Below are 72,089 nucleotides of genomic sequence, written 5' to 3' on the forward strand. Positions count from 1 at the left end.
GCGCCCCATTTTGATTGTGAAGAGACTTAAGTTTCCACCCTTCGCGCCCCTTGCGCGCGAGCGACGGGGATGACGTCGGTAAACTGACCCGGCCACCCCAGGCGCGCGCGCGCAAGCCTGGAGCGAGCAACTGACGGCCGCTCTGTTTGCGACGGTCTTCCTCGCAGCTCGAAGGACGCTATGCGCGGCTCGGTATTCTCGGAGTGGGCGGGGGCCGGTGCCGATAGGTGCGGCGAACGTTATTTGCTCCGCGTCTGCGGAGCAGCGCCGTTCTCACGGCTGCGCGCAGCGGGCCGCGTTGGGCGCCCAACGCCGCGGGGACAAGGATAACGAGTCCCGCTGGAGTATATTATATGTACGCGCACCGGGCCGCGCGAAAACGTCGGCGTCGCGCGCGGGACGCGCCTGCCAAAGCGTGTGTCCGCCGTGCGTTTTCTCTCCTCATCGAGTGCCTCGACTCGCAGGCCTGTCGCTCGGCGCCGATGGCTGCGGTGGCCCGTGCGAACAGAGGTGGTCCTCTTGCATAGCCGCCACGCATGAGCGGCGCCCGTGGGCATCCAGCTGTGCGTGCGCTATATGCGGCCCTCGCGCCGTTCTCGGCACGTGTACGTATATCGCGCGCAGTGTCCGAGACGCGGCACGCTCGTCGAACTGCGTGTGCGCGCGACGAGAAGTCGCGAGAGTGGAACGCACGGCGCTTCCGTGACGCTGGTCATAAACTGGCGGACGAAGGCCTATACTTTGTCGTTAGAGGAAACGGACCGTCGATACATACGCAGCCCCTGCGGAGTTTCTTCTCTGCACGCCCTGGAGCGTATCCCCGTTCGCTGCAAGTTATCGCGAGCGACTGCGTATAGAGAAGAAAAATCTAACACTGCCTTTAGCGGTGCCCGAGGTTATAGCCATTGACAGCTTGTCACCTTCGTATGGACCGCCTATAGTGTTTCAAGTGAACCAAGATAGCATGAAAGTGCTGTGGGGGGCGGCACTTTCACACTTTCTTTATCAACTTTATAACTATAAACACGCATAAGAACTAGGTTCTTATGCGTGTTTCACGCTATTAAACATTGTATAAATTTCGTTACCCTTTTCTTTCTTTCTTTCTTTTCTTTGTTTGCTTCTGCTAGATGTTTTTTATGGTTCCTAATGCCTTCATATATTTACATTTTACAAATTTCACTCATGCTTGAACTTTTTCGTCCCCCCTTATGTAATGCCCTAACGGGCCCTTAGGGTACTCAAATAAATAAATAAATAAATAAATAAATAAATAAATAAATAAATATATATATATATATATATATATATATATATATATATATATATATATATATATATATATATATATATATATATATATATATATATATATATATATAACGTCAGTTCGCCATTGCATGCTTTGATATATATGTATCCAGAAAAAAATCGCATGAGAAATAATGGACGCGTGTCTGATTTTTTGCCCACTAGGAGTACAGACAATTTACGTTAGAACTAAACATAGCGCACGGAGATTTTAGAGGAGCCGAAGATGCATGAGGAATTCGAGACACTTCTTATAAGTTTGCATGGGGGCGTCGCTCATGCAAACAATAGAGCTCTCCACCACGCTGCACACACTCGATGACAGTATTTCAATGAAAAGCAGAGTCCTTGGAGTCTGTACCCAACCGACGTTAGTTCATGAGTGGCTTTCAAAAGCATGGTGGGTGTCTTTAATAGGTCGAGACTGTGTCCAAAACTGCGATCATTTTCAGGTGCCTCACGGAGTGTGCACTGACAATTAATTTACACATTGTCGTTTCTTTGGTACTCATCTGTTCTACCACTGCCTCAGCGAGCAGTAGCGAACTGTTTTTCTGGTTAATCTCTCTGCCGTTTATCTCATCTTTATCTATTCATCTCTCACTCAACATGACGCCCCGTCATTCACCGTCATTGCAAATGTGCGGAATAAAGAGTAATAACATAGCTAAAGCTGCGTTTGACATGTTGCAGGAAGCGCGAACTCTGATTTCATATATCAAATAAGAGTTAGCATGTCCTGCAACTGGCCAAACGCCGCTTCAGCTGTGTTGCTACTCTTTATTCCTCAAATGCATGCCTTTGGCACTATGTAGACTATCGCTCGCGCAGGTTCATCGCAAAGCAAAAGCAAAGCGAGAACCCGGCACTAAAACTATGTCGATGGCAGAGAAAATGAATTGGACAGTGAATAGATATCAGACACTTTTTTAAGATTTTCGGCCAAATCTGCCAAGTTTGCGAATTTCAAAGATAGCTTTAGGCGCAAACATATGGCGATGCGCTTAAGTAGGAAGCAATGCAAAATTATTATTTAATAAAGAAAATGTCGCTAAATAGAAGGTTCCGAATGTAAGGCTTTGCTCTCCTTTTTTTTTTCTTCCTGCCAACTGATTTCGAGTGCTGATTCCTTTCGGTAAGAGCAGCTCCCGCAGGTTTTTTTTTTTTAATAATTGATGCTGTGCATTCCACTCACTTCCACTCGCTTGAAAGGAGGGGAGATCAGGCGCTTAGCTCGTGAATAGAAAAAAGCCTTCCATCTAGCCTCGATCATGCATCTATGGATGCTGTCAACGGCACTAAGAGACAGGGAGACTGGCAAGTTTTGGTAGCACTGCGCTCCGACATATCCGGGGCGTATTTCAGTATTGCGACATATTACACCGGTCGCATTTTGCAACAACCCATTTTCAATTCTTCTGGCCCTTTTTTCCTACATAAGAAGGTTTCCTGATCGGCTGGCGCACGGAAGCCCACCACTAACGATGACCATTACCGCTGCGGTGGCCAAGCCTGGACGGCGCTTACAACGGAAATATTTTGTAAATACTGGCCTAGAAAACCGACAGAAAAAGAATCTTCACAAAATGTGTACCCTCTATAATTTTCTTCATCCCTTGGGTATAGGGTTTCTTTTTTATTTTATGCATAGATGTTCGTTATAAGCGAATGTCAGTGTCTTTAGGTAACGTAAACAATTGTCAATAGTTGTTTTATCTCGAACTTTTAGCAAGGCAAGAGTACTCAAACCATATTTGCCAACATTTTGCTATTTTCTTTCCTATAGCTACGTTTATTTGTACGCCCTCGAGCACTTGTCAAGCACCTTTCGAAACAGAAAACGTACTAACCTTAACTGCAACTTAGCAAAAGGTAGAGGAGTATACCGCCTCCCTGCAAGTCCTGGCCGGAAACGTGAACCATTTCTTTATGCATGCGACTCTGCTTGAAGTACCCATTCACAAGGCCAGGCCATAACGTAAGCGACTAACAGCCAGTATGGACGAGCCCTCTGCATTTCTTTGTGGTCGCCTGCTACCCCGGTTCCCACGCCGTGCGCGCGCACCCGCCCCGCCCGACTTGCTATTCTTCTGCAAAGAGAAATGGAGCACCCGCTGAAACAATCAGAAGCTTTACATTTTACGTGATAAACCGTCAGTGCCCACGGCGGGGCCGACGCGCTGATATCCTGCCGCGAATTGATTTGGGCTGCAGGTTTTTTTAATAGTCGTGAATTGGATAGCACTACAGCTATAGTCACGAGCGTACGGAAAGGCAAGGACGCGAACTGGGCAACGCTTGAATTACTACCCTTACGCGTGGTGAGGGGGCAGGGGAGAGACATGGAATAAATAACAATCCGAGGACACCTAAGCATTTCATAGGAGTTGTGGATGCTAAAGCATTATTGTCCGATTGAACGCCGCTGAGCGGTCATTCGAGTTATGAACTGCTCGCGGGCAGGCGAGCGTGTTGAGACGCTTGGCGGGGGTTAGGTAGCGCTATCGGTGCAGCAAGTGTTCCATTTCGCTGGCTCTGCTCCGTCGAGGCGAGCTCGTGACTTGGCGTCGCAGCCAACGGGAAATGAGGAGCCGTTTCCCTCCCACAGATGAGAGACGCTAGCTTTTTTTGTGCCATTTGACGCTTTCGCATCAAAAAGGAAAGTGATAAGACGCAATGGTAACATTTTACCCTATGCGCAGCACTGTTAAGGTGTCCTTCCCCGTAGAGACAGTTACAAGCGCCACAAAATATAGCAACCACCCCGCCCCACTTTACTTCCAACAAACAAGAATCACATCATAAGATGCAACGCGCGCACGCACAAAAGCGTTCACTGTACCACAGTCAGAGGCATTCGCACAAGCGAGTACACTGGCGGATGACAGTCGAGTCCTGGGTCCCAGTATTTTCTCTACTATGAGCAGTCTGTCATTCAATCGGCTTAGGTACAGCACCTAGAAATTGTCTTTGCTCATCATCACAAGAGCGCAGTAGCGGAAGATGCATTCGATGGTCTCGTCGCAACCACAAATGTTGCACGTGGCCCTGTCCATGCAACATGCCAATACGGGAAAGTGTTTGCGCACGAGATGCCGACGCGCAACGAGTGACGTACGCCGTAAAGTTGCTCCGCAACGAGGCGTGCTAGGCGCAGTCCAAGGCGCAACGAAAGATCGAGAGAACGAAGACGTGCGATAGTAGGCAAATTCCACTGAGTTCCACTATCCTGGGGAAGTACGACGAGCATACACTCCAAGCGCCTTCGAGATGATGAACAGAGACAGCTGGTGAAATCGAGGTGCGAATATTCAGATGGCAGAGTGTTATATAAAGCGCGCAGGCTCATTTGACGTAGACCTCAGTAAGTTATCGCGTCCCCCTATTCGCCGTGGCACTGTCGCCGGTATATTAATACGATAACGGCGCGTTCATGTGAAAGCCTTGGCGCTGGTTGGCAGCTGCGCGAGCGGAGCGGAATATCGAGCGATTCATCTTCATTGAGAAGGCTCGAACAATTCTTTCCCGGCGCTGTCGAGGTGTCCGCGCTCTCACATTTTCTAAACTCCTTCGCAATGGCGGTTCGCTGGTGGAGACCTTCACAAGAACGGTGAAGACAGTCTGACGTCGGAGCTCCGAAGCGATCCTGCACTCAAATATATTTCTATTGCGCTCTGAAAGAAATTAAAGAACGCGAAAAAAAAAAGAACAAGCGAGAAGAATAGTTTTCTCGCACGAGTAGTACCTACGCAGGACGGCTGTCAATGCTGTTCGCATGATCGCGCAGCACAGCATACATGTCCACGCATGCATTGCTGCTGAAGTAGAAGTTAGAGAACAAATATGAGATAAATAAAGAGAGAACAGAAAAAAAAAACAAGAAGTATACGTGGTAAGGTCGTGTCTTGGATTACTTTTATTATTTCTAGTGAATAAATCATTTTTAAAACGCCTATGAATCGTTATTAATCGTTTTGCTTCAAAGTGTATTTGCGCACAGAATGCGCACATATACGTGGAACAAAATGTGGGATCATTTTGATTCTAGTTACAGCACAACTAACTTGATGGACCTAGAGTGTTTTGATGGCAGATGTAACGCGGCTCTCCGTTCACACAGAGGTGTGACGTCGAGGCAGCCTAAGTACGCCAGCCTGCTAGCGCCCGCAAAGCAGAGAGTGCCCGTTAATCTATGAGGCGGAAATAGAGCGAACGTGACATGTTGTTGTAATCGAGAATTGCGCTTCATATCTATGAAACACGCTTCGAGGCGGTGACGATGGCGTGCGTCGTTGCCATATTGAAAGAAGCGCACATCAGTAGGATTGAGAAGAGAAGCGGGTCCTTTTACAACTATCGACGTAGAAGTCTCTCTCACCTAACACAAATATATGCATTTTACTTCATCAACGGCCGGATAAGTGTCCTGTGAAATGTGTTACGCCGGCAACTTGAAAATCAGTGCAGCACTGTTCTCTTTTTGCAGCACGACATGCATGTAGTAGAGTAAGTCTGCTTTCAGGTACATATATATATATATATATATATATATATATATATATATATATATATATATATATATATATATATATATATATATATATATATATACTATTATCGTCATCCGTTGCTTACAGCAATCTCATACTTATCCTTTCACAGCGATGTTCACTTACCAGCTCTTCATGACTTTCTGTGGCTGAATGCAGAAACCAGACTTGTTATAAATGTATTTTGCCATTGGCTGGCCGCTTTCGCTAATATTTTGTCCAGCATCAGGATTGATTAGAATTATCTGTTAGTAACTATTGTCGCGCAACAGCTTCTTGTGAATACGGACCCCTTATATAAATAGTGACTATGAAGTCTCTTTGAAGTACGCTCAATTGCGATGCACCCAGTATCTAACTTCGTGTGCGCTTTTGTGAACTTTTAATATTTTTCAATGTGCTTTATTCTTCGCTGAGTGCATATATATATATATATATATATATATATATATATATATATATATATATATAATATATATATATATATATATAATATCATTTCCATGCCGTAACTGTACGGATAGACTGCTCTGGTAACGCATGCTATGAACGTTCCCATGTAGCCTATATGTACACTGTATAGCAGGCTATGCCCGAGTTAAGCGTTGCTGTATTCTACCGCTATTTTTTCCTGTCTGCCTTTCTGTTTCTGGAATTTATTTTTGAGGATTGGGATAGCCAGCCCTTTGGTATCCTCTTTTCCCGTAGTCTCATTATTTACAATGACAAAAATTACTAGCATATTAAGAATAACTTTCTGAAACTATGCATAAACGCTTGTTGTACACAAGTATGCACAGGTACCGGTTATCAAACTATATAGCCATTGGCCAAATACCAGGAATCACCCCGCAACACCATCTGAACATTCCTTAACTTATATCATCTCTACTTTTGAGAGCTCATGCGTATGTAGCGTGGTTTCAAAAATTAAAGCGCTCACACGTAATTTCGATAGCGCTTCCAAGGAAACAAATAGAAATGAACCTTTCAGTGTAACAGGCACACCAGACAGCCCGCGTAGTCGGGGCGCATCTTCTACTATTGTGCAACTCACCGGCTATATCCCTGCAGGGAGGACAGCCAGTTTCAATGAGATTTACGTATTTTGCTATATGATTTTTAAGCTATGAATAGGTTACTTTTCAATGTCTTAGTGCTAATAACACGATATAAGGCTGTCGCTTTCCTTTCGTACATCTACTGCTAACGGCGCAAAGCCGCAGTTACATATGTTGGTCTGCACGAAATAATCTCCATCTCTACCTTTTTTTGTCCCTGCCTTTCTTCAGCGTGCTAAGCCTGCGACACACTAGAAATCTTAGTTTTCCCTAGATGTTTTATGTCTACCTTCAGTAATACCTTAAGTTTCCTGCCATTATTATTAGTGTCATTTCTTACTTGGCCAGCCTTACCATGACCAATACCGGCGTCTTCAAGCAAAACTAGCATGACCTCGGATGTCTTTTTGGAATCAGCGAGCCTTCGACATATCTTCAGCTTCGTCCTTACAATGTCGCCAGGGTGAAAGAGTCGCCGCAGACTAAAGAACATAGATTTCTCTCTACTGAGTTAACTGATCTTTTGACGGCAGTAGCGCCATAGGGTCCGTTATCGTGATTCAAGGCTGCGAGCACACATATACGTGTGCCTCCGACGCTCGATTCACGATGGAAGCGGAAGAAAGGGACGCTCGCTCTGGAGAGCACGTATACTTATGCTATTGTTAACTTTACGAGTTCTTTATCTCCCAAGTTTCCGTACTTCATCAAGGCACGGCATGCAGCCGTTAATCTTTAACAAAGGTGGAAGACCACCAAGCCAAACAAAGGGGATGAGCACCATCAGCATTGTCGAGGCGGGCTCTCCCACGACACCAGCGCACTCTTTGAAGTGCCCGTTTCCGAAACGGAGCGTAGGCTCAAAGTAGGCTCATTCCTGTCTTTCTTCGTCTCCCTCAAGGTTGCGACATTCTAGGAGCAGCGGGGCGGCTACAGGCCCCTGCAGGAGCAGCAGCGGCTGCAGCGCGCACTTTCCATTAGCGTCGAAGAGAAGCTGCAGGTGTGTTGCTGCTCGCCTCAGAGAGGGGTATATGCTGATGTATACTGTTTTTGCTGCTGCTGCTGTTGCTACGACGCCACTGCGCTCAAGCCGCCCCCCCGTTCGAGGAAAATTGATCAAAGTCTTAAAGTTTTTCCTTTCCTTTCTCCCCTCCCGTCCATGAAGAAAGTTCGCGCGAGCGAGGCCTGCAGAAGCGAGATCGGCGTGTACACGTTTGTCTCACTAAAACCGTGCAGTGTAGCAGAATTTACGGGACCTGCTAAGGCGTGAGGCGGTCGTCGGAGTGGAGAACGGAGCTGGTGGCGAGATTTTGCTTTAAATCGTAAAAGTCGTGCGTGTCTCGCACGTGGCGCCGTGGTCGTCACATTAGAGGGCCATTTGACAGTTCTCGCAGCGAGATAACTGATAATTGATTTGACAGTTCCACGATAAGTGAAGATTCAGCACTCGCTTCACCACACTATGGAAGCCTTACTCGCTACATTTCGCGCTTTTTCGGTGTGGACGACGACTGGTGTATACGCTGCACTCCGCAAATCTTTAATACACACCCTTTCTTGCGCAAGGTATTATCACAAGGACTCATACAGTGTGTTCTCTTCTTTTTCGTATTTTTGTTGTTGTAGGCAAACGACTAGGCCGCAGGTGAGTATACACCAAGCAGAAAACCATTCTACACAGGGAAGGACGGCGGCGACGTTGACGAGATGGCGGTTTTAGGCAATATGCAGGGTTTGTATCGAGTGAACCTAGGGTGAAAACCACGTAACATGAACCCGCCATGGTTGCTTAGTGGCTATGGTATTGGACTGTCAAGCACGAGGTCACGGGATCGAATCCCAGCCATGGCGGCCGCATTTCGATGGGGGCGAAATGCGAAAACACCCGCGTACTTAGATTTAGGTGCACGTTAAAGAACCCCAGGTGTTCCGAATTTCCGCAGTCCCGCACTACGGTGTGCCTCATAATCAGTAAGTGGTTTTGGCACGTAAAACTCCAGTAATTTCGCATAATATGAAACACATGAAACGCCGGAGCCCCGAAACAAGCACAAGCACCTGCTTCGATCAAAGCCTAGCTCAGAAAAGCAAATATTATTTACGAATAACAGTGGTCAACGTGCGAGCTCGCGCAGGCGCATTGACTTGGGCATTGGGAACATTATTCGTAAATCAGTCGAATTTATCGCTTCTCCTCCTCTATAGTTCCTTCTTGTGCTCGCTCCATCGAAATTACGTGACACGCACAGTGCACGTCACAGATGCACACAAACACGGCAGAACGCTGCGCACACTTAAATATGTGATCGTAGCCAGTGTCTCTAATGAAGTTCAAGAGTGCGTCGTTGCGCGTGATGCACAGGCAGCGTGTTAGTCCACGGACTAAACACGTGCTGTATTTCAAAGGACCACAGTCTTTGATCACTATTCAGTGGGGAGGGCCATTTTTTTAAATTATTGCCCATTAGCTTATACCGGAGTTCTCAAAAGCCTTCGCGCACCGCTGCTGCATCGTATTAGCGAGGCGCAATATGGCAAGCAGCGGCTGCTGCCGGCACCGGGCGCCCGTCCGCTGCTGCCTGGCGAACATCGCGAATGAAGGCGGCCTGTAGATCCGAGCAGACGAGAGCCCACGGCAACGCGAGCGCGAATTCACGCTCCCATTGTTGCGCCGCGTGCGCTCGCATGCACGCGCGCACTTCTCTGTTCACTTTCGCGAACGCGGTCCAGCTTTCTTTTCTCGTTCTGTCATTCCTCTTCTCATTATTTTTCTTCCGGGAAAACGTACATGCCGTTTGTGCCCTTATGCGGCTTGGCATCACAACTTCCGCGCTCGCGGAACACGGGAATTACCTCAAATTGAGGAAAGGGGGCAGTTTTTCGAATAAGGAAACGCACAACAAGTGGAAGGATAGAGAAATCGCGTAAAAAGAAAAAAAAAGAAGGAAAGGTATAACTTAAAGAAAACAGACAGAGTACAGTGTTCTCCAGGCATGCTTGGGAAGGAAAGCAATGATTAAAGTGGACCCGAGTTCCGGCAAAGGTTACAGCGCAAACTCGCGATTCTTGCGTTTGTTGGCGCGGCAGCGAGCAATCGATGTAACGCGTACAAACGTAGAAAGAAGCGAACATGTTCACAGTCGAAACGGAGTCTGCTGCCGGGCGCGCAGAGCAACAAATAAAAGAAAGCATAACAAACAACAAAAGAACTAGGGGATTACGTCCGTATACGGAAATCAAAATGGGACAGGCGCTCTTTAGTGGAGCAGTTCTCTTTTTGTTAATTTTATTTTTCTCCCCATTTACCGCCTTTTCCGCTTTACCGTGCAACAGGGGCCCGTTTTCACTTAGTCCCGTAAGCGCCGGGCAAACTGCATTTATCGGCTGCTGGTGCGGCCGGGTAGGAGTAATTATAGATATGTTCAATTAACTGCAGTCTCTTTTAGGTCACAGCACCATGGGACTGTATACCGAGAAGCTTACGCCAGCTCATTTGCTGCATTCGTATACGCTGCAGAGGCGCAACAGAGAGGCATTTTATGCTATAGGTCCGCGTCAGCTATTGCTGCAAGGCGTAGGAGTATTAGTTGTCTCGGTCGAAAGTTCCTGGTTTTCGTTTTATGGAAAAAAAACGGTCCTCAAAGTCCTCCTTTTGTTGATTCGCAGTTAGCTGGATATTATTTTCCAGTGCTCGCGAAAACGGACAAACGAATGCGCGAATACAGATTCCCTTGATCGCACGCTCCATACCTTGCAAGCAGATACTTAAAGGGCAACTCCGGCGTTTTTTTTTTTTTTTAGCCATAATAGGACATTGTCATTTTCAAATGGCATGGACAGTCCTGTCTCGGGTAGGGTGATTCAATTTGCTTAGAAATTCATCAATAATTTTAAATAACCAATAAACGAGATACCGAAACTGGTACAGGTGTGACATCATGATGAGTCGATGACGTCAGATCCTGAACTACCCTAATGTAAACACGCAGAACGTGTGCTAAACACGCAGTACACGTGGCGCGAACGCCAGAGAAGCGAAGCTAATTATCTTTCCTGACAACACAGGGAGCTTTTACATATTTTCCGAACTACACAGTGCCGATTTCAGCGACGATTTCAGCGATAGTGGTGGTGTAGTCTCTGAAGTCACAAACACAGGGTGGCCAGTAAAAAACTCATAAGTCGGGAACACGCAACCAATTTTTAAAATTCATTCGCAGGAAAACTAAATGACTTGCAGCCATATTGGTTGGTACAAATAATCAAAGTTCAAAAGAGAACGTATATTAAAGATTTTATTAATGTCAATGGACATCGAAAAATTGGAAGCTTCAGCTCGGAGGCTCCTATCTAAATACATGGGAACGGAGAAATCATTTTTCTCGGCAACCAGTGCACCAAATTTTATTAGACTTCTTGTACTTAAAACAAAAAAGTTAAAATCTAGTGACTGTTCGTAGCGAATTTTCGATTTAGGTCATCAATTTATTACAAAAGATTAACAAAAATTGAAATTTTTTCAGAAAACGAGAATATCAAGTTTACAACTCTAACTCAATAATGGCAAAAGATAACACAGTTCCGTAAACTGTATCTAATAGCACATCTACAGCAGACAAAACAGTTATATTAGATGTGGCTCCCAGATAAACGACGAATATGTGAGTAGAAGTTTTGCAAAACCCCTGTAAACAATGTTGCACATTCACGTACGATATCAATTGACATATAAAAATTTTCTGCTTTAGATGCTCTAACGGATGCAGTTTACAGACCTGAGGTATCTGTTTCTGTTGCAGAGCTACAAATTTGTAAATTTCGTTCTTCTATTTTTTTTTTCGAACTTATCAATTTTTCAAAATTTCTTAAAACATTCAGGCTCTAAATCGAAATTCCGCTTCAAACAGACAACTAGAAATTAACTTTCTTTCTCAAAAGCAACAAATTAATTAAAATCGACCCAGTACTCAGTAAGCTCAGAAAAGCGTTTGTGTGTTTTACATGTAGTTCAAAAGGTAGCATAGGAGTATGGCTTGAACTAAAGCTTCCTCTTAAGGTTAGAACTTATGAGATAAACTTTGCAATGCTTCACAAACGGAAGTGGTCAACGTGCCTGCGGTTTCTCAGCTGTGAGAAAGGTGCAGTTATATATATATATATATATATATTTATCAGAATCCATAGAAACGTGTTAAAGCAAGGATGTTAATAAAAGCAAATTTTGAAATTATTGTTCGTGATTGTATGTCTTCACAGCAAGCTGCCAAACTTGCGTGTCAGACACTTCGGTTCGCGTCAGCAGGTGCAGTAATTGTAGTCTGAGCTCGCTTTTGTGTAGAATATCTTTTTTTACAGACTTGGGAATAAGGTCGTTAGCCATAGGCAAACCCATTCGACATGGGACAAACCCCTTGCCAAAATATTAGCTGTTCAGATGCAAGTGATGTAAAAGAAGGTATATAATTCGGGACACGTTTCTTGTTGTCTAGACATGCTCCTTTAGTTCCCGAGTAATAGCCCGACGCCTTCTAAATTTTCTCAAATAATGGAACGCAGATATTTTGTTTTCATTTGCTCGCTAATAGACTTAAGCAAAGGCTGTAATAAATTTTCTTTGGACCACCACAACAACATGAAAAGCCACGGTTGCTAATTCCGGCTCAATGTCGCGTTTAAATTTATCATTTAGACCTCGCTCGTGCTCATTATCGGTCTTATCCTTGAAAACGCTGCCCGGCGAAGATTAGCATCACAAGCGCTGAAAACATGATACGACATAAAACAAAACAAAAATGTTCACCGAATCCGCGAACAAGCCGAGAAAAAAAAAAGCAACAGCGTTGCTCTCACACGGCAAAGTGGGCGTCAAGTCACTGGATTCTCGCCGGGAAAGTGAGCAACCGTAACGAAGCGCTTCTCCTCCAAGCTATAATATAATCTCTTTTGCCCCTGCACTCGAAACATGTATAAGCGTAGACTAGGGATCAACGATATTGCTGAATACTCTCCACATTCCACCGACTGATCACATTGCTCTCGGTGAGCAGTGTATCTTGATGTTTTTCCACTGCTCCGGTTTTCTCCGGAGAGCTCAATTTGTCGTACTCGCCGTTGCCCTTGATAATTCAATTATATGAGCAGTGACAACCCGCTTTACAGCCACGTGCCAAGTCCTAACGAGACATATAGTTTCATTTTGGATCTAACAACAATTACGGTGGCTTCACTTGCACAAACTAGACAGTAAAAATGCACGAATTCTCGCCAGGATGGCAAAGAACTCCAGCAGCTTATAAAAGAAGAGTGGAATTTTCGCCATGAAGCAATAAAAGTCATATATACTTTGCGTTTTTCTCTCTGATTTCTAATGTGCATGAAGGACTTTGCGGTGGAACACCGCAACAGCGAGCTGCGTCTTGTCAATATAGGTGGTGAAATAATACTGCTCGCTTTGACGGTCGCTAACTTAATTATTGACCACTTCTGCGAAAAGATAAACGTATGCATGAAGGAAACGCAGCAGTGGTGCCAGCATAAGGACCGGGTAGGGGCTTGCAGTATGCAGGCGAAACCGCGTTGGGTACGATTACCGATACTGCACTGTGCAAAAATGTCACGCCAACAAACGAATTTACTAGTCATTCCGCCCAGCCATCTTGTGATGTCGAGTATTGCACCACGCTTATCGCTCAGAGGCAAAGTATTCACATCAGTAGTAGAACGTTCAATTTTATTCCATCATGAAAAATACCTTAGAAACGGTCTCAACGGCGCTAACAACGGACGCCCCGATGGCCCATTAAAAAGTTTCTTCTCTTAGAGTGAAGTGAGTTATAATTCAGACTTTGATTTGAGTTCCCCACAAGAGAAGACTGAGATTTCGCATTTTGTATAGGCTTGAGTAACTGGTTTGATTGGCTAATCAAAAAAAAAAAAAAAGAATCCATCAGACGAGTTGTGGCGCTTTAGTTTTAACCCGCCGGGCCGGAATCCTCACGAGCAGCCAGGCGCTCTCATCTTTCTGGCGCACAAAAATCACCCGCCAGTTCTCTGTCGCACGCGGCACGCGGAGGATACGAGCGAAGTGCGGCGAGAGCCTCGGCCAGCTGAGGCTCTAGCCGCGCTTCGGCGGCGACACGGGGACAACACGTAGGAGGGGCACATGTTTACTCACCATTGCGCTTCGATTTCGGTGCCGAGGTCCACGACCCCCGCTGGCGGTCCGTAATCCGGCGAACACGAAGAGCGACAACGCGCGCGGCGACGAAAGAAGGCAGAAGCAGCTGTTGCGCGATGACGGGCGCACTGCAGAGGAATTGGGTTGCGTCTCCCTCCCTTTTTTCCTTGTTTTTTTTTCTTCTCACACTGTGGCGGTGGTCATCCTCCTGCTCTTGGGCGTCTTCTCTCTTCTTCCACTCGCGTTCTCTCTGTGGGTTTCCTTCGCTTGATGAGATTTCCTCGGGAAAATAAGGGTCGGGGAGCACGCCGCTACTTTCGCGACCGTATCGTCGCTGCGCCGACCGCGCGCTCTGTCAGTGGCGTGTGGGCGGTTTGCCCTTAACGTACACCCCAACGGGGCGACTCCTTCCGTTCCCTCAGGCGAGGCTTGCGCGCGCGTTTCCACAGGGCCCGGTATCGGACACTAACGCGACAGTTCTCAATGGGATGCCGGCTGCTGCTCCTGCAGCGGTGGTCCGCACAACTGTGACGGCGTTGTCGCGGAGGGGTAGCGCGCACTGTGGCAGACGGGGCTGCTGTGTGAGCCGCTGCTCGGGCTAGACTGACCTTCTTGAGACCGAGCAAGCCAGCCGGCCACTCACCCGTGACACTGAAAACGGGACTTCTCTCCCCGCGGTCCGGCCCCTCGCCGCTGCCCAGGTAGACCCGCGTTGCGCGTATACCTGCTCTCCCATCACGAGCAACCCCCTCCCCCCCTCGCACTCCCTCCTCCGGGGACTCGGTGAGGAGAGCACGCGTTTCGCTTCTCGGGCCGTCGTCGCTGGGAGTTGCGCACTTGTTTAAGCTTTCAATTAGGGCTGTTGTACGGCGCGCTACCGCCGGGAGCCACCGCTTTTTCCGTTGCCGGATTCGTAGCCATCGTGCGTCTCTCTTCCGCGGGAAAAATGACGGGACACGCGCGTGTCCGCCACGCGGCGAGGGGGGGGGGGGGGGTGTTGCAGGTGATGCATCACGTGCCGCGCGCGCACGGCGAGTGCCGCGAGCTGCTTCGTGCTGGGACGCCTCGAACACGCCCGGAACGAGAGAGTAAACCCGACACGAGCAAAGAAGTGTGGCGTTTTCACGCTCCAGAATCCCGCGGTGACGGGCTGCTGCTTCTCGGCTGTGCCGGAGAAGGTTTGAAACCCTCCGGCAGAATTGCTTTCCTGCTTTGAGATTTCCCAGGCGTCGTCCTTTTTTCTTTTGCCCCAAGGCGTCCCTCGTTCGCTGGCTCGCCGACGTTCACCCGCGCCGGGCGCGTTGTTTCGTCAGCGGCCCACATATGGAAAAAGGTCGCCCTGTAACGCGGACAGTGGCGAGATACCAAACAAGAAGATTCGGCGGAACACACAGCGGCCTCCTTTGTTATTTTTGTTCCCTCCTATATTCGTAATGCGACACTGACGCAAGCGGCCCTTTAACAGATTGTCTGCGAACGACTTGCGTTCTGCTCTATTATAGATGGGTTGTGGTAGGGCGAGTGACAGACTATGCATCGGCTCTTTTATCTCTATCCGCAAAGCAAAATAAAAAATAAAAAAGGCAATAAAGAAATGTCAAGTAATCTTTTGCAGGTGTAGCAAGAAGCCTGGGACTTTAGTGCTAGGGTTGTTGAACTTGCTGGATATAATTTCTGATCGAAAAGGCCACAAAGTGACAGAACGCGAGGATTGTGCACCCGCACCGGCACTGCGCACGTATTGGGTAGACTGCACGCCACTATGACGCCACTGAGTTGGTGTGTTCAGTAGGAGTGATAAAGCTGGAGCGCTACAAATATGTTCATTTTACTACCGGTAACTATATATATATATATATATATATATATATATATATATATATATATATATATATATATATATATATATATATATATAAAGCTTTTCTGAGTTTTACGTGCTGAAATGATGTTCTTATTAATAGGCACGCCGGTAGAGGGGCACTCCAGATTAATGTTTACCACCTGGGGCTGTTTTACGTGCAATTAAATCTAGAATTCACCCCCAAAACAGAATGCGGCCGCCGCGGTCTGGAGCGACCTCGAGCTCGGCCAGCGCAACGCCATAGCCACCACTAATGTACTGCGGCGGCTATATAGCAATGATAGATTTGCTTCTTCTTTTCTTTCTTCCTTATTAAAGCCGGAAAGATCCATTTTAGCTTCTTGCTTGTTCGTTTTACTTGGTAAAACAATCCTGCATGGAACTGGACAGAAGCTCGAAGAACTATTTCTTCCGTTTGAGTCTGCATATTGAAGGTGCAATAAAGAGAGAACGTTATTTGAGCTGCGTTAGTAAATAAAACTTTCCCAAATGCCAAAGAAGCCACGCCTACCATGAGAATAGGCTTGGCAAGCGAGGCCAGCACGAAAGACAGTTGGCGACCGGCCACCTCGATGTTGGCGCGCCAGCGCGCCTTGACGTCATGAATTTTGGCGGCGTGTGCTTGGACCTAGTTGACTTAATACCGGTAAATGTGAAACAGATGGCATTCTAAAAGAGCCAAAGATTAAGCTTAACACGGTTCTGAAAATTTACCGCTGCACAACGGCCCAAGTACGAATAAAGTACTTGGTAATCCGTGCCGTCACACGCACACGCGCACGCACACGCACGCACACGCACGCACGCACACGCGCATGCACACACACACACATGCACGCGCGCGCGCGCGCACACACACACACACACACACACACACACACATACACACACACACACACACACACACACACACACACACACACACACACACACACACACACACACACACACACACACACACACACACACACACACACACACACACACACACACACACACACACACACACACACACACACACACACACACACACACACACACACACACACACACACACACACACACACACACACACACACACACACACACACACACACACACACACACACACACACACACACACACACACACACACACACACACACACACACACACACACACACACACACACACACACACACACACACACACACACACACACACACACACACACACACACACACACACACACACACACACACACACACACACACACACACACACACACACACACACACACACACACACACACACACACACACACACACACACACACACACACACACACACACACACACACACACACACACACACACACACACACACACACACACACACACACACACACACACACACACACACACACACACACACACACACACACACACACACACACACACACACACACACACACACACACACACACACACACACACACACACACACACACACACACACACACACACACACACACACACACACACACACACACACACACACACACACACACACACACACACACACACACACACACACACACACACACACACACACACACACACACACACACACACACACACACACACACACACACACACACACACACACACACACACACACACACACACACACACACACACACACACACACACACACACACACACACACACACACACACACACACACACACACACACACACACACACACACACACACACACACACACACACACACACACACACACACACACACACACACACACACACACACACCTGTGCTTGCTGTAGGTACGAAGTCTGTGTCGGAGAATTGAAATCCCAGTGCTGCCTTCATAAATTGTGCTGACAGACGTCTTTTCCTAGGACCCATTCTAAGTGCTGCGAGGTGTCATGTCTGGTTGTATTTGCAGCTGTAACGGCGAAGGCCTGCAAATTCGAAGAAGCCAAATTTACTCGCTCGGGACCAGCGCTGGCTCGCCTCATATTTCGTTTTTCTTTCATTCCTAATGAGAAACACTTCGGGTTTGAATCTGTACGCCGCCTCCCGGGTAGCACGTTGGTATGGCGCCAAGGAACGATGCTCGCTCACCACGCGGCGTGCCCGGGTTTGATTCCTGTTAGGCGCCTGAACTCTGTCCTTCTAAATGTGTTTCATTTTTTGACGACGCATGTCGAGGCCACATATATTGCCAGACCAAAAGGTGGGCAGGCAAATAAATGTCTGTCATTAAAAAAATTCACCGCTGTTTACGATATTACATAATGCGAAAATTGAGCGCGGCTCTATACGTGTTTTCGTGTGGCGATATATTGGCTGGCGTGGACAATTTGTCTCGTGCGGCACGTTGCAAATGGAGCGAAGTGTGGCGCGACTGCCTCGCTAATCTGGTGATCGCGAGAGCCAGCGCGTGGGTAAGGCGCGGGCGCCGTTCACAGCAGCCACCGCTGATTGACCTCTCAGACGACGCGCGCTACTCTGACGCCATTTCGTAGTCATCATCGCCGCACTACGCATTTTTTCCCACGCTTTCGCCACACACCCCTCCGCTTTCCACCTCTTGGTTCCGCTGCACCCTCCTCTCCGCTTTCCTCCTCGCGTCTTTCATCTCCCGCTGCGCTCCGCATTCGTTCTCATCTTTCGCTGTGCTCGTTCGCTCTATTACGCCGCTGCCGCCGCCGCCAACGACGACGTTCGGCGCAGGAACGGGCGCCTATGAGCTGCGCCCTAAAAAAAAATACGGGTGGGGGGGGACTGCAGCCCTTTGGCACTACAAAACCACTTGATGAGATGACAGGTTTCTGACGTGGCCGTTCGTCGGTCGACAACGTCATTGACCTTGTGTTTTTGATTCAACAACAGAAATGATCCAAACGCCTCTCTGTAGCGCTATCTTTGGATGCGAAGGGCGCTTATGATAATGTTTCTCACAAAGCCATTCTTGACGAGCTCGTGGCTGCTGCAATCGGAAGCCGCAATTTCGATGGATTTGGAGCTATGTGACTGAAAGGAGCTTCTTTGTAGTCGCTCAGGATGCTCGAATTTCCGACCACTACACCAGCCGTGGCGTTCCACAAGGTAGCGTTTTCAGCCCGGTTTTGTTGAACCTGGCTTTGATTGGTCTGACGGAATTCCTGCCACAGTCCTCCTGACAATTTACGCAGATGACATCTGCATTTGGGCGTCAAGAGTAACTCGGCCGCAGGTTCGCGCAAGGTTACAAAAGGCTGCAACGAAGACGTGTACGTATCTTCAGAAACAAAGCCTCAAAATTTTAACAGAAAAGTGCGCGTTAGTCGCCTTCACACGAAAATCGATGACTAGATACCCGGTGTCTATTAATGGCCAGCGTATGTTGTACAAAAGAAACCATCGATTTTTTAGCGATGATTGTCGACTGCGACCTCTCCTGGAGCCTGTATCCTACCCAAGGAAGAGACTCCTCTCGATGAGTCACCTTTTCAAAGCCATTGCTGGAAAAGCATGGGGACCGTTGGTGCGTTCTACGCATCAACTGTACAAAGCGCTCTTCGTGGGTTTCTTGCATTACAGCACTCCGGTGCTATGAAGTACCCGGAGGACAAATCTCAGAGTGCTTGAAAGTATGCAAGCTCAAGCGATTAGACCATGTTTGGGTCTAGCGTGATGCGCTTCAACAGCTACAACAATTGCCATCACCATGGAACATCCCATCAGTGCATAGATCGTCATAGACACCCTTAGAAATCTTCTTCGTCACGTTTCTCGCCTCCAGACTCAACGCCTTACTTCCCTCTCGGAAAGTAGACCAGATGCAACTTTTCCGGGCATTGTAGCCTCGTACCGATCCTCACCCGTCCAATTTCACGCCTGCAGCAAGATCACCTTGTCCTTTGTGGCGTCTCCGGTAGCCACAAGTGCGGCTTTTCATTCCAGGAGTTGGAAAGAATCCGACTTGCCAACTAGCTCCCTGAATCAAGCCGCTCTACATCTACTGCATGATTCATACTCCAATCGAGTTCACGTTTGTAGAGATGGCTCTTTGACTCTAACCAGCTCTACTGGTGTGGTAGTCGTTCCGTCGATGTCAACCTGCAAGAAGTTCAAGATCAGCCACGTCACAACATCGACAGGATCCAAACTTTCCGCCCTCCTTAGCGCAGTGCTATATGTGCAGCAACAACCACCAAATCACTGGGCTATATTCGGGGAATCAAATGCAGCCCTGCAATCACTCTTATCATCTCTGCGCCACAGCCCGCATGAAAAATTGGTAGCAGAGATACGATTACGCTACCATCAAGCGATGGACGGAGGCCACGACATGTTATTTCAGTGGCTACCCAGGCAGTGTAACAGTGCTGGCAATGAAAGCGCCGACAAAGCTGCCCGTGAGGCACATAATGTACGTGAAAGCGCCTCGATACCATTGTCGTGAACGGATGCAGCGCGGAACCTCAGCGATCTTGCCCATATTATTACTGTACTGTATTCCTGTAAGAAGATGGAACACACCGGAGTTCACCAACCTGCTCCTGTATGCCACGGACCCGCATACGATATTGCAACTTTTATCTGGTTATAACCGACGGGAAGAAATGCTACTGTGCCGCTTGCTAGTAGGTGTTTCTTTCACAAGCGCCTACACATTCCTAATTGGAATGGCGGATAGTCTCAATTGCAGCAGATGTGGTTTTGAAGAAACGACCAAACATATCCTGTGTGACTGCCCTACATACGAAGACAAGAAGAGTGCCCTTCGTACAGCTTCGGAGCAATTAGACGACCGTCTTTTCACAGAGGAGATATTGGGTCCGTGGCCTTGTGCGTCTGGTATGTGCAAGGCCACAGAAGCGCTGGTGCGTTTCTTGACATGCACTAGCCTGTATGACCGCCTGTGACTGACTCAGTAGTCGACGCTTGTGTGCGTAACAGGGGAGTCTGTGACCTTCTTTGTTCCTTCTCCTCTTTCAATCCCATTTCCCACTTCCCAATGTAGGGTAACCTACCGGGCTCAGCCTGGTTAACTCGTCTACCTTTCCTTTATGACTTATCTCTCTCTCTCTTGCTGCGATGTCGTCAGGTGACGCCCTCCTTCCTTTCTTTCGTTGCATTGTGTCTGCGAACGTTTTTGTATTTATTTATTTATATATTTGGAAATGAGCATTTTCGATGCAAACTGAGGCGTATAATGTGCATAATCAGGTGCAATGAGGCGTATAGCACCAAGAGTCATGCAATGCTTCTTCGACCAGAGATTGTGCAGCGGCATGAAAGTATGAGTTGCATGGTTTGTATTCTGGCTGTGGCGGTTTATTTCGACGAAGTATGGAGTGGAATTTTTACCTTCTAAGTATGTGGCGTCCTTGTTATATTACTAATTGCACACGTTATGGCTTCACTGTAAGTCACTGCAAAAGCGGAAAAACCCGTATTTGATATACATAGACGAACAAGGTACAGCCACCCTTTGGTACTGCATTGAACTCGCTAACTCGCTTATGAACGACAGTGCTGTGGCATGAGACGACCGCATACGGCATGTGTGGCGCAATATTTATAAACTCGGTGCTTCAATTATTGAGCACCTCAGCAGAGCTAATCTGCTCAATATTCAATCGCTAACTTCCGGCATGACTGACTCATAATTTATGGTTGGCGCGGGCAGCAGCTCATATATAACTAAGGTTGTAGCTGCGGAACACAGCCTTCATGGGGAGACGGGACAATCCGGATAACCACATCTGCTGCTTTTCTTAAGCAAATGTGCACCCTTTGGGGTGTATATAATATACGAATTATACATAATATTCGAATTACCTGTTGAATGGTTTGTCTTTTTTTTTTCTCTCTCTTCGAGATCGCTCCCTCCAAAGACAGCGGCTGAAAGATGATCCAGTCCGATGGCACTGCTACCTCCGTGCAGCATTCAATATGCGTACATGTTCCGAGTACATTCCGAACACATTCAAGCTTTTCGCTAGTTATATTAATAGTAAGAGCGTTTCACCAGTGCCAACTCTCCGTATAGTTTACGGGACGAGCTTGAACCAGGTCATTCAGGAACTTACAAGGCACAGTTTCCACAGCTGTCATGAAAAGGGATGTTCGAATAAAAAAAAAAAGGAAAGTTCGCGCTTGTCTGGTCTATTCCCTGTCCATGCTATTTAATTTCATTGTGCTGCAAACAACTTCGTACTTCTCACCAAGCTACGCTAACAGGGCCATCAAATATTAACCCGTGTGCAGAAAAGTAATGCACGTATTTGCATGCACGAGGGGGCATCCAAAATTAACGAGAATCTTATTATTGAGGCAAAAGGAGTGCTAATACCTGCGCGTGCCTCTAGGCGCGAGGACCGCGCCATCATCGTCATCAGTCACCGATACAGCGTCCTTGTGTTAAAGTTTTGTCTGCCCATTTCAGTGCTCTCTTTTCAGCCTCTGTTCCCCTCTGCGTCAGTTTTTCGATGGCGTACCTTCAAAAAACGGCATGTATGTATCGAGCTATGTTCTCTCCTGAGAAGTTTTCAGGTATCGAAATGCTCCCGCCCACGCAACACTTAGTGTTCTGCGCTTCCTGACAAAAATGGGACGACAACGTTGCCTTACTTCACCTTCCCAACTCCCGGTATCTCGTCCCTTGTGACTAGTTATCTTTGAGACGGAAACGACAACTGAAAGGAGGCCATTTTCAAGACGTCAAGGAGATAAAGAAGGATACGATGGAAGCACTGAGAGTCATAAGTTTGCAAAAGTTGCTGGATAATTTGGAGCAATGGATAAAGCGGCAGGACAAATCCACTGCATCAAAAAAGAATCCACTTGAAAGGCGAAAGGGATCCCAAGGGAAGGGAAGCGTAGCAGGGGGCGGCAGAAAGTTAGGTGGGCGGATGAGATTAAGAAGTTTGCAGGGACGGCATGGCCACAATTAGTACATGACCGGGGTTGTTGGAGAAGTATGGGAGAGGCCTTTGCCCTGCAGTGGGCGTAACCAGGCTGATGATGATGATGATGATGATGAAAGGCGAATTATGTTTTGCCACGTTCGAGGAAATGTGTGAATGAGAAAAAAATATCGTTACTTCTCGTCCACCGGTTGTATGTACTTGTGGTCAGTGTATACTATAACATTACACGTTTCTTAATTACAGACACTCGTTCTCGAGCGCATATAGAGTTTGTCTTTACGTGCATAGTCTGCAACTGCAAACCCTACGATGACTTAGGACAAAAGACAACGAGGAAACTGCGGAAGAGTGGCCAAGACGAATTTCACTCGTGTTTGGGCCGTCGCTCGTGCCAACATCCATTAAGCCCGTTGTTCCTACAAGTACTTCTTGAAGATAAGCAAGGAAATCCTCTTGCAGAAGGCATAAAGAAACCGACCATTCAAGGAACAGTTGCGGGCGCATGTACCCCATTCCTGACTTATAAAAACCACATTAACAAAACAGAAGAAGCCGGATCGAGTTTAGCATGAAGCCGTGATATGAAAGTAAGGAATCCCCGGAGAGCAAATTTTAAAGCAATATTTTTTCGCAATCTTCAAAATAAAAAGAAGTTGCGGTCTAAGAAGCCGAAGGCAAAATAAAGGTTTTTACTCGCAAACAAAGAGAGCCCATAGGAGAACAATGGTCTTTCAATTAAAGGTTATGAGCGTGGATGGTTTGGTGCCTGGGCTACGCAGTATAGCGAGTCGCACTTTTGCGCCAGAGATCCTCGCTACAAAACCGCGCCTTCAACTATTCGTTATCAGGTTGGAGAGAATGAGCCCATTTTCATTAAAAGAACAAAAAAAAACATATAATGACGTACATAGCAACGCATGTTAAGATCTCGTCCCTAATATAACGAATAATTCGGAATCTCGGAAGTTCCGAAGTTGGTTCTACAGCCGGCTACTAAGGTTGAACAGAAAACGATAGCTCGTCGAATCAGCCAAAAGGTCATCAAGAATTGATGACTTTCTCGATATTGTACTGATCGCACATGAACGCGATCGACCACTTGGTATCCCCCACTGCAACGATTTCTTGGTGCTTGGCACAACCGTTTCAAAAAACGAAAACGTGGAGTTTTTAGCCTCGTCCGGAAGAGGTTGGACGCGTATAGAAAAAAAAGAAAGAGAAATGCAGCACAGGATGGAGCAGCGGGGATCCTTGTGGTCATGGAGTGCTCACTGCGGCTGTATGTCAATCATTTTACCTTTCAAAAAGAAAAAAAAAGAAATTTTTATACTGAACTGCTTGTAAGCATCTACGTGCTGTTTTGTCAAAGTAATTCCCGGGAGGCTACCGGTGCAGTGAAGCGGTGTTTTTGTCCTCCTGTTTATCAGCTATTTGTCACGTCACGTGGTACACGCTCGTTGGTGATGTGCACGCCACGCGCCGTCGCCGATGGTCTGGCCACATGGTTAGGGATAGAAGTGCCCGAGTTCAAAACTGGGCGTCGTGCGTGGCAGCGCTTGCATCATCATGCTGCGAGGGCCGTTAGATGCTTCGATGCGCATTCAAGTGGAGCATGACGGTCCGCGAAATCTGGTCAAGGCAGGCCTATGGCGCATGACGCATAAACTCGACATACGCACGGTGGTACAGCGTGCTGAGAATCAACGCGTCTTTGACGAAATACCGTCAAGAGGGCGGTGGTAAGGTAGACTGAGGGTGAAAGGTTCGGTAAGCCACTATGGGTGGAGCTCAGTTCACCGGAGCCGAGCAAATTAGGTTATCTCTGGAAACAGTCTCAATGACAAGCCACTAAAAAAAGACAAGGGCAGCGAATCAAACTGCTCGCCGAGACATATCAAATGCAACTTCTTTTTAAGATTCCGAATAGAAAAAATATATATTTGTACAATAATTTGTCACTTAGAAGAAGCCGGCACTTCACCTGAATGACATATTTCTCTAATTCTCTTACGTTAACTTTTGCCAGCCGCGTAACTACCACTTGCAACGCTTTCTGTTTTTGTTTTGTTTCTAAATACTTAAAGTACGTCCCCCGGGGCGAGGAGAAAGGGGCAATAGAAGACGGAAAAATGCCCATAAACTAGGCAAGATAGAACAGTCGTGGCTGTCTAGCAGTCACGATTTATTTTTTATCTTGCCTGGTTGATCGTGAGTCTTTCATAACTTCTGTCATTAAATAACAACAGAATGACCGTAGAGTTAAATTCTTGCTTTCGGTTAAAGTCTATTGCTGTTAGCCTTATCTGAGAGAGAGAGAAAGAGACAGAGGAAAGGGAAAGGCAATGAGGTTAACCAGAGGCGAAGATCCGGTTTGCTACCCTACGCTGGGGAGAGAGGGGAGGGGGAGGTAAAGTGGTAACAAAGTAGAGATAAAGAAATAAAGGAGCGTAGACATACAATCACAGTCGGTCACTGTCGCCGCATACTGTCACCGCACAGCACAGTGACACTTGCAGCACTATCAACATCTGTTCAGGCTACAGCCGCTTGTCCAATTCTGTCGCCCTCAAAAGCCGCAACAGTGCCCTCGTCGCCCTCTCTTGCGATGGCTTGTGATGGCGTCATATTAAAATAAGTTCCTCTGTGAGAGGCCTTCGGTCAAAGCGCGCTATCGCGATAGCCAATTTCTGAGTAAGAAATTAATTAGGCATATTCCGGGGGTTTCACATGCCGAAACGTCGACCTGATTATGGGGCACGCCGGGGACTCCGATTTAGACCGCATGGAGTTGTCTAACGTACACCTAATTAAATCTAAGTACATGAGTGTTTCTATTTTTGCATTTTTCAACGTAATTCACTACTTTCGTGAACTCAGCTGCTATAAAGAGAAAGAGAGAGAGAGATATTGAAGCTTTTATGTTGTGTTTCATGCCTGTTTGGTGCTCTTATTTCTCAAAGATGTGTGTAGGAACGGGGCTTGGAATTTGGACTCGAGGCTTTGAAAAAGGCTGTAATTCGGGCTAGTAGGTCTGTGATACTAGGATTCTAAATAGCTCTAAAAAGTACAAGAATGGTCATAGGAACGACAACAGACACATCGGTCACATATGGCGCAACACAAACTAGCGCTGTGTGTTGTTCTTATGTCCAGCCTCGTATTTTTGAGCGCTATTTTAGAATCCCCGGCTTTGAAAAATGATAATAAATCGTGATTGATAGTGCGTTTAGAGATTTGCCAGTCCTTTCATTATTATGTTTGTTTTGTTTTTTTAGGGAAATAAATTTACACTGGTTACTCTGGCAACTGTTCTGTTAAATGGATAACTTTCTGGAGATCGAAGTCGATCGAAATCTGGAAGTAAGTCTGTATGATAGTCATTAATGCGTATGATGATTTGTAAAAGACAGTTATGAAGCATTTATATCTACACACGCGGTGCCCAGGGGCTCATTTTTCAGTCTTTGTAGGTTGACTTCGTCTTGCACGTACAGACCGATCAGGCAAGGCGCTTATTCTTCGTGCATAGCGCCTTTTTGTACCAAGCCGTCCATACATGCGAAACTATAATACCCTCCTGTCTAACGCTGCCCGGAACATGTGAACCAGTTTTGTCAGAGTGCTTCGAATTACTTAAAGTGCTTGATACGTGGGTGTTTCTCCAATATGTCGAACATGTTCTTACGACCACGAAAATATTGCCCTGCGTTGTAATTGCACCTGAATCATTGGATTCACCGAACTATACAGCTGGGCCCAGGAAAAGCTCTAGTGCTGCTCCATATATCGTTCGCTCTGACGATCGTCGCATCTTCCAGTGGAGAAAATTGCAATTTTGCAAGTTCGTGCAGATCTCATTGGCTTCGAAAGCGTTATGCCCATGAAGCCGGGGCAGAAGCCTTCTCGAATCGTGTCTACATTAAAACTGAGTAGAATACCGTCGCTTTACTGCTGGGCCTGTATTGACTTTGCTAGGGCGTGTTGCCTTTTCATTCGTGGACTAAGCGCGTAGACTCCGTTGTGAACTCGGCGAGACCAAATGTATTTAGCTGTGGCGGCGTGAGGACCCAGTTATATAAATTTGCCACAAGAAAGCTTCATGTGCTGAAAGCGGATGACGTAACGCCTAGACAGTGGCAATGCAATCAAAAGCACAGAGGATGTGTGCATTAATTTATTTTCGGCGGTGGGCGATACCATGGAGAGTGCATAACGAATTGGCGAGTTGGTGAAAAGCAAGACGGAACACAGGTTTCTAAAAAAAAAAAAAGAGGAGACGAGTATAGGCCCTTGTTCATAAGCGCCGTTTTCAGTCATGAGCAGTTAACGAAATCTAAAGATTATGTGGAGGGAGAGAGAAAGAGAGAGAGAAATAGGGGGCAAAATAGGTTGGGAGGAAAGTTGTGGAGGTTAACCAGAGAAGTAATCTGGCTTGCTACCCTTGGTAGGGCAATGGAAATATGGGACGAAAAGGTCAAGAAGAAAGAACCGAGAGATGTTCTGCTGGAGTGCGATCGCAGCCTTTCATATATAACTGTGATCTATCAAAAACTAGCACAGTGGATTTAGAGTCTGCTGTGACGACGTATGTGGAGCACTGGGAGATTCTGAATAGAGAAAGTGGATCGTTGCCCAGGTTACCGAGGCCAGAAGAGAGCGCCTCTCGGTTCGCATAGAGAGGGGCACTCGTATATATTAGACGTTACTTCTCGTCACAAACAAAGCAGGGCTGTCAGTAATCTCACTGCGAAACGCATAGGCCTCCTTGAACGCCATGCAAATTCAGACAGTTTAGGAACGCTGGTTATAGCAGGCCTGCAAGAAATACATAAAGGCACACAGGAGTCGACTAATGAAGTACGCAGCGCGGTATTTTATTACACACTCCGCAGTGTAGTCGAATTGCCTAAAAGCGCATTTACCGTATTTCCATGTTCGTTGCAGTGTACAAACGAAACTAAGATGTCAAGTGATTGCGTCACTCGTCAGAACAAACACATTAAGTTATACAAGTGCACTATAACCCTTGCAAAAATTGTGATTTCGAGGGATTCATGGCATCTTAGAGACACGTAATCGCCGATGGCCAGCAGATGACGCGAGGAGCATAGTACAGGGAGAGCGAATTTTACGTGTATTGTCATCACACTATCAATGAACTTGGCATTAATTATTTTGGAATAATTCTTTCTTTTTTATACGCGAGCATTAGGGGGCCAAAGAAAAAAAGTATATATATATATATATATATATATATACATATATATATATATATATATATATATATATATATATATATATATATATATATATGTATATAGTCGTATCATAAGAAGCCAACAACCCGCCGTGGTTGCTCAGTGGCTATGGTGTTGGGCTGCTGAGCACGAGGTCGCGGGATCGAATCCCGGCCACGGCGGCCGCATTTCGATGGGGGCGAAATGCGAAAACACCCGTGTGCTTAGGTTTAGGTGCACGTTAAAGAACCCCAGGTGGTCAAAATTTCCGGAGTCCTCCACTACGGCGTGCCTCATAATCAGAAAGTCGTTTTGGCACGTAAAACCACAAATATTATTATTATTAAGAAGCCAACAGACAATGACACCAAGGAAAGCATAAGGGAAATTATCAGCAGTTCTTAATTGAATTAAAGAACTGTCGGTGGGCTTCGTATGATATGACTAATAAAATCGTGCTCCTTGTTTCCTTTCTTCTCGTTCATTACATACATTACATAACGATGGTCTCGGATCCTGCCGCTTTGTGTCTTTAGGTGTAGCATGTGGGGTTTTCATGACTAGTCGCCTTCACCCAAGTAGTTCATGTAGACGTGACGTCTGCGGCAGAGAGGATGGTCCACATCCGCCACCAAAGTCATGAATATTGACGTTGGCTAACACTCCCAGTGTTAGTTCTAGTACATAAACATAAATCGCCCAGAAAGTGTACGGCAAAGCAGTGCCGTGGTAGCTCATTTGGTAAGAGCATAGTATGCGTAATGCGAATACGTGGGTTCGTATCCCACCTGCGGCCAGTTGCTTCTTCATCCACTTTCATTTCCGTCTTTTTATCATTTCCTTAATAAAATCAAGAACTGCAGATAATTTCCCCTATGCTGTCCTTGGTGTCATTGTCTGTTGGCTTCTTAGGATATGACTAATAAAAATCGGGCCTCTTCGGTTTCCTTTCTTCTCGTTCATAACTATACGTATATGTATACGGGGTTCTATGGAATTTTCATAGATCGCCTGTTGCAGATAACATAATTTTAGTTCGTGAGCTAGATTGTTCAGAGAGGCGGACTTTACTTGCACGAAAAGTCGAAACACATATTCAACTAAAAAAAAAATTTCTCTAATTAACTTCTTATATTCCCTTACGGCACATACTGTAACGGGTGACTTTGTTAGGCGTATCCAGTTGAAATGAATTTACAGAATGACACCAGTTTGGAGATACGCGCCATCAAACTCGCCGTAAAAATGCAGCGTTGTTTCACTTACTTTATTACTAAAGCGATCTTTTATGCATTGCAGCGCAAAAGTAACTAGAACACCCACGCATTTTGTCCCACACTTTGAGACATAATATCGGAAACTGCTTTTTCGGTGAGATATTATTTTCTGTTTTCTTCGATGAATCAGTGCTGTGTTGAGACTTTGTGCTGTTGTCCAGAGAGAACAGACATACCGTGGGATACCTATGTGCTAAAGATCCCAAACAATATCGCGTGATTTTGCTGCGCTCTGCGGCGCATCTATACGCCTACCACGGCGGTAGGCAGCAAAGAACACCGGCACGAGCCAAATGTCTGACAGCGCATTCCTAGGCGCATGAGTGCCGCAGAATCGGCGCCGCCCTCGGAAGTGCTACAACACGCGCCTGTCATCAAGTCGGCGACGCAAGTTTTCGACGCTGCACTACCTTCCAGCGCACCTTCAGTGAATATGGCTCAGAGAAGCGAAAGTGAAGCCAAGAAACCACGGGTTGACGAAGACAGGACATGTACCTATGAGCTAAGCAAAGATGAAGACATAGACTGCGATGATACGCCCTTCTCCTTGGTAATGTATAAGAAGAAGCGGCCTGAAGGAATTCCAGTTGTTTTTCGACCCTCACAGGGAATCCGCAACTTCTGGCAAGTGAATCCAAACCGCGATGCGTCAGAAATTGTTTCCGCGGCAAAGGAAAAGATAGTCATTCCGCGTGAATAGAGCCGGAAGTTTCTGTGTCAACGTTACTTCAGTCTCATCTGCAAGTCATCTACTGTCGATGAGTGAAGTGGCTGGTTTGGGAGTCAAGCCATTCATTCGGGCATCTTATACCAAGAGTGTTGGCAAGGTACGCGGTGTGCCAGTTCGGTATACGGGAGAACAACTGGTTGACTTCCTGAAGGATTTTGGCGTGACATCTGCCCGTCGTCAGGCGCGGTACATTTGCCAAAAAGACAGAGTGAGAGAATCACGCCCTCTGAGAACCGTTATTATCCATTCACTCTGTACATTCGAGCAATAAAGTGTATCCTATCCTATCCTATCCATTTCAGAGAAGACAAACGAATGCCGCGATGAGCGCACTTGGGTTTCACGAGTCATTCCGTAGAAGAACACCATGGCCCTGCTCTGAGATGCTACAACTGTCAGAGATTTGGACATGTAGCGAAGAACTGCCGCAGTCCACGTCGCTGCAAGAGATGCTCAGAAGACCACAACCATTCAGAGTGCAAGTCTGTACGTCAGCCAAAGTGTGCTAACTGGGGCGGAAACCACACAGCTTCCTACTCAGAGTGCCCTCAGAGCAGAGCTGCCTCAAAGTTACATAGACATGAGCTAAAATACGGAAGGCTGCCTCCTCGTAATGCGCCCCCACCCAACCTTGATACTGTAAAATATGCGCCTCCAACACCCAACAAAGAAAAAGCGCAAGGGCACAATTTGAACTATTCTGCAGCTCTAAAGCACTCAGGTCGACAACGTTCCGACAGCGAGCGACACGATCCATCTTCAGAGAATGCTGCGCATCGTGCCCAGGCATCGAGTCAAATTCGCCGACCTTCTGGCACTGACAGCCATGTGGCTGTCATTATCAGCATTGCAAATGATGTTCCAGGATCTTTTGGCCGGTCATTCACATGTTACGCATGGTAGCACCGCAAAACCGCAAAAACTACCGTCTATTCTACAGTGTTCTCTGTACACAGATGTCTGCATATGGGCCTCTGGATCTCATATACAAGACATTCAAACAACTTTGCAAGAGGGTCTTGATAGTATCAACCCGCTTTTAAAAGAAAGAGGCATGAGTCTTTCATACGCAAATACAGCAGTACTTCTTTTAACTACACCACAGCTGAATAATAGGCAAATTTTATGCTCGTGAAAGAGCATCAATTTCTTGAAGTTATTCTTGACCGCCAGCTGACATGGGCATCTCCCATCCACACAACTGAAAAGCAGACCAAGGATGTAATAAACGCACTTCGGCGACTCACTGGCACAACGTGGAGGGAATGTCTCTTCACTATTACAAGTTCATAACGCACTCATAAAACAAAACAAAAATGCTTATTCGGCCCCTATTTTCCATGGTTGATCGCAAACGTTTGAGGAACGTCTTCAACGTTTACTGGCAAGAGGCCTGCGAGTGTGTCTTGGGGTTCCGCAGGCTACCTCGAGTTCTCTACTAATTGCTGAAGCTCGTCACCCACCATCTGCAGTCATACGAACGGTTGAAACATGCCGACATATTTATCGCATCTTAACCCAACACGAGAAGCATCCATTAAACCTCGCGCTCACCGAAAGAAACAAAAGCAAAATGCACGATTTTGTTCAAGAACATAAAGCATTATTACCAAGATTTGAATTAAGCAAAGTGGATGTTAGTTACCCTCCTTGGATGTTACAAGTCCTAAAATAGAATTATCGGTCGGCGGGATTATATCTAAGTGAGACATGTTCATCGTAGCCGCGCATCAACTGGCACTCTTCCAAATTTACTCATTATATTCCCGGTACAACCACGTGTATAGAGATGGTTCCTGTCATAAAAATTCCTCGATTTCGGCATTCGTCATTCCACATTTAGCGCTAGAGCATACATTTATATTATTCCGAGAGACAGCTTCCACCGTGGCAGAACTGTTTACAATTCTGTGTGCTTTGCGTTTCATAACATCAGAAAAACATTCGCAAGAATGGGTTATCTTTAGCGATTCGCAACCGCTCTCACATTACTACAGAGCAATAAGAAAAATTCTTTGAACACTTTACTGTTGTATGAGACGCTCAAAGAACATACAAAAGCAAGCGCAACGAACCGCGTAATTGCATTTCAATGGATACCTGGGCACGGCAATATTCCTGGTAATACTGCAGCGGACGCAGCTGCGAATCCGGCGCACAATAACGCAGAGACAACCAATCTTCCTCTATTGCGTAGTGAAGTTCGTCTGATCCTGAGACAGATTTGCTGTCGTCTCAGCAAAAATACCTGGTTTGATCAGCAATCTAAGAGCTCGGAGTTATACTTTACAGACCCATGTATAAACCTTTCAATGCCGGAAAATGTAAGAGACAACAGAAAATTGGAAACATTAGTGCACTGCCTGCGGCTTGGTACTGCATTTACGAGACACTTATTATACAGGATAAAACGTGTCTCTAGTTCGCAGTGTCCTTGTGGCTATCCAGCCCAAGATGTGCGTCATCTTCTCCTCGAGTGCATTAAATATGACCCACAAAGAAGGGTACTGCAAGCAAATTTCTTGCTTTTAGACAGGAGACCATTCACTCAAAAAAAAAGAATACTTGGTCCATGGCCTACTTCAGGCCTTCAGAAAAGAGCACATTTTGCTTTGAAAAAGTTTTTAGAAGACACCAACATTCTGGGAAAATGTTAAGTTTCAGGTGATCCTAACACGCTAAATGAGTAACATAAATGTTGTTCTGGGTTCAAAATTGATTTATGTGGTGATGGTAATATTTACGCAATATGTATAATTCTGATATGTACTTGCAGTGTAATTACATGTGTTGTGTGTTTTGGCTGTAGAAAATATATGACTTCATAATGCGAATGTGTGCTGAACTCATGCAAAAAACTTTGCGATTCATGTACTGTTGGACTGTATAGTTGTCATCTATCGGGTATTCTACTGAGTGTCAAATTTTGTGTCACTATTCTTCTTTCTTACGCAAATTTGTTTCCTTTGCCATGTGACAAGGAGTAGCCGGTGCCGCCGTAAAGGCGCGAACCTCTGCTAATATTCATTTCAATAAAAAAAACAGAAAAACGCGCACACTGATCGGCTACAATTCGTAAATTGCAGTAATTAAAGTAATTAAAGTAATTGAGTTAATTTGTCATTTTTGGTAGTTAGTTGAATATGTTGTTGATTTCTCGTGCTAGTAATGCCCGCCTCTTCGAATAATCCAGCTCAATGACAAGAATTATGTTACCTGCAACAGGCGATTTTTAAAAAAATTCCATAAAACTTAAAAATGATCACCCTGTATGTCCAGCGCCAATTGCACTTCGTTCTTTCAGGAGGCAGGATGTGTGTTGGTTGAGTTTCAGAACAACAGTTTGCGAAATGATGAACGTGGCTTAAATCATGCATCAGGACCTCAAAGAAGTGTGACGCAATGCTAACGCATTTCTCTGGAACTTACTGCTAAATTACCACTGATCTTTTTCTTTTTTCGCGCCAGGAATGTATCCCCTTTAGTCGCGATGCGCGGATTTGTGTACGTGACTTATTTTTGCCATCTATGTGCAGTGGCGGCGAGGAATGCACCACGAACGTTAAGCTTAAGTTGAAGTTTACTAGGAACATCTTTGCGGGCTGCGTGACAGTGCCCATAGAAACAGTTCGTGCATGTGTGCATTTGTAGGGCTTTTCCTTTTTGTAACTTTTAATTTTTTTGTATCCTTCTCTCTCTCACCTATCGCATCCCCTTGACCCTCCCCCAGTACAGGGTAGCCAACCGGAGATAATCTCTGGTTAACCTCCTTGTCTTTCCTTTGCCTTTCTCCCTCTCTCTCTCTAGGTTAAAGTCAACATTCTGCTTAGCTAAAGTACCTTCTATTTTACTTTTAAGTGATATGTATCGCTACAGACGGCCGATATGGTGAAGGCACTACCGTGTTTGACGAGACTTTTGACGTGGGACCGGTCAGTAGCAATTACGAAATATTCTTTTTTTTTCTAGTAATGCTTGCAGCCATTAACTAACTTGTGCATGCAATTGGAACGGGCGATTCAATCATTTTTATGCATAAATGTAGCGTGAGTGACTGTACAATAATGTACATCTGTTTACCCTGTAATACGATGACTCATCATAAAATGCACAGTCATTCTACCACCTGGACTTGATTTCATTGATGTCTCTAGCGCCTGGGCAAGAAGTAGGTAATTGTTACGTATTTATCGACAGTCGATCATTATTCGGGACTGAATAAGGTATTATGTTCGTACGACTCTGTTTTATTCAGTCTGCTGTAGTGACTATTGCAAGTGTACGGTATAAATATATCCTGAGGGGTGGAGTGTGCAATAAAAGAGAGTTTAGCAGTTGTATGCACATGATACAGCACTGTCTGCTGTCTGGCCAGATCATCATTACAGGCAGTCGTTCTGCTGACTTCAAAAGAAAGGAACAATCGCTACTTTCGGCGCCCTTTCCGCTTCCTACGCTGTTGGTTGACGCTGCCGCAGTTACCATGACTAGCGATACATTACGCAATAACAAGAGTAGTTTTCTCGCCCCTTCCTCCTACCCGTAGCTAGTCATTACATACACACAGTGAATGTACGAGGACAATTGTTCTCCCTAAATACGCCGCTCTGAAATCGAGGACAGCTTATGTTGAGAGATTCATTTGTCGGGACACAGAGAACGCACGGCGACTCTATACCGTCGCCCGAAAGGGACTCCAAATCGCTTTGTGAACGTCGCAGTTTCGCTTTTTGACTTTCACCACGGCAAAACGCGCTTACCGGCATGGAGTAGCGGAGGCGACCACTGGGTGTTAAATAAGCGTACTTTAATCTCCTCCGTTGAGAATGACCCGGTTGTTAAGGGCTCGCGCTTTTTTTCTGCCAGAGGAAACTTCCACTAGGCGGTCCGAACCGCAAGCCGCCGCCGAGCGCCTCGAGCCATGCACTCGGCATCTTTTCTTTCTCGCTGCTCCGGGGTTGGCCCCGTCCCACTTCGACGGCAGAAGGCCCCTGCCGGACGCTCGCCTGCACTGCCGCCCATGAGGCGGGCGTGTGGCGTCGTCCGCCTCGCGGGTCCCGCTGCTGCCCGACACTGATTACGCGCTGCAGCAGAAGGAAGCGGGCGTTAGAATGCACGCCGACTTCCTCGTGAGCTGGGGCGGTCGCCGTCAGCGGCCGCTGCGCCGCGCGCTACCCCGTGCTACTATACTACGCTACCCGTGTGAACGTGATGACAGGCGCACAGCACGCCCCTGCTGTGACTTAGCTTCCGCTTGTCATCTTCGTTTATTTCCCCAATGCTTCCTACACGCGGGCTGCCGCCACCAAGTGCCACGAATGCCGCAGTCACACTGAACTATGTTGTTTCTCCTTTTACAGCGAAATGTAGATATAAGCTAAGAAATGGGCCGATATCGTTCGTTCGTGTGTTCTTTTGTTGTGGAAGCTTTGCTTCGCTTTATGGATATGGCTACCATTTCTGAACATGCTGCTTCAGATACCTCTCCGCCTCCAAAAGCTATCACGAAACACGTATTCCCCATTTACCTCACAATCCCTGACATGCACAAAAAGTCTGATGTGGCTGTTTTGGCAATATTCCAATTGGCTCAGTCTCACATGTTCGAAAAGTTTCCAAATTACCTTCAGGTTTTCACAGATGCATCTGTACACAACGACGGTCAAGGCGCCTCTGCAGCTTTTTTCTGCACTTCGACTCAAGTACTACGTATCTTTCGAATACCTCATCCAACTTCGTCAACAACTGCGGAACTAGCAGCGATTAATGTTGCACTGAAATACGTGCAAGAGGATTTAATTACATCGAAATTTGTCATCTTCACGGACTCCCGTGCTGCCCTTAGCAGGTTACAACGCAGCGAGCTTGATTGTCCACTTGTGCGCAGCATTACTGACTCTGCGAGCAAAATTACATCATGTGGGGTATCTCTCGTTGCTCAATGGATACCTTCACACGTAGGAATCGCCGGAAATGAAGAGGCTGATCGGTTCGCTTCAAGTTGCACTCATAAAAACTGTGACTGTCCAGAAATTTTGTGTAAGCTTGATGACACTCGTCTGCTGATTTGTCGCCATCTATTCAAGCAGCATCCAGATCAGCGCGTCGCAAATGGAACGTTTCCGCCCCGTGTTCGTGGTCGAGGCTTGCCTCGTCGCGCTAGAGCACAACTGCTCAAGCTGAGGGTTGGTTGCGTGAACGTGCACGAACGTTTATACAGACAAGGGCGTGTGGCAAGTCCTTTGTGTACGCCTTGCGGCTGCCACGAGACACTTCAGCACCTTATATTTGAGTGTCCCGCTTTCAGTGCGCAGCGCATGTCGCTAGTGAGAAACTATCATCTCCTTGGCCTGCGGTGTGCGACACTCGAGGAATGTTTATACCCCAGTGGTTGTGCATCTAAACGTGATCAGGCCTGTTACGTTTCGCCTACGACGCGCGGTTTAGCCGGCGCGGCTGCAACAAAGCGGCAGACATTTTGGCCCGTTCGGCGTCGCCGCTACGCCTCCCCGCCAAGCGCGTCCAGGCATGTTCCGATGCCACGTGTCTTCATGTGCGTGTGTGAGTGTATGTGCATATTGGTGCCCACGCTTGTCGAAGCGCGGCAGCCGGGGAGAGGAGCTCCCAACAACTGTGAAGCGAGGGGGTCTGACAGGCGCCGACACGACAGTGTGAGCCACCTTCTCCTCCCCATTGTGTCCAACCGGCGGCGACACGACAGTGTGAGCCACCTTCTCCTCCCCATTGTGCCCGACCGGCGACGACACGACAGTGTGAGCCACCTTCTCCTCCCCATTGTGCCCGACCGGCGGCGACACGACAGTGTGAGCCACCTTCTCCTCCCCATTGTGCCCGACCGGCGGCGACACGACAGTGTGAGCCACCTTCTCCTCCCCATTGTGCCCGACCGGCGGCGACACGACAGTGTGAGCCACCTTCTCCTCCCCATTGTGCCCGACCGGCGACGACACGACAGTGTGAGCCACCTTCTCCTCCCCATTGTGCCCGACCGGCGGCGACACGACAGTGTGAGCCACCTTCTCCTCCCCATTGTGCCCGACCGGCGGCGACACGACAGTATGCGTCACCTTATCCCATTGTGCCCGAGCGGCACAGACACGTGCTCGTCTATAGAGGGGTTCCTTCTTGCCCTCAACTGCGAGAGTATAAAAGCAGCTGCCCCCGGACGCCAAAGAAGGGCTCCGATTTCTTCTGTTGAGTAAAGTGCACTCCCGTCTCTCTACTTCGGTCAACCTGACCGCCAACTCTTTGCGATGTTAGAATAAACAAGTTGTTTTGTTGTTACCAGTCGACTCGTGCTTTGCCGGGACCTTCGGATGCTTCCAGTTGTACCCCAGGCCGCCAGGCCAACGCTACCCTTGGGGCTTGCGACCCAGGTGCAACAACGGGTGTCAGCGCCGAGTTGCCAACAACTCGCGCCAGCGGTGCGACCACAACAACTGTCTGCCAGCGGTGAGATCGCGACAACGAAGGCCAGCAGCGAAGATATGCAGTTGACTGTATGCTGAGCAGCTCAACGACGATCCGGGAGCAGTGCAACGAGCCCTGTGTGATGACTGGTTGCCTGCAGCGGAACGACTGCGCTGAACTCTTGGCTGCGAGGTTTGGTGAGTGCGGGACTTTCTTCTTCTGAGCTTTGCCAGGCTTTTGTTAGTGTCAGAAACAGAGCTGGTAATTGTGGTTGTCGTTGCTGCCGGGTTAGTTTGCGGCAAGACAATAGTAAGCAGTAGAGAAAGCAGCATTCAGAGCAGCCATGGATTTGAAGTCGTTGCGCAAACCGAAATTGCTGGAGCTTGCAAGAGAGTTGGGTCTGGATGTCTCAGACAAACTCAGAAAACCTGAACTGCTAAAGGCTATTCTTGAGTTAGAAGCTGAGGATGACGAGCTGTCGGAATGCCTTGAGACCATTGAGGAGAGGGAGACTGCAAAAAGACAGGAGCGCGAACTTAAAGAACAGAAAGAAAAAGAAGAGCGTGAACGTAAAGAACAGAAAGAGCGAGAGCAACAAGAGCGCGACCGTCAACACGCTTTGGAAATGAAGCGTCTTGAGGTAGAGATGGAACGCGCTCGTAATGGAAGTCAGGCACACGGTGCAGGAGAACGCGTATTGTTCAAAATGACTGACCTGATGCGGCCGTTTAAGCTTGGAGAGGACATTGGTTTGTTCCTGGTTAACTTTGAGCGAACGTGCGAGAAGCAGGGGTTCTCTCGGGAAACGTGGCCACAGCGCTTGCTCACTTTGTTACCCGGCGAGGCGGCCGACGTAGTCGCTCGCTTGGATAGAGAGGAGGCAGAGGATTTCGACAAAGTGAAATCGAGTCTGCTAAAAAAGTACAGGCTGTCAGCGGAGGCGTTCCGTCGGAAGTTTCGGGAAAATGAGAAAGGCAAAAGTGAGTCATATACAGAGTTTGCGTACAGGCTTATGTCAAACATGCAGGAGTGGCTCAAAGAAGAGAAAGCGTTTGGTGACCACGAGAAAGTTCTGCAGTGTTTCGGGCTAGAACAGTTTTATAGTCGGTTACCTGAGAACGTGCGGTACTGGGTCTTGGATAGGCCAGACGTTTGTACGGTGGCTAAAGCCGCTGAGCTAGCCGAGGAGTTTGTGACGCGTCGGGCTCGCGGAGCTAAGGACGGTCAAAAGGGTGAATTTGGCTCGAAGTTTGAGAGGCCGAAGTTCACACCCATGAGAGCAAAGGGGAACACACGTAGTGCGGATGCGAGTGAAAGCAGTGCGACCGAACCTAAGGAGACGGCGGCAGCCGAAGCCGAACGCAGAAAGCGGTTCGAGATGAGGCAAGCGCGCGTTTGTTATACGTGCCAGAAGCCGGGTCACTTTTCGGCGCAGTGTCCGGAAACAAAACCAAAAGTTGTGTTTTTGTCAATATGCAGCACTGACGAGAACATGAAGCTTCTCGAGCCTTACATGCGAGACCTCCTCGTGAACGGGAAAGAGTGCCGAGTGCTTCGCGATTCCGCAGCTACAATGGATGTAGTTCACCCGTCTTACGTAGAACCCCATATGTTCACGGGCGAGTGCGCATGGATCAAGCAAGCCGTGGAAGCTCATAGCGTGTGTCTGCCGGTAGCAAAAGTGCTTATTGAAGGACCTTTCGGAGCGCTTGAGACGGAGGCGGCAGTGTCATCTGTGCTGCCCCCCCAGTACCCGTACCTATTTTCAAACAGGTCCGATCACCTCCTGCGCGAGAAGGGGCTTTTGTTTGGTGAGGCTAGCGTTCAGGCCTTAACCAGATCGAAGGTTCGGGAGCTCGCTGCAAAGGCGGTAGTTGCGGGGCCGACGTTATCAAACAATGAGAAAGGGTCAGAGGCGCAGCAAGCCGATATTCAGAGCACGCCCGAACTGAATAAACTTGAGTCTGTAACGTTAAAGGCACCAGATACCGGAGAGGAAAATCCCGATGCGGGAAAGTTAGAAAAGCTATCTGCAGATTTGCTCATCGCGCCTACGTCAGACGGACTTGATAGGTTGCTAAAAGTCAGCCGGTCGGCTTTGATAGCCGAGCAAAAGAAGGATGGTAGCCTAGAAAACGTGCGCTGCAATGTCAAGGAAGGTATCGCCAGGAAAAATGCGCGTTTTGTGGAAAGAGGTGGAGTCCTCTACCGGAAGTATCTAGACCGCAGGGGAGTGGAGTTCGATCAGCTGATCGTTCCTCAATGCTATCGTCAGGATCTGTTGCGCTTGTCGCATGGGGGTTCGTGGTCCAGACACCTAGGAGTTAAGAAAACTAAGGACCGTCTCTTGCAAGAGTACTATTGGCCAGGGTGTTTTCGGGACGCAGACCATTTCGTGAGGACATGTGACACCTGTCAGCGGGTGGGCAAACCAGGGGACAAATCGAGGGCGCCGTTGAAGTTGGTACCTATCATTACGGAGCCTTTTAGACGGCTCGTTATTGATACAGTGGGACCTCTGCCGGTAACAGCCACGGGGTACAGACACATTTTGACTGTGATCTGCCCAGCGACAAAGTTCCCTGAAGCAGTGCCGCTTAAAGAACTCAGCTCAGTTGAGATAGTCATTGCACTACTGTCCATATTTGCGCGAGTTGGTTTCCCTGCGGAAATCCAATCAGATCAGGGCACAGTGTTTACTAGCGCTTTGACGACAACTTTTCTCGAAAGGTGTGGGGTAAAGCTGTTACACAGTTCAGTGTACCACCCACAGTCGAATTCCGTTGAGAAGCTCCACTCCGTCATGAAGCGCGTGTTGAGAGCATTGTGTTTTGAACATCAAACTGACTGGGAGCTGTGTCTGCCTGGGGTGATGTTTGCATTAAGGACCGCGCCGCATGCGGCTACGGGGTTTTCGCCAGCTGAGCTGGTGTACGGTCGCTCGCTTCGGTCTCCGCTTCGCATGCTTCGAGAATCGTGGGAAGGCAGGGGCGACGACCCAGTCGTGGTGGAGTACGTGCTTAAGCTCCTCGAACGCTTAAGAAGGGCACAGGAGTTGTCAGGTGAAGCAATGGCAAAGGCCCAGCAGAGGGCCAAGGTTTATTATGATCGGACCGCCAGGGCCCGTCGTTTTGAGGTGGGCGATGAGGTCATGATATTGCGCACATCGCTAAACAACAAACTAGACGTGCAGTGGGAGGGCCCAGCACGAATTGTTCAGAAACTGTCGGACGTTAACTACGTGGTGAGTCTGCCAGGAAAGCGGAAAGCACAGCAAGTTTACCACTGTAATCTGCTCAAACCCTATAAACAACGGGAATCAGTGGTGTGCATGATGGTAAACGTTCCTGAAGAGCTTCCGGTCGAGCTTCCGGGACTAGGCTCAGTGACGAACAGGGAAGACACCGGTCAAGTCATTAGTGACTTAGTCAGTGGAGCATCGCTGTCGCCTGAGCAGAAAACCGAACTACACCAGCTCTTACAAGAGTTTCAAGGTCTGTTCTCTGAGAGGCCTGGTAGGACTTCTGTACTTACTCATGATATAGAACTTACCTCCCCAGAGCCAGTACGATCCAAGGCGTATCTGGTGTCACCCCGCCAGAACGATATTATGGAGGCTGAGGTAAAGAAAATGCTACAGCTCGGTGTTATTGAGGCAGGTGAGAGTGATTATACCTCCCCTTTGATTTTAGTTGAGGTACCGGGCAAGGAACCTCGTCCTTGCGTCGACTACCGCAGGCTTAATTCCATCACTAAGGATCAAATTTATCCGATCCCTAACATCGAGGAGCGCCTTGAGAAAGTTAGTAGCGCTCAGTTTATTTCCACCCTAGATCTTGTCAGGGGTTATTGGCAGGTTCCACTTACAGAAGAGGCTAGTAGGTATGCGGCGTTCATTTCACCAATGGGAACATTCCGTCCTAAAGTGTTGAGTTTTGGTTTGAAGAACGCGCCATACTGTTTTTCAAGCCTCATGGATAAAGTGTTGCGGGGACAGCAAGAATTCGCTTTACCGTATCTAGACGACGTAGCGATATTCTCCGCATCCTGGTCTGAGCATATGGCACACTTGCGGGCAGTGCTAACCCGCCTGCGCGAAGCAGGCTTGACAGTAAAGGCTCCTAAGTGCCAGTTAGCACAGGCCGAGGTTGTCTACCTCGGTCACGTGATTGGTCAGGGTCGTCGCCGCCCCTCTGAAATAAAGGTGGCCGCTGTGCGAGACTTCCCGCAACCGCGCACGAAGACCGATATTCGGTCGTTCTTAGGTGTCGCCGGCTACTATCAGAGGTACATCCCCAGGTACTCTGATATCGCGGCTCCCCTGACGGATGCTCTAAGAAAAACAGAGCCTCAAACAGTCGTCTGGGACGAGACAAAGGAAAGAGCTTTTAGCGCCCTAAAGAGTGCCCTAACAAGCCAGCCTGTGCTACGATCGCCAGACTATACAAAAGGGTTCGTTGTTCAGTGCGATGCTAGTGAGCGAGGCATGGGCGTTGTACTGTGCCAACGGGAAAATGGAGAAGTAGAACACCCCGTCCTGTATGCTAGTCGTAAGCTGACCAGTCGTGAGCAGGCGTATAGCGCCACCGAGAAAGAGTGTGCATGTCTCGTGTGGGCCGTTCAGAAATTGTCATGCTATCTAGCCGGCTCGAGGTTTATCATTGAGACGGATCACTGCCCTCTCCAATGGCTGCAGACCATCTCTCCCAAAAATGGCCGCCTCCTGCGCTGGAGCCTCGCTTTGCAACAATATTCCTTTGAGGTGCGTTACAAAAAGGGGAGTCTCAACGGTAACGCCGATGGCTTAAGTCGAAGCCCCTAACGTAGGGATCAGCCTCAAAATTGTTTGTTACTGATGTTTTTCTTCCTGAGGCAGGATTTTTAACATATTGCTTTTGTTTAGTGTTTCTAAGTGATGACATGCTTTCTAGTGTAATTTTCCAATTTGTGGACGCGTTCTAAGTGCTGCTAGACTACTGTAAGGAACTAGGCAGTGGTATAGAAGGGGAAAGAGCCTGGCAGGGCTTAGTGAGGGTTGTGCCATGCTTGCTGACTGAGCGGTTGAGTTTCAGCGTAGTTCTAACGCTTGCCGGGAACGAGAACAAAAATGTGAACTCTCCCGAAGTCACTTTGCAGTGTCCTGTGCGAACCTGAACGAGAGAACGAGGCCTTCTCTGTGCGCTGCGCTCAAGAAACGTCGAGGGACGCCCGACTTCGGTTATGAGCATCATCGAGCGACATCCCTCCGGACAGCGGATGCAGTCCCCTGTCCATCGGGATCTCCTTCCCCCGGCGGGGCGGTCTGTTACGTTTCGCCTACGACGCGCGGTTTAGCCGGCGCGGCTGCAACAAAGCGGCAGACATTTTGGCCCGTTCGGCGTTGCCGCTACGCCTCCCCGCCAAGCGCGTCCAGGCATGTTCCGATGCCACGTGACTTCATGTGCGTGTGTGAGTGTATGTGCATATTTGTGCCCACGCTTGTCGAAGCGCGGCAGCCGGGGAGAGGAGCTCCCAACAACTGTGAAGCGAGGGGGTCTGACAGGCGCCGACACGACAGTGTGAGCCACCTTCTCCTCCCCATTGTGCCCGACCGGCGGCGACACGACAGTGTGAGCCACCTTCTCCTCCCCATTGTGCCCGACCGGCGGCGACACGACAGTGTGAGCCACCTTCTCCTCCCCATTGTGCCCGACCGGCGGCGACACGACAGTGTGAGCCACCTTCTCCTCCCCATTGTGCCCGACCGGCGGCGACACGACAGTATGCGTCACCTTATCCCATTGTTCCCGAGCGGCACAGACACGTGCTCGTCTATAGAGGGGTTCCTTCTTGCCCTCAACTGCGAGAGTATAAAAGCAGCTGCCCCCGGACGCCAAAGAAGGGCTCCGATTTCTTCTGTTGAGTAAAGTGCACTCCCGTCTCTCTACTTCGGTCAACCTGACCGCCAACTCTTTGCGATGTTAGAATAAACAAGTTGTTTTGTTGTTACCAGTCGACTCATGCTTTGCCGGGACCTTCGGATGCTTCCAGTTGTACCCCAGGCCGCCAGGCCAACGCTACCCTTGGGGCTTGCGACCCAGGTGCAACAACGGGCGTCAGCGCCGAGTTCCCAACAACTCGCGCCAGCGGTGCGAGTACAACAGGCCCATCGCGCCCTACTAACCTTTCTAGAGTTAACTAACCTAGGTTCACGTTTGTAGCGTGAACATTCAACATTCTATAGTAGCGTGACCTTCAGTGACCGGCCCTACTGTGTGTGATCTGTACTGTGTCCTAACGCTTCTTCCTCCGAAAATGAGACGTGGCGGGTTCAAACACGTTGTAGTGTTTGCGTGATTGCGTGATTGCGTGCAGCTGTACTTGGCGTCTCATCGTGGAGCACACAATAAGCCGCATAGCGAACTAGCCAAGGATGTGATCGATAATTGTGGAGGCTGTACGACGCGGCGTCACTTTAATTCCGGCTGCAGAGTTGAAACTCGGCAGAACAACGTGCGTAGTGTACTGTATTCTATTTTAGTCTTTAGATTTGTCCTGTTGCTCTTCCTTTCCTCTTTCCTTCCCTCGTTCTTACATTTCTGTGTTGCTGTCACCTCCCTTCATAAGAGTAGGCAGGCGTTGTGCCCCTTCCGGTGGCAGTTGCCAGCCTGCTCCTCGCTTTCCCTTTCCTGTGTATATGTGTTCAAAACAAATAATGATAATAATAATAATAATAATAATAATAATAATAATAATAATAATAATAATAATAATAATAATAATAATTTGCTTCAGGAATGGCACAGCGTTATTCAGTTTAAGTTCCAACAGTCAACGGCACGACAACGGCGAAACGATGACAGCGATGACGAGAACTGCACGACACCGACACTGGTGACGGCTGCCGTATATGAAGACGATGAAAATGGTGGCAGGCTTACGATGGCACGACAACGACTACGGCAGCGCGATCACCATGATCACGAAGGCGACAATCTTGGCGACGAGAGCATAACGACGATGGCGTGACGAATGGAACTTCGTTGACTGAGATCTTTGTGAGCAAAAAAGCTCTCCGTATGAAAGGAATGCCGAGAACAACTGCTACGCAGCGAACGACCACGCTTCAATTGGTCAAAGGTGCCTTGGCTTGGGCATTTATGAGCAGTTAATTATGACTATGTCAGTTGTAGCATGGCCCGAAATACTGATATACTAAGCCTCCCTCGCCCCCTACCCACCTTGACACAACGCTAGTCTTTAGCACCTGCTTTAATGCTACGCGTAAACGTATACTCCTGACGTTCCTCGACAAGCTCCATACGCCGAAGCATTGATATAACTGTGGTTGCAGAAACCCCAGGGTCAAAGATCGCCATAACAGTGCTTTGGAAATTACTTCTTCCTGAGAAAAATGTCGAATCCGCTAGGGCAAGTGACAACATATAAGTATATACGCCCTGCGTAAAAAAAATATAAAAGAAAATGAAAGAAAGTGCGCGCAGGCGTATGATGCGCGATGAACGCATTTATTTTCCCTCGCCTTCATTGCGCCTCCTGTTCCGTTCACCCCTCTGCTAAAAGATGCCTTTCTTTCTTTCTTTCTTTCTTTTTTTTCTTTCTTTCTTTCTTTCTTTCTTTCTTTCTTTCTTTACTTCCTTCTCTTTCATCAAAGCTTAGCTTTGGTAGGTATGGTTATGCGATAGCCCGCACTTTAGTAGGCAGAATAGTATAGGCTTGGGCTGGTTGGTAATACATAGTTACACTAGAATCATAGCGCGGGAAGGACGATCGACTAGTCTACCTAGTCGATCGATCCTGTCTAGTCTTTGCCGATCGTCCTTGCCGCGCTATGCTTCTAGTGTAACTTTAGGAGGAAGTTTTCCCCCTTGGGTGCCAGTTCCATCCCGAGAAAAACCGAAACAAATTCCATCCCGAGAAAAAGGCCATAAGTCAAAGGCGAACGCTCCTTCTGGCCATTATAGCTGCTTTATTCTGATCTATGCGGCCCTAGCCAAGCTACAGCTGAGCACGGGTGGATTCGTCAGCGAGAGAGACAGAAAACAAATCGTTGTTCGGTGCCATTCACAGGTGCAATGAAGCACAAAACAACTTTACGAGAGAATGATAAGGAAGTTCTTACGGAGATGACGCTAACCAGTAAATACTGCCAGGTTATAGTAAAAACGACAGGAAGACTAAACGGCTGCCGAAGTCAACGTTATTGTCCGCGGTACGATATGGAAGAGCGCAATATGTACTCTGCCCACAAATTTTCGTTCAGAACTTATGTTTATTGAAAAATAATAAGGTTCAGTTTGTTCCTTTCTTGCGTTGCGGCATTTTTGTTTATTTATTTATTTATTTATTTATTTATTTATTTATTTATTTTGTTTAGATGTTGGAGGGACGGCCTGGGAATGTTTACGGGAGTATCGTAGCGTGAATATTGTCGGTTTGCTCGCCTTCATGGGAATAATTGACAGCTAATCTATAACGGAAAAGTGATTTTGCTTCAGCATAAATCCACTAAAATGGTATAATTATAGGTCCGATCGCTTTCTTGAGGTAGCTACATTCGTCTGTCGGTAATATTTCCTAAGGAAGCGAAAATTCAGTTCGACATAAAATGTTATTTCAGTATTATCACATAGTTCTCTTTTCATTACGATATTTCGAATTGTATATTCAAAATTGAATGTACTCAATATAGTGCCCCATCGGGCCCTGATGTCATTTAATAAAAAAAATCTTTCATAGTCTCTTTTTCGTTCAGCTCTTTATTACCTTCTTTGTCGCGGCTTGACACTAACTTAATGCGTGCATCACTTGCGGGGCGGCTGCTCTGCAGTAACACTTCCGTTTTGAATCATCGCAAACGAAACGAAAGGACACGCCATACTATTACTTCTAGAAAGATGCGCTAATTTCATTAAATTAATTTTTGATTACATTGAATGTTTATATTTTTCGGGATTCGTGTATACTGCTCCCTTAGTCTCCTCTTTACAACTCTGTTTCGAGCACTCATTTGGCAGCTTAGCAAAATAATTTCCAGCTTTATTTCGTTCTGAGAGCTTGCAAGATAATCAAAAAGGGTAGCGTGATGTGGGCCCACTTATTGCAAAAAAAAAAATTGCCTCCTCCTCAAGAATATTACGACCCTGTTATTACACACATTGCGACATTAAAACACTTACGGGTGTCACCATCGCAGTACAGAATTCACTCAAACGAGGACTATTTCTGTATTGCATTTTATTTTTATTTTAATGTCGTCATCAGTGCCGTACTTAAAAAGCGAACGAAGTCAACGAGTCGACACTCACCTGCAATATTTATTTTTGTGGGAGTGACACACGCGAGCATCGTATATGTGCGATTTGCGTCCGTTGTTTGAGACCTGCTACCAACATCTGCGTTTTAGCATCTTAGCCCAGACTGCACGCGTTGTCTCCGTTGCAATGCTGTGCTGGTCAATACAAAACCGAAGACGCCACAATCGACTCTAGTACGAAGAAGAATAATGGCGTTGCAACGTCGCATGACAAGGAACTATATCCCTACAATTCGTCGATTTCTAACTGCCTTGCCTTGAGCATGTGGTTTGGGCGTCAGTCATTGTGAACAAATTAGCTGTGCTCGCTGTTAACTTTCAATACCTGACAGCGGTAAGTATCCATTGGTGATTACTTCTCATGATGCATCTACAGGGTTTATAATCATTTTCAGTTGGATATCGTTTCGATCGTTGTTTCTGCTGACAAACGCACATGTTGGTACGCCTCCTTGATATCCTTGAAAACTGTTGAAATTGTAAGAAGAGATCCAAACACCCTTAAAACTCCTTGAAAAGAAATGCATCTCCTTAATTTCGTCGGAAACTGGCGTTGGGCGGGACTTCTGAGCGTTCAAGGTATAGAAACTCCTCATCGGCACAGTGCCGTGGTCACTGTCTATTGGAAAACAACCCTCTGTATATCCTCTTTAAAGAGTTTGGCTAAGCGAATTCAGTCCAGCATGTCTACAGCCCTTCACGCCAGGCTTGTTTAAATCGTCATTGACATCGTGGTGCTAAATCAAGCAAACAAACCGTGCTACCATTTTTTTTGCTAGTTTACATTGCAGCCACTATGGCTCCATTTGTGAGGCCTGGACTCTTGCAATGCCAGGAGGAAATTGTTTGGGTGAAGCTGGACAACACCACCCCTCATCGAGCAAAGTGTTGGATGCGCCACAAGGCGATTGGCATCGTCACAATGAGAAAGTCGGCTTTTAAACGCCACCTGAAGAGCCTGAAGCACGTGTGTTATTTTGTGGCTGCTTTCCTGCGAAATATTGCAGCCAGTACTTAAAGTCAGGGGGAGGGGAGGGAGAGCCCGGCCCCCCTCTATTTTTTCCAGCTTGGGTTGCCACGCGGCATAATGCCATTATGTAACTAAATATAAGCATGCAGGCCAGCTACAAGAGATACTGCAATAGTGGCTTATAAAATGAGTTGTTCATAATTCAACTTTCATAGTCTTCAGCTTGATCACTGTTCATTTACGCACCTTTAAGTACACTCTCGCGAAGTGTCTTCGTCCCAGGACACGTCCAATGTAGGTGACGGGCATCCGCTGCAGACGCAGTAGAGCAGCACTTCGGACACTGGACAATGCCTTCGTCCGGTTGACCCCAAGAACAAGTGATGGCTGGTGTAAGTGCCGCCCCGGCCCGAAGTCTCCGGAGAAGGGCTTTCTCCACCCGAGAAAGATTGTGGGGAAGGGGGCAGACCCGCGGGAGGATGAGGGCACGCGTATCAAGCCGCAGGATGGATTTCCGGCAATGAAAACATAGCGGGGCTCAGAGGAAAGGCAAGGAGGAGGAGTTGAGGGTGTTAAGAAAGGGGGAGCAATGTGGCGGTCCACAAGGTCATTGTTGTGGACATGACCATGTGCCTGTACCCAGTGCACAGTAATTTTCACACTGTAGAACTGTGAATTTTGTGTATCCTCTCGAAATACGCAATGTTTTTGGTTCCTGTTTGAGATGCTTAGCTGCGCCGAGGCTGTCAGTATAGATGTGGGCTTCGTTGGTGCTAGTTAAGTTGAGTACGGTTTCTATCGCATCGTGTATAGCCTGCAGCTCAACTAAGAAGGGGTCTGTAGCCCTGCGGCACCCATTCGACAAGCGCTGGAAGTAATTTTATTACGAGTAATGTCTTATACGGAGACATGCTTTCTCATTTTTCTCTCAATGATTGAATCGCGATTAATGTGTTTATGTGCCGTGAGAAAATGCAGGAAAGCAGGTATTGTACTACTACTGCTCCCGAGACGCTCCATATGACGGTCACCACCCTTGTTCAACTAAGATTCTTGTCACAGCATACTGCTTCGTGAGCCCCCTGGGCGTGAAGCTACCTGCTCGTGAATCAGTGAAGATTCACCTTGGTTTCTTTACGTTTCCAATTGTTTTTCATTAGTTTAGTTGGGCATTATGAGTGCTGTGTTATACCAAAGGCGCATGGATTTTGTCCACTTGTGTGTGCAAGTAGGTGTGAAACCATAAAATATGTTGTTTTATGGCCTAAGGTTGTCAATGAAGAAAGGCAACTAATGTTCTGTGTTGCAGCTGTAGATTTATCTGCTTTCAGTTCCCGTAACTTTAACCCTTTACATCCTGAGTTATTCCTGAAAGAAAAAGTTCCCAAAATGCCAATTTTTTCGAAGTGCTTGATTGAATCGGCTGATTAAATAGTTGACAGAAAATCACTCAGGATAATATATTTATTTTCAGAACAGCCATAAAATTTGTATAATTCTAGAGAAAGTTGACTTCACTTCAATGCCTGAAGTTGGCTATTTCAGCGCCAATAAAGTAAACAAATCGTGAACGTCCCAAACACAACCTCTGTGGCCTGCGAGAGTTGTCAAGAAACCGACTGTCGCATAGAGTCCCATTCAGCCATATAGGAAGGCCCTAGTACGACACAACAAACACAATATCACAAGGATGACATTCAGTGCACAGTCTTCACAGAGCGTATGGGCTTCCTTCTTTTTATACTTTTCTTTGTACGTAATATTGCTATCGCTTTCGACATGCATCGATCGCTCTGCGCGCCATATCCTGGAGTTAATTTAATCGAGGTGGGCTATAATGGATCCCGAGCAGAGATCTTTTGTGGTTTTCTGTGCGCTCTGTTCTCGCGCACCTAATGCAGAGAATCGCGTAATCTCAAGCTTCGCAGACATGTTGAAGCGAGAGGCCGCATGAATCATTCGTTATCCGCTGCTGCCGCTCTTTTAATGTTTATTTATACATCTTTACTATTTTTACGATTTCTGCTGTTTAATGGGCCGTGCGGGGCCGGAGGTTGTCATAGAGACGAATATCTCTTCGATGACGTCGTACATGGCATGTTCTCGCTAATGTCGTCTTACGCGGCTCCATTCCGTAATTTGCCATAATATAAGGCTCTAATTGCAACTACTTTTTGATTAAGGTTGCATGTATAAAAAATTTGTCTTACCAGGAAATAAGTGTTTCCAATTGTTGTTAGTACTTCTGCAATAAATACAAGTTGCTGCAGCCTAATATGGCGAAGTAGAGCGTTTAAGCTTTAACAGTACGATAATTAATTACAAAATTTGATAACCTTGTATTTGAGACTCATTGAGCAATTTTCCATTAGTCTTATTGCATATCATGTTTTGAGTGAGTGTCTAGCCTTCGTTGATACACTGGATAGAAATATAGGAGAAGCTGAGGCATTGCGACATACCTATAGTTTGACGTTCAATCATCGCGGAGTACAATGAGCGAAATTAGGCGGACGTCGTGGAAGCCCGACGCTTTTGTCTCGGCTCCCTTTCAAGAACAGCTCTGACGAAAAGAAATAAAAGCGGCAGCATACGTGAATGGCAGCGTATGCCAGATCTGAGAGCTATCACCTGACCTTCGAACTTTTCGATGTTCTGATATCTATGAACTTCTGATATCCTAATAAATTTCGCCCATGAGACGCTGCAAATGTCAGAAAGCAAGATGAGGTATACAAATGTCCTCACGATCAATAAATTATTTGGTGTTAGCTGTATAACCAAGAAAAATTTTTCGTTGTGTCGAGTATCGCGATAAATAGGTACATTTGGGAGGCTCCTTCTCCTAGGGAAGTTCTGGCTTGATTGCCTGCGTGAAATTGCCACAGCAGTATGCATTTCGTCACGTGTTAGATTAACTGTACGCCTTAGTCATTTCCAACAATTATTGCGCCATTTTTGGAGAGGGCTGGTGAATTTTACTGGACCTTATTCACTGCTATTATAAATATATATATATGATTTTAATATTGATATCACGTTTATAATTTCACACGCAAGGCGATACACGACAATATAAACCGTGCACAAATTTGAACCATGAGACTTATTAAAGTATGCAAGAAGCGAACTAAACAATAAACAGAAAATCCAGTAAATTTATTAGCATAACAGCAATAATGAAATAAATAACAAAGGAAAAAACAGCATTCCATTACAACTAAAGTAATCATCCTAAAATATAGTGAAACGTGTGTGCGCGTATGCGTGCGTGTGTTTGTGCCATGTGCGCGTGTGAGTGTGCGTATGTGCGTACGTATGTGTCTGTGAGTGTGCGTGTGGGCGTGTGCGCGAGTGTGTGAGTGTGCGTGTGTGCGAGCGCGCGTGCATGTGTGTGTGCGTGTGTGTGGGGGGGGGGGGCGCTTTCGATGCCGCTGCTGGGAAAGCCAACTTGCGGTTACCGCTAGAGAATACACTGGCGGACTTGGTTCGTGCCCACAAGAACGCAGCGCTCGAGCAAGCAAAAGGAGAAAAGGACGACTTCCACATTACTTATTTCAGCGATGGCAAGATTACCGTACCGCCTTTCGTGAAATTTATATTGTTTTGAGTATGCAGACAACGCATATCCGCACATCGGGGTCATGGCTTGAAATTATTCAGCATGGCTTATCATAAGAAGCCAACAAACACTCACACCAAGGACAACATAGGGGAAATTACTTGTGCTTAATAAATGAAATAAAGAAACGATAAATTAATGGAAATTAAAGTGGATGAAAAAACAACTTGCCGCAGGTGGAAACCGAACCCACAACCTTCGCGCATGTTGGCTTCTTATGATATGACTAATAAAACTCGGGCCCCTCGGTTAACCCCCTTTCTTCTCGGTCAGCATGGCTTAGTATTACGTGCGCTGACCGGGCTGATATCCACTAGAGTAATAATATAATATTTGGGGTTTTACGTGCCAAAACCACTTTCTGATTATGAGGCACGCCGTAGTGGAGGACTCCGGAAATTTTGACCACCTGGGGTTCTTTAACGTGCACCTAAATCTAAGCACACGGGTATTTTCGCATTTCGCCCCCATCGAAATACGGCCGCCGTGGCCGGGATTCGATCCCGTGACCTCGTGCTCAGCAGCCCAACACCATAGCCACTGAGCAACCACGGCGGGTTGATATCCACTAGAGTAAAGCAGGGCAGGAGTATGTCCACTGAAATGGGGCCAAGCGAAGCACGTGGATATATTTAAGGCAAAGCAACAAAGAAGTGCAGCGCAGAAGTCAAGAACACGAAAGAAAAAGAAAACAGTACTTAGGGATACGAGGGCTCAGAAAAAAAAAAACAAGAATTTTGGGGAGTAACAGCTCTTTTCTCATACTTTCTCTGGGCAGCAAAACAAAACATACAAAACAAAAGAGAGAGAGCAACAGCCAAAAACACAGAAAGAGCTTTTAAATGGTGGACAAAAGTCACTAAATAAGATGGAGCGCATTCACGTAACTCATGTGTAACTGAACTAAGCATCACATAGAGAGTAGAAATGTTAATGATACATATGATGTCATCAAGTTTTTGAAATAATTATTATATGTCCAGCCGTGTGCTACATTTCCATTGTTTCTTACGTTTAACCGCTGGTTCAACATGCATCTGTTATCGCAGAACAGATCTGTGCGTTTTGCCAACGACAGGGAGGAGGACCGTGCTCGCAACGCTCTTATTTCCCAAGATTCTGCGAAAGCTGGCGTCCACCAAGCCAGACGGGATGGCTTGCCCAATATCTCCACGAACGTTCGCACCGGCACAAAGAATGCTGAACTCGTCCTTGACTCCACCGAGTTCGCAGGTGCAAGTAAGTTGAACGGTCGACGTCTCAGTGTAATGTTACTAAACACGTCTCTATAGCCGTCAAGACAGGCGCGCTGTTCTAATCTTTGTTTTCACCGTGGTGCCACAAAAGCGACCCCCGTGCCCCCAATCCCGAGAATACCTAGCGAAAGTTCCGTCAAATTCTGTTGCTTGTGCAGTGTTTTACACAAATCTTCATTTTTCCAAGGAAAGGCTACATAGCAGTTCGCTATTTTCCAAGAATTTCAATTTTATTTTGCGGGCCTCTATGTTGTAGTTTACCGGTGGCGGGCTGTCTGGCTGGCTGCACAAATTGAACTGAGTGATTCTCTGGGTGAAACATTAAGCTTCAAAGAAGTCATTTGATTCACTACTAGGGCGCCCAGCCTGGACATGCGAAATTGTGCTAGCGCAAGAGGATGGCAGACGGAATCTACTTATGGCTGCTCCTCTCCCACAATTCGGTATATGTAAAGGTGCCTAGACAAACGTTTGACCTCGCTTTCACCATGGCGAACCCGCAACATAAAATTCACCGCGTAGCAAACATATTAGAGGTTGGATTGCGCAACATTTTGACGAGACACACAGAAGAGAAACACGCACCACAGAGCGCTACTTGCAACTATCGTTTTATTCCCTTGTCAATGGAATAAATACAGGAAGATACTCAGGGGGAGAGGCCGGTAGCGACAAAAAAACAAAAAAAAATGTTTTGACAAACATGGCCATCTACCAATGCCAAGCCGGCTTTGTCATGTGATCGTTTTTGCTGCACTCGACATCGCAAAAAAAAAGGGGAACAGGATACAAAATTTCAGATTAGCGCGTGAGGAAATCTATTTCCTTTGCACTAAGGAAGGCTGAGGGCTTGCTCACGCACATACTTCCCAAACGCGCAATCTCAGCGGCTTCGATTATCTCTCGCGTTATTTGACTGCCATCTTTGCTCACAATCTTACAACTCTTAAAGAATGGCCGACATCCGCAATCTCTTCAATGTATCCGAAGGTGTCCGGCGACTGCTTTTGAAACGTTATAATCATGCTCCTTCAATCTTTCGTTCAAACATCGTCCAGTCTGTCCGATGTACTTTCTGCCGCACTGAAGTGGAATGGAATATACCACTCCCTCAGTGCAGTCGACGAACTTTTTTTCTGTGTTGTTTCACAGCCTCGTTTTTGTGTGGCACCTGGGTTTACTTTTGCACACATGCTCAGCAATTTTTCCGGTGCGGAAAACACCACTTTTACCTCGCATCTTTTACCAACTTTCTTTACTCGGTGCGCGATCGAATGAATGTACGGCATCACCACTATTTTTTCTCATGTGCTTGGACCGCAAGGCTCCTTCCCAGATAACGATGCCCTGGTTCCGATTTCCTTGAGCAAACACTGTGCTACAGATACTAATACATGGAAAGGATAACCTGCCTCCGTGAGCCTGCGCGTTTGCTCCCGAAAGCTGTCAGCAATGCTATGATGGCACGATTTTTGCGACGCATTTCTGTAACATGACTCAACTATGGCTCGTTTTACGATTTTGGAATGCGCAGATTCGAAGGGTAAAAGAGGCTTATTTGCACGCGGTTCGTATTGCCAACAACAATGACTGGAGCCCAGACTTAGTTTTAAATCAAGAAACCTAATTGCTCCACCGTCTGGCTCTTCACTTGTGATCATCAATGATTCGCTGGAAATTCTTTCAAGGTGTGTCAACGGCAACTGATTCTTGTTATCAACGTTGTCCACTAAAACTAAATAATCATCAACAAACCTGAACACATGAGCAACCCGTGAATTCATGAGGCGCGCCGCTAGGGTTCTGTCAATGTTGGCTAGGAGCAGGTTACTCAGAATCGGTGCGATAGACGAACCTACACATATTCCTTGTTTCTGAAGGAAAATGTCCCCATTCCAAGACACGTAGGTGGATTTTAAATACATGGACAACAACTCTAAAGAGGCTTCAACATGCATCTGTGAATAATTTTGAAAGTCAACGTTTCCGTATTTGTCAATACATTGTTCAATGCACAGCAAGAGCTCTTTGTGAGGAATAGAGTTAAATAAGTCTTTCACGTTAAAAAAGTAAGCCAAATACCCCTTGTCAGAATTTTCTCGTAGGATCGCAATAGCTGGCTCAGACTTTTTATTAAAAAGGGGTCGTCAACTTCCAGTAATTTTAACCTGCTCTGAAGAAACGAGGCTACCGGAAACTGCCAGGTGTCTTTAGCAGTGACAATTACCCTAAGCGGGCAGTCCACCTTGTGGGTCTTTGCTGTGAAGAACATTTGTAAGCTTAATTTTCTCTTTTTATCAAGAGATTTATTCAGCTTATCTAGTTTCCATTTGGCGCACAACGTCCTAGCTTCATTTTTTTACTTTAGAGAAGCAGACACTGGTGCGGCAGTCAAAAGTCCCTCTGATGGCTTCTGCTGCTTTAGATAAATACAATTCCTTAGGCAACACCAAGAAGCCTCCTTCTTGGTGTTGTTGTTGGAGTTCTTCACGTACGGCGTCGGCAACCGAAGTCACTTGAGGCTGTGATGACGGGAACAGCTTCTGTAGCTCCTCCCGCACGACCACTCGGATAGCCTCGCGCAGGTCGTCGGTGGCCAGTGACTGAACTCCGGCGTAGCTTGTGGAGTTCGTGCGGCGGTTGAATTGCCGCTTCCGCATTTCCAGTGTCTTCTCGATGCTAGTGGCCTCGCGAAGAAACTCGTCGACAGTCTTCGGTGGGCTTCGTACCATTCCGGCGAAAAGTTCCTCCTTTACACCACGCATCAGTAGGCGGACTTTCTTCTCCTCAGACATTTCCGGGTCGGCGTGGCGGAATAGGCGGCTCATCTCTTCTGTAAAGATCGCGGTGGTCTCATTAGACAGCTGCACTCGGGTTTCCAGTAGTGCATGGGCTCGTTTTCGGCGTACGACGCTTGTGAATGTCTGCAGGAAGCCGCTTTGGAGCAGGTCTCATGTCGTTAAGGCGGCTTCTCGGTTCTCGAACCATGTTCTGGCGGCGTCTTCCAATGCGAAAAAGACATGTCGAAGTTTGTCGTCGCTGTTCCAGCTGTTAAAACCAGCGACCCCCTCGCATGTCTCAATCCAAGTTTCCGGGTCCTCGAATGTTGACCCGCGGAACGTCGGAGGCTCCCTGGGCTGCTGCAGCACGATGGGGGACGCTGGGGCTGCCATTGGGGTTGACTGGGCGACGATCTTCCTGGTCGTCAGGCAAAAGTCCGTGCTCTGGGGACAGTCCTTGCAGCCTGCGGCTACCTCGCTGGTTCTTGGCGACGTTGGTGTTGTCTTCCGCGTGCGGGCTTGGGTCACGGCTTTGTGGTGGCGTCTTGTACATGAACGCAAAGCACCTCCACCAGATGTCACGTGGTGGTGACGTTGAAGAACACAGTAGCAATACTGTGAAGGACAAAACTTTTATTGGGCGAACCTGTGCCCACAACAACAGGCTACATTTATAGCACAACGATGGCGGCGAACACGGTCGGCGATCGTCGAAAATCTGATGAGCGGGTCAAGCGCGTCGGCTTTTGTACATCAGTCGTCGAATGTTCCAGAGTAATGGCTGGGACCCGCGTGCCTTCCACAAAGTTCTGCATTATTCGCGTCGCGCCAACATGCAATCAGATTACACAAGGTTCAGTCACAGACAGCGAATGGAAGCATCGATAACATTCCATAAACTTCCGATACATGCAGGCGCGTCCTGCGCTGTGCGATAACATTTGTTAGGCGGGGAAACGTGTCGCCCGATAAAGACAAGTACACGTGTCAATATGCAAACGCCACGTAGCTGGACAGAACTAAGGTAATGTTGTTTGCCGTCGCTAGGAGATACTGAGATTTATTTATCTGTTTCATTCCGCCTAATTTTGATAATTCGTCTTAATTAATTAAGAAACTTCTGTAGTATTATTAAATTCTCCAAATTAAATGACAGGTCTCAATGAGAAAATTGTAGAGCAACATGAAAAACTCCCGATATAGCTCTCTGTTGCTCGATACGTACTACATAAAAGTGCCTTTCAGGGTGGGAAACAAGCCTGCGAGTACTGTACATGCAAAGTGCTTCGAGCGGCCAGTCGCGAGGCAATTTTCAAGGGTCATTCTTGGCAATTTTAAAACACCTAGAATTTATTGGAACGCATTTAGATATTCCCATTGCAGTCATTACATAGAGAACAAGTGCAGCCTGTTGGAAAACTGTTCGTGTTTTTCCGGTATTTAGGTTTGGCCCTCAAACCGCGATGTCTCGAATTATCACGCGATTTCTCTCTCGTGTGATACGCCTAAGTTTTTTGAGCTTGCTCTTCGCAAAATATTTACTTCCACTGTGAAGAACTTCTTGATTCTGAATCAGCGAAGATGTCTAACCGGCCGCCCTACTGTCACAAATCTCGCAAGTTTCATGACACTTACCTCCACGCCGCTACTCCAAAGGGGACAATTTGACACCATTCACTGTGACCTCAGCAAAGCTTTTGATCTGGCCAATTACTCACTGCTTCTGGTTAAGGTTACGCACTTTGGTGTTGACATGTCAGTTGTCAGTCTCTTCCGCAGTTATCTTCTTGATAGATCATGTTATGTTAACGTAAATGGTGAAACATCTTCTTTGAAGAAGGCAACTAGAGGCGTCCTTCAAGGATCAGTATTAGGAACACTCTTTTTCTTAATTTTTGTTAACCACATCCCTTTTGCTATCCAGAATTCTTCTTTCCTTCTATATACCGATCCCTTCAAGATTTTAAAGGTAATTCATACTGCTGATGACTTTCGCATCCTGCAATCTGTACTTTTTCCTTTTTCTACATGGTGAAGGATAATCACTTCACCTTGAATGTTGCTAAGACCAAGGCCATGACTTTCACTCGCAAAACAGCAAACATTTCTTTTTTATTATTCCGTAGGTTCTGTACCATTGCGTAAGGTCTTTGAGCTCAATTATCCCGGTGTACTCTTTGATACACCCTTACACTGTTCTGCGCATTCTAAACACGTTGTGATGCGGGCTATGCGCTCTCTGGGTTTCGATTGCAAATTATCAACGGACTTAAATTCTCCGACACCTTTCAGCAAGTTGTACACATTAATCTGCCTTCCTCGACTAAAAACGCGTCAGTCATCTGCAATGGAATTTCTAGATGCAACAGGGAGCTTTATAGAACACGTCCAGGAAACGAAAAGCATAAATTATGGCCGCTTTGCTAACACCGACACTGGGACTTGTTCGAGCACTGCTGAATTGTCATTTTCCTTACTTTGCTGTCGACGTAATCGCGCTGACCTTCTGTTTTCTTTCCAAATTCCTTCACGGTATCCTTACCTGCCCCGAAGGGCTCAGTTGTATTATGTTCTGAATTCCACGCACGATCACCAGGACACATAAGCGTCTCTAATTTCTGCTCTTCATCACTAACACACCACCGTCCCCGAAATACAAAGACTTCATAACGGTTATTTTCATGATCTCGATATTTTTCATAGCTCTCTGTCATTTTTTTTCTTTCCTAGCTTTGCATTGTTGTTTCATAGTTTTACATATTGTTCAGCTACCTCTCTCCTCTCCTCCGCCCCCCTCCCTTTTCTTTATATTGACCTTGCACTTTCTTGCATGCATTCTTTTCTTTTATAGCTATTATTTTTATTCAGTGTTTGTTTTCTCGTATTATGCCTTGTTCCCACTTTCTTTATATTATTTTTTTTACCGTCTTTCTTTGTTACTTATATTCTCCTGTAGCCTCTTTGTTTTTGTTTCAACGTATGTGTGTACCAGCACTCAAACCTCACGGTTATTCCTGGGCGCGTTGAATAAATCATTTATTCATTTATTTATTATTATTTGTGGTATGTCTGCTCAAATGTAAACCGTTTGTGGCGGAGCTTCCACGCAAGGAACATGTGTTCGCGATGCCTCCATTCGGTGATGATTGTTACATTTCTGATCGTCTTAGCGTGCCTAAAAAAATATGGTCTTAGTCGCCAACATTGACTGCAAACGGACATCAGGCTTTTTTACGCGCCTTTAGTCCCAAATTCTCATAAGAACGTAACAGCGATAGCTCGAGGTGTTAGCGTCTATGCGTGCTAAAACCCATTCCATCACTGATCGAAGTGACACAAATTTTTTTTTTGATGGTTGCCTTCTTGATGTCTCTATTGGCCCGCACCCACCCTTACAGCCTTTATAGTAAACCATACTGACGTAGGCGTGCGAGCGAAACACAGGGGGAGAACGCGTCTTCTCTGGGCATCTGAACGGATAGCCTGTGCGTCCCAAACTTGCGGACATGCCGCTGAAATCATGCACACGTGCTTGGTCTTCGCAGAGCGCCGGTCGAACCATTATTGGGAAAACCGCGTTCTCCGACCGATATATAGTTCGCGCTGCGTGGTTGCCGATCACGCCCACAAATTTATACGAGGGCACTGGCTGCTGCGTCCCGTATTTAGAGAACGTCACTCAGGCAATGAAGCGGGTATTTATGCTTTGCGCGTGTCCTTCATCGGGAGTGATAAGAGATCGCTGGCTTGGTATTTTAGGAAACCTGGAAGATTGATCTACTGCCCGCGGCCTGTCAGCTGATGCGTGTATAAACTATAGAGAGGGAGAGCGGGGGAGGGAGTGGTTGGAGTAACGAAAATCACCGTGAACTGCGCGGGTGTGCGTCTGCACGGTTTAATGGCAACAGTGCGTAAACAGTGAGCGTATGCACATCGTGGAGCAAGGCACAAAAGTTCAAGCATGCTCGTTTTCTCTTTGGCTGCAAGCTTGCTCCCTTAATGAATTTTTTTTTCAGGGAATGAAGCGAGCAAGTGAAATAAAAGGTAAAGGACGTTAAACTGTTAAAGAAAAGAAAAGCAAAACTTGCTCGGCTTGGCCACCCTTTCCCTGTCAGATTACCACCTCCATATGCTAGCTCTGATAAATCAGGTCCGTATAGCACGTTAGTATTCACTTACTTTGAGTGGTCGTTTTCTCGTATTTTCCGAAGGTAGGAAAAAAAATAATAATATGGCAAGCTATTACGGCGTGTGAGTAACCTCACACTTTCTGAGAACCTCGCCGTCCAAACCCCTATGTGACCACGACAGAATTATGGGAAGAGCTCCGTATATAGTCCCCTAGACGTTGTCCATAAGGCGCTTTTCTGCAGAAAAGCGCCCTATGGACAACGTCTAGGGGACTACGGAACTGTGGTAGTACTTAGGTAGTAGAACTTGGGTAGTATAATAACGTGCGTGTACGTTATTATACTACTTCCCGGTTACTTTAATTCTTCAATGTAATTAATGAACATTCTGATTTTTACTGTATTTCTGAAAAGACAAGGTGTAGTATGTACAGTGCCCAGCGATTGAAGCGCGATACGCGGACCAAATGGCGGCCGCAACTTTTTGCGGTACAGGTTGCCCTGAGTGATCGCTGAGGGGCTGAATGCATGTAACAATGCATCACAAACACTTTCGCATTCATGCGGCGCAAGAAAATGCAACAGCTCGAGGTTCCTGGCACCCACTGGTGGCGAAAAAATTGGAGGACGCTTAAGCTTCGCCTTCAAGAGTGGAACGCGACAGCGTTCCCGTCGACCCGCCAAGGGGTGTAAGACAATGGGCTACGGCGCAGCGACTACGCGCCCCGCATCGGACGCGGTGAGCGTCGAGCAACGCAGCGTTCGGCGCGACAACGAAATGTGCGCCTGAGCAAGCGACGCACGCCTGAGCCGTAGAAACAGCTCGTTTCTAAGGCAACACCGCGTTCACTAGAGGCGCTTTTGTACCGCTTTGAAGCATCGAACTCGTGGCTCAGTGGTAACGTCTCCGTCTCACACTCCGGAGACCCTGGTTCGATTCCCACCCAGCCCATCTTGGAAGTTGCTTTTTATTTATGAAGTGCCTGCCGTGATTTATCGCTCACGGCCAACGCCGCGGACGCCGACGCCGACACCGACGCCGACGACACCGGCTTTTCTGCGACACGAGCTCCTTAACGCTATCGCGTTAAAATGTGCCAGGCAGCCAAACGCTCCGAGTATCAATCGCTGAACGCTGCACATTTATGTCCCCAAGTTCGGAAGCGATAGAACTACGAGAGTGAAGAGGCTTTTGCTTCGCTCTTGCCTGCGCACCACACACTGATTATTTGTGCTCTTCCCACTTAAATGAATTACCGGGTTTAACATCCCGGGGCTGCGCAGTGGGCTGTGGAGCGACACTGTAGTGGGGCGTCTTATGATCAATTTTCACCACCTGGGGTTCTTTAACGTACACCCTTAGCGTGGGACGTGACCGCTTTTGCATTGCGTCAGCATCGAAATGGGGCCGTCGCGGCGAGGAATTGAACCCGCAACTCCGTGCTCAGCAGCAGAACGCCATATAGCCACTGAGCCACTGTGGCGGGTTCCCGCAGCATCGTAAACTCAAAACGGTATGCAACGAACGTGTCATATATAACTTGACAGGTTGCAGATACGGAAGCATCACTTCGTGGGCATTTGAAGCATGAAAGAGCGTAGGTTAGGGCATGTTGGTATTCCATAACTGAGGTTTTTAGCGCACGAAAGGGACGAGAGACAGAGGCAAGACGCGGACACAGCGCTAACTTCCAACAATTGTTTTATTCCACGAAGCGCTATATATATATATATATATATATATATATATATATATATATATATAGGTAACAAACAACAGCGTACGTATGCGCATATGTACTGATTTCTAATAAAATGAGACAGCAACGAGACATGTGTAATAGAAAGTTAAGATGATATCGAAGATGAAAAACCGACCATGCATAGCCAAAAATTTTTTTTGCAATTGCAAGATTAAAATGTCATCTCCATCAGGCCACCCTCTGTGTCACGTTTAAAAAATCGAATTCTTTTTTTGAAAGATCGATTGAAGGCGGGCGCTTAACACAAGCGCTCCCCAAAGTAGCGATCTTCGCCGCTTCAATAATCTCACGTGTAGTTTGCGTTGGACTTCTTCCTATCACAGTGCGCTGTTTATAAATGGGACTGCACCCATGCTTTCTGCAGTGAAAAGCCAGATGCCCCACTCCTCCAGTTCGCACATTATTGGCGTGTTGACGCAACCTATCATTTATGCACCTTCTGGCACTGTCGCAGTTTCTTTGTCTCTGAGAGAATTGTTACCTCCTGAATACGACTGCATCCCTCACGAAGACAATTAAATTCTCTTGTCGAAGCGTTGGCTCCAGCTTGAGGCTCCCCTTGTCTTTACCCCGCTTGACCACTGCATTTCTTACAAGTTACACAGATGTTCTTTAAAATCCGCACTCTACACCTTCATGGCGACCGAAGCATTGAGCTGTGGGAGGCCCGTAGACATGAACCGCAAGCGCGTTCTCCGCTACAAGAACGCTTCTAGTTTTCTTGAGAGTTACATAACTTAATGAGGGGTTTTGGATAGATTGAGTACTTACAATTTGCGAAAAATCAAACGCGAACGATTCCCAAACTACTCCAATGAATTGTTTCCAAGTTCCCCAGCATTTGTAACAGCTCAGGTTCGAGATCCAATTCATGCTGACTGAACATGCGTGTTTCTAGGTGTATGTGTCGTTTCGTTTTTCTGTCATTATGGTGTGTATCATATCATTTCCCACCCAACTATTGGCGGTAGCATACCATGTTATTTGTCAGGCTAACATCATCAGCTTCAAAACGAGGAATTAGTGGCATGAACAATTAGAGGCACACTCTAAAAAAAAATCCACGCTTGTCTAAGCGTGCGTTTGCAGTTTTTTTTACATGCTTAATCTAAGCGTCGTATTCCTCCACGCTTACTGATCCCCCCTTCGCGCTTAGCAGGCATGATAGGAACCCCCAGTGCCCACGCTTATTTTGACGGGACCATTCTCCACGCTTAGACATGGCGCCTGAGAAGTAAGGGGGGTGGAGCGATGCGCATGCCCTATCCCTCCTCACTGCTCTGCATGCGCGGGAGGCCACGAAGAAGCACCGGCCCTTGTCGGCTTAGCTCGCTTCTTTGAAGCGAGCATTGCTCACCAAGTTCTTCGCAGTCCTCTTCCTTAGCTGCTTCTTCGCTGGCGCTGACTGTGCCGGACTAAGACGCTGTGGCAATGGCAGGAAGCCGGCGAAGTAGAAGCTGAGTATGCTGCAGTGAGATTGTGCAAGACTCTCCCACCGGCGACACTGAAACTATTCCACTAAGTAGTGGCTTTGCGGAGCCCTGGCACGGCTCAGCACAGGAATGTAAAACGTAAGCAAGCCCCTCGGTATCTCCTTGCACAAAAGGACGAATGCCCTTTCATCCGTGCTCCGCGGCGCCGCGCGTTCGAAGATAGCGAGCCATGTGCAGGATAGGGACGTCAGGTCGACATTTCGCCCATGAAAATCCTCATGTCACTGCACTCTTTTCCCAATTGTTGACACAAAATACCTGATCAAATTATTTTTTCCCTGGCTTCCTTGTCTAAGGAAGGCAAATATTCTAAGCAGCGAAACAAATAAGGCAGACATATTTCTTCCTTGGATAAATAATTTATTCTTAGCATTCATTCCAAGAAAATAGGATACAATGAAACGTTGGTGCTTAAAAACACAACTTGCAGAGTTAAAACATTTTCAGATTGCTGAGAAAGCCTAAGTCTCTATATAAGCTTGATTCAAATGCGCAACGCAGTGAACAATTTCTTTAGTCTTGTTTGCGCACATGATATTTAATTGCTTGTTTCTGGCTATATAATAGATTCCACAAAAATTGGCCCCATGCTACCAGATACGTTATATATATTTCATATAAGAAAGGCATATGTGCGTCATCAGTGCCTTTTGAAGGGATATGTCATAACTGATATCAATGTTTTCCTGCTCACATTCGTTGATGAGGAGCCTTGTTTCCCCCCAGACAATGCAAGATCCTATAAGGTCGCTTAGCGCTCTCTGAAAAAAAAAAGTCTTAATAACAGGCGTATATATAAATGCTTTAGGTATTATAACACGTCTCTTTTATACTAAAAGTGCTAACTAATGACCGCTTGCGTTTTCGCTGCTTTAACACTGATGGCACTTCTAACATTTCTATTACTGACCGCTCTTAAAATGTTGCACTTTGGAAGTTTTTAGAAGTAGGCGATATGGGAAAGGGGGTCAACTCTCTTCAATAATGAAAGCATGCTTTGTAAGCCTGGTGCGCAAGCACGTTTTTCAAGCGATGAATGACGGCTCAGAAAATTTCAGATACGATCAGAGGGAACTTTTTTTATTCATTTTCATCAATACCACTTCCGAACCTCAGTTTGCTTTCAAATGCGACCAGAGAAAAGAAAGGACCGTGTGAAAAACACATTTAGGTGAGGCACATAGCTGCAACTAATTTTAGTTTATCATGCTCTCCATAAAAATGAAATTTAAACATTCGAACAGCGACTGGCAACGCATTCGATGAAACTTTAAAAATCGAAGTAAAATGAGATATAAAACGCAGTTATGCGTGATTTCCAACACAATGAAGGTGGAAATTTTGGCAGGAATGGCATTCTGCGTGGACTTGTCGCACCTGAACTCTCACAGCATGCAAAGATGGTTTTGCAGCTGGAAATCAAGAGCTGCATAAGTACATTCGCAACGGGTAGAGTATATAACAGAGCCATGCTTCCTTTCTTTAAAACCCAAAATGTAAAATATGTGGAACTACACATGAATATCGTAATTAAGCGTGCAATTCAAGTTCCAAATTAAGTTGCACGCGCGCTTGCAACCTAGCATGCAGCTCTTTTGAGATGCAGGTTACTATCAGACGGCAAATAGCGGACAAATTTGTGAATTTTCAATTTATTGGCAGCGGTATACTATGAGCGGCATACGTGAGAACTAGACCAAATAGCGGACTCCCGGCAGTGGAGGACATTAACGACGTGCAGCGTAGAACCATCTCGCTTGTGCGATTTGCAGAACATCCACTGACAACAGGCGTGCAGCTCGGCGGGAAGCTTGCAATGTGCTCGCACCTTAATTTCCGCTACTCCTTGCCTTTTTTGCATCCTTTCTCTCCCTCTTTTTTTTAATTTCCGCTCACGCGTTATGATGCAGCCATCGGTACGTTTCTGAAAATTACGCTTGGAGATTTGCGCTCCCTCTTTGGAACGTTTAATAACAGCCATTTTATTTCCTGTTGACCCTCCGTGGTGAACAACACGTAAGATTAGTTGTATAAGATGTCGCTTCTCGCATTATCCCTGCCCGAAGCCTATGTTTAACAGAACAAACACGATAGGATAGGCTGGTAGGACGGAATTATTTACTTACGTAAGTAACTTTTCTAGCCAGTAATACGTCTGCCGAGCATGTGTGTACACAATAGGTACTGAATACTACCGCAGTCACAGGTACAACATGCAAGACTTAGATTCTCTCACTGACCAACGCAGATGGTAATTGTAAATGTGCGGAGAGAATGCAGGCTGTGAGAGCGTTTATCACTGAGGTGAAAAACAGGCTTTGTCACCAGCACTGGCTGGAAAACCACAGGAAACTTAGTTTTCTTGTTAGGCGTGTATACCGGATTCGCACGCAAACAACCCCACTTAATTATTACGCGAGGGAAGACGTGGAAATATAAGGAAATGAAAGAAATATATAGTAAGATTATGACACAAACTTATGTCGCAGAGAAACAGGAAACGACGCCTAAAATCCGCTTGAAAGCGGATGTCCGCGGAGTTTTCGTTCATCGCTGCGAACTGCCGCCGCAAAATGAAGTGAAAGCACAAGAGCTGAAGCCAGTGAGAGGACCTAAATCTTGGATCTTGAATGTCGTTTTTACCGATTGCAATGAACGAGACTGACGCCTTTCTCACTGTCAGCGAAAAGGGCTTCATCCTCCATGACACCCATCAAGGTTTTCCGATAAACGTCATTCGGAAGTGCCCGCGATGCAATCGAATGCGGCAAAGCCTTTCACGGATCGCGTGGTGGTGCCCCGCGCAACTGCGAAGAGCGCTTTTCTTGCCGCACCTGCTCAACAGCGCCGATCTTCCTGTTCAAGGCTGTGATTAATACGCTGTAACAACATTGATGCGCCACTTACGGCGTTCTAAATCCTGAAAAGAAACATACTGTAAGAAACACAGTCGCAACTCGCAGCTCGTCACCCTTGTGAGGCTAAGTGGCTCCGGGAATTGAAAGAACGGTGAGATGGCGGATGTGAAATTAAAAGCAAACCATGTTATAATCGCGTCACGAACCAGAATATAATGCGAGGCTTGTTGCGACTTGAGAAATTTCTAAAATGACTCCGCCTTATAATCGTGACAATTTGGTACTTTAGCAGAATAAACAGAACAATGCAGAGGAATTCAACAGTCCAGAGTTAAACCTTGTTAAAAAAAGCACGAGGTTGACTACTCATTATTTCCATCAAAGCTGCTGCTCGCGTAGAAGGCTCTCGCTTTCGACTAAAATGCACCATTAAAGGCTAATCCCCATGAGTGCGATTTTGTGCGCGACAGCGACAAGCGACGCCTTCGAGCGATGGATCGGGCCGTCGCTTGGAACAGATCGCTCGGTCTTGTCGCACGATCGCTCCGTTCGGCAAATCTAGAATTCGTCGCTCGTCGCCCGGAAGTGCTATGAGCGACTAGCCGATAGCGCGAAGCCGGAACTGGATGTACATCACTCAAGTACTACCGATTGTGGCATGGAACGAGCAAACGATTGAATTTTTATAGTACAAGGATAAGAAGCTATTGGAAGACCTTCAGAAATATTTTATGCTGCTTTTTACAGTAAAACACATCGACTTAAGTTCATAAAGCACGCGCCACGCTAGTTTCGGCGCCTATATTGCTGCCCTCATTCCGGCAACACTGGGGAGACGTCGCTCGAAGCCATCGTTCGCATGGGGTACGACTTGTAGGCGACGAGCGAACGCGACAGCCATCTCCATCGCGTCGCTTGTCGCTGTGGCGCGCAATATCGCTTGCATGGGGTTTGTACTTAAGGCAACTTTACGCCAAATATAATAAAAGCAGCCACTGGAGATCATGACAAATAAATAGTTAGCCATGACTTAATATGAGCGAAGTATGGCCTGGTGTTCTTACCTATATATTCCCATCATCCATGAATGGCAGGTGAGAGGCCCCTGTATTGCACCATCCATATGGAAATGCTGTTCCGGAGCCGTCAAACCTCGGTGGATGTTTTCTCGTAAACTCAGCGTACTTGCGCTCTGCATGCATGCAACAACTGCGTTGTACGCCAAGAATGTCTGTAGAAGGGAACATGGCGATGCACGCCAACTCTGACAATTAGACCGAACGCTCTGTGCCGCATTGAACGAACGTCGCGACAGTCCGCCGGAGAATCTACAGCAAAAATGGCCGATAGCAGTCTTCGAAACACCACGGTCTTCATCAGCCTCCAGAAGAAAAGTTTCGTATTCCCTGCAGGGCGGTGAGAAGGCCCTGAGCGTTGTTCTCCCTTGCCCACGCTCCGTGCAGACCACGTGATATATCCCGGCTCCACTATCCGGACTTTCATATGCGGGATGGAAAGTTCCCGCGCGAGGGCTCCGTCGGATTGTAAACGTGTGATTTGCGTTTCTCACGCGTACGCGGCTCGCTCACGCTCGCTTTAGACCAAGGCATGGCACGCAGTCTTGTCCTCATGCTTGCATAAAGGAATGTCACGCTTATTTTCGATCACGTGGTACTTGAAACGTCATACACGCCTAATTTACATGCGTATCACGCTTAAGCTTACACTTTAGCGTGAAATTAAACGTGGTATTTCATAGAGTGCATTAGCGGCCGCGAGCTGGAAGTAGGCACGGTTTAGCAGGAAAACATCGTGCTCGGTAATAACTGGTCACAGTCGCCGTGAAACACAAGGTTAACCAAGTTAGGGCTTATTTTATTTTAATTATAAATCACATGACGTGTTTATACATGTTTGTACATGTTAGTGCTTGTACCTGGGCTATCTGCTGTGGCTTCCTGGGCTAGTGAGCAGAACTTTGCATGTGCTTGTGCTGCTAAACATGCAATCAGGGTTCGGCGCTTTATTTAATATTGTTTGCCATGCGAAGAGGAGTACCCGGGGACATCTAAAGGCACCAACCGCTCCTGAAATACCGCGTTACTAAAAAAAGGCATTTAAGTCAAAGGTATCATAACGGTAATTAATTGTTCTTTCAGTGTTTTTGATTGCTCAACTGTTTATTTTATGAGAAATTTGTCTGGTTATTACCACACTAGGTTTGCATCCATGCGAAGGCCTCTCGACATTCGAACCAAAGAAAAACTTGCAGCTGCACCCAGAGCAATCGCAGGGCTAGCGTGGTTGCTTGGGTTAGTTGGTAATTCATGATCAAAAATAACGTACAGCGCGAAGGACAAGGACTGCGAGAAGCCACATACACTGCGCTGACTTCCAACAACATCTTTTTGCGTTGCCACATCATGTGTATATATACAAGAGGGACCACGCACAGAAATTGAAAGGCAGTCACAAGGGGTGTTCAAACAGCAAGTTATTGTACTAAGAACATGGTGACTTGAAAAAAACGAACATTACTATTTCTATCTGTTGACATACATGACTCCAGTAGGGGTCAGCGCGATGGAGGGCGCACTAACGCACACACTACCCAGTTTTCTAATAAAATCAGCTTCTATAATTTCCAGCGTGAGCTGTGAGCTGTGTCTCGCTAAAACTTCCGTATCTTCAAAGCCGCAGCCGTAGTCCCGGCAATGGATGCCGAAGTGGCCTTGAACAGTGTTATGGACGTTGTTATAGGGCTCTCTTAAACGATCGTTTGAGCATCTGCCTGTCTGCCTGGTTTACCAGATTCCCCTGTTTTGCGGCCGTAAATATGTTAGCGAGAGGCGGGTGCTTAAACGATCGTTTAGAGAGCACTATAATAACGTCCATAACACTGTTCAAGGCCACTTGGGCATCCATTGCCGGGACTACGGCTGTGTGCCCCCCTTTGCAGATACGGATGCCCCCTGTTAACGAAACCACCAGATTTCTAAAAATGAAATCAGTGTCCACTGATCAGCACACCTTTTGGTTTTAGGCATCCGGGGCCAATAAAGCGCTTTTAGCATTTTATTTCAACCATTCTAAACTGGTAAAATGTAGTATCACCAAGGTGTACTCTAACGACGATTAGTCTTGTTGACGATTACTGTCATCCAGTTTCAACGAGCAAGTTTCACGGCTTTTAAAGTCTGGGTATTCGACTAACATGTTAGTGTCAGTCACAAAAGGGGTCTTCCAACGCAAAAAGAAAGAAAGAAAGGAAGAAAGAAAGAAAAACTACTCTTGGTGTTTCCAACACGAACGCTGGGCCTCCTTTTGCGAAGCGTAATGTAGCCGCAATTCCGTATGTCCACCAAGTTTCATGCAATCTAAAAAAGAAAAAAAATACCTGCTCGGGACATTGTACAGGTTATGTTCTCAGCACTACCAAGCGGGGTAGTTTGTGTACGACAACTGATCCGACTGAGGAAGTAAAGAAAGGTTGCAAAAACATGCGCAAAAATAAGTTCATTGAGTGCAAATCGAGAGTCGTCTATCGCATTCCGTTGCGCTGCGGCCGTCGTTACATTGGGCAAACTGGACGGTGCGTGATTGAACGGCTTAAACAGCGTAACTACAAAGTGAACCAAGACGCCCTCAGTTGGCTTCCTAGCTATTCACAGCCATGCTTGTATGTGTGTTCCTCTTTGATAAAACGGTGAAAATAGGAAACAGAAAGTGCGAAATCACCTGTTTAGTGATTGAGAGTGAGCAGGTTGACTATCACGGTTGTTCCTGTATCAGCGAGACTTTCTTAGCGTTGTCCGACAAACAACTGAAATTTTTGCGCATGTGTATTTAGATTTTCAGTCTTCTTGTTTGTACGGTCCATTTTGTCATCTTGCTCCCCGTTGACAATGTGGTTCACGTGGTCGGTGACGTGCATTCGAAGTCACTTTTGTTCGGCTCTGTCAAGGAATTAAACTTCGTTGTTGTAAGTAAGCATCCGCGTGCAAGTAAGCCAATTTTTCGCCACACTTGTTGATAAAGAAAGCCTGCGAAAAATGAAAAATAGCCCGTGACCCGCCGCGGTTGCTCAGTGGCTATGGTGTTGGGCTGCTGAGCACGAGGTCGCGGGATATAATCCCGGTACACGGCGGCCGCAGTTCGGTGGGGGCGAAAGCACCCATGTACTTGGGTTTAGGTGCACGTTAAAGAACCCCAGGTGGTCAAAATTTCCTGAGTCCTCCACTATGGCGTGCCTCATAATCAGAAAGTGGTTTTGGCACGTTAAACCCCATAATTTAATTTTAGAATAGCCCGTAACTAACCGTGCGCCCGCATCAAAATGCCACGCCTTCAAAAAAGCTGAATAGCAATTATTGGCGCGCCTTGATGTTGATAAGGAAAGAGTGCCGATAACTAGTGGTTCATGCGTCCTGGAAAGAGTGCGCTCGCCAACTCCTGTAGAAGTGTTTGAAGGCGCTTCGTTTTGATGCGGGCGGATGGTTTGTCACGTGATATTTTGCATTTTTCGTGTGTTTTCTTTATCAGCCGGAAAGAAAGTAGTGTATAACGGGAAAGTTTTAAGTTTCTTTCAATTTTTTACAAATTCTTCATTGACTGCACGACATACAGAGCAGTAAATAAAACATTGGCAATTACAAATAATAGGGAATTGAATGGCATCAACAAAAACATTACCGGCGGCCGCTTTACTCGACTGTGAACAATATGCGCTTGGTTATCTTGGCGTAGAATGCCTCGTGATCTTTAAAAACGTGATGCACGATAGCTGGGACTCCCTGTATAGTCTGTACGCATGGTATGGCCACGCGCAGAGAGCCAGCGCTGCCGCCCATTCGAGTATCCCGGCACACGCCATCCAACGGCGCAGCGCTGTCTCTTGACACGAAGAGAAACGAGTATATATACTCATTCGAAGTTGAAAGCTCGTTGCTGCAAGCGGCAGCGAGCTTTCGGCGATCAAACCAAAATCTGTAGTGCTCCCCGCAGTTCGCTATAGTACAGCTTCAGCACGCTTCCGTAAAAAATGCACGCAGCCTGCCTACGTTTAATTTTTTTCTATTAAATTGTTGCGCCTGGCATGTAGAAATCATAAAGTGAGTGATTTAAATTGCTCACTGTAACACAAGCTTGGGGAACCACGCTTGCTCATGGGCGTCACGTCCGCTCGGAGTGCTCGTTCCTAGCTGTCGGCAACCTACTTTAAAGATGTATTCGCACTTTCCCTTTTTTTTTCTCTACATCGCCGAGGCTATTGCGAGATTCAAATAAAAAGATGAGACAGTGCAGTGGCATTTTCCGCAGCGATTTAGAAACTGGAGTGCACGCATGGTCGCAGGACAACATGTAAATAATCAAGTGAGAAGCCTAAAGAAAGCGGATGGGACGGTTCTATAAACTGCACCGTTGGAGCATGCGCGGATGGAAATGCTGCACCGGAAGCTGGAGCCTCCTGGAAACACTGATCCCGGGAGCAATGCTTGCGAATCCCACCTTGGGGTAACGGCAAAACAGGACGCGTCTTCGAAGCACCGAATGTAATTGGTGTCCTATATGAGCAACCAGCGCCGAAAATTCGCGTGCCAACAGCAGCGCGGGAACACATAGTCTAGAGAGGGCTGCAGGTGCAAACAGTTTTCAGTAGCATAGGCTATAGTATACGATCTTTAAGCAGTAAATGCATCGCTAATTTTGAGACCCATGTGTCCAGCTTCTGACCTGACTGCGCACCGACGTGCTGTAGAACGTAGGAGCGCGTGAGCTCTTCGCAACACGCATGGCCATGGACCGAGTTTGGTTGGACGCATTTGGCTAAAACATTCATACGGGCGCACGTCGGTTATCGTTCAATATGTCGTTCATGGCCTCCCTATACCGAACGGTGTCAGCATATTTGAGTCAGCATCTGGCCAGCGCTGGTTCTCCATCAGCATCACACAAATCAATATAAAGCAGTCAGCTAGACTTTGTGATTGCGGAGTTGAATTAGCAATGAAGGAGGAGCACGAATTTCTATACAGACTTGTTTCATAAGTCATGTCTCACGATGATCAATGCGAAAATGCACTCGGGGTTGTTAGGAATTGACCAACCTGAGGACTATGAGCGACGGCTCCAGGAGAATTCAAGAAAGGTCGCTGTTCCAGTACCTGCACAAATCGGACAAAAAGCCTACTTCGTAGGTTACGATGGTGCCGCTTCGAGGCGAGATAGCTAGATTCTGGTAAGTCTGTAGGCGGGGTACGTCAAAAAAATGATATCGAATTTAATACAAGTGCATAGATTGGTACAAGGCGATTTGTCACGGCCGGCTAGTCATCTG

Source organism: Dermacentor variabilis, chromosome 1 (assembly GCF_050947875.1).
Source record: "Dermacentor variabilis isolate Ectoservices chromosome 1, ASM5094787v1, whole genome shotgun sequence".
Classification (NCBI taxonomy): Eukaryota; Metazoa; Arthropoda; class Arachnida; order Ixodida; family Ixodidae; genus Dermacentor; species Dermacentor variabilis.